Source organism: Nicotiana tomentosiformis, chromosome 8, assembly GCF_000390325.3.
Source record: "Nicotiana tomentosiformis chromosome 8, ASM39032v3, whole genome shotgun sequence".
NCBI lineage: Eukaryota > Viridiplantae > Streptophyta > Magnoliopsida > Solanales > Solanaceae > Nicotiana > Nicotiana tomentosiformis.
The window spans coordinates 43,705,674-43,777,762 of record NC_090819.1 but is presented as its reverse complement, the minus strand read 5'-3'; the positions used below and the strand labels follow the sequence as shown (position 1 = coordinate 43,777,762).

Here is a 72,089-nt window from a genome sequence, read left to right as displayed (position 1 = left end):
CTTATCATGTTTACGGATCTTTTAATGATAATTGAGTATTGATTCCGAAGTTGAGGTTGATATTGTGGAACCAAATGTTGAAGTAAGGCTTATACTTGTTATTCTATCTCCCTGTTGTTATTTGTTCATTGCATTATGGTAATGGAGAGTTTTAATGCACGAAGGGTGATGTCGTGCCATATTGTGAGTGTTAATGCACGAAGAGTGATGTCGTGTCAGATTGTGAGTGTTAATGCACGAAGGATGATGTCGTGCCATGTTATGAGAGTTAATGCACGAACGGTGATTTCGTATCCTTTCTATTGATTTTATAGTGAGGTTGAGAGTAAAAGCACGAAGGGTGATGCCGTGCATTTTTCCTTTATTGTGTTTACTTGTTCTTATTGGTTCATAATATATTGGTTGTTCAAGTTACCATTCTGCTGTAGTTCTCTATCTCGTATTCCCCTCAGCATGTTCCCCCTCCCAATAGTACATGTTTAGCTGTTATTTGTGCATATACTGTTAAATTGCACAGGTTTGTTATGTAGGTGTCTTGTCATAGCCTCGGCACTACTTCGTCGAGGTTAGGCTCGACACTTACCAGTATATGGGGCCGGTTGTACTGATACTGCACTCTGTACTTCCTGTGCAGATTTTGTATTGGTCCCAGCTGATCGAGAGGCATAGCAGCTCGGACTGGTTCATCAGAGACTCAAGGTAGATCTGTTGGTATTCACAGACCTTGAAGTCCCCGTCTATCTTTTCAGTTTTTTTTATTTACTGTTTTTTCGTTCAAACAGTTGTATTTCTTTTAAACTTTTACTTGTAGCAAATCCTAGAAGTTCGTGAATTATGACTCCAGATCCGGGTGGTAGTAATTAATGAAGTTTTTATATTATTACGCACTAACTGTATTTCATTTTAGCTTCCTTACTGTTATTTACTGAATTGATAAGGATTGGCTTAATAATTCTCTAACGTCGGTTTGCCTAGCAAGTGAAATGTTAGATGCCATCACGGTCCCGACGGTGGGAGTTACGGATCGTGACAAGTTGGTATCAGAGCATTAGGTTGGCTAGGCCTCACAATTCACGAGCAGGCTTAGTAGAGTCTGGAGGATCGGTACGGAGACGTCTGTGCTTATCTTCCAGAGGCTATGAAGTTTAGGAATCATTTCACTTCTATTATTCTCTGTCGTGCGATTTTATTCTATCATTACTGATTGAACTCTTCTATTCTTGTCCTTCCGCAGATGGCGAGAACACGCACCACATCTTCAGTTGAGCAGCAGCCAGAGCCTCCAGTGGCCGCTCCTACGAGGGGCATAGGTCAAGGCCGAGGCCATGCCAGAGGCCGACGAAGGGGCAGGGCTCAGCCCAGAGCTCGAGCAGCAGCCCCAGCAGTGGAGCCTCAGGTAGAGTTTGACGGCGAGGTTCCAGCTCAGACTATTCCTGCCGAGCCAGCTCAGGTTCCAGAGGGGTTCATCGCTACCCTAGTGCTTCAGGATGCTTTGGTCCATTTGGTGGGCCTTATGGAGAGTGTGGCCCAAGACGGTACCTTTCATATGGCACCAGCCATCTCTCGGGCTGGAGGAGGAGCACAGACTCCCGCTACTCACACTCCGGAGCAGATGGCTCCCCAGTATCAGACTCCAGTAGCCCCGCCAGTTGGGATAGTTCAGCCGGTTGTTGCGGCAAAGGCCGGCGATGGGTCGGCTATGTCTTCTGAGGCTTTATGGATATTGGACAGGTTTACCAAGCTCTTTCCAGTTCACTTCAATGGTGCTTCTTCAGAGGATCCCCAGGAGTATCTTGATAGTTGTCATGAGGTGCTACGGAACATGGGTATAGTGGAGATCAATGGGGTCGATTTTGTTGCATTTCAGATGACTGGTTCCGCCAAGAAATGGTGGAGAGATTATTTGTTGACCAGACCAGCTGGATCGCCTGCTCTAACTTGGCACCAATTCTCTCAACTCTTTCTAGAGAAGTTTCTCCCTATCACATTGAGAGAGGAGCATCGTCGTCAGTTCGAGCATCTCCAGCAGGGCAGTATGACTGTTACCCAGTATGAGACCCGTTTTGTGGATTTGGCCCGTCATGCTCTTCTTCTGCTTCCTACCGAGAGAGAGAGAGAGAGAGAATGAGGAGTTTTATTGACGGACTTGCTCAGCCTATCAGATTTCAGATGGCTAAGGAGACTGGGAGTGAGATTTCTTTTTAGGCGGCTGCCAATATCGCTAGGCGAGTCGAGATAGTTCTCGCTCAGGGAGGTCAGGGGTCTGACAAGAGAACACGTCATTCCGGGGGGTTCAGCGGTGCCTCATCTGGAGGCAGGAGTACTTTTGTAGAGGCCATCCTCCTATGCTATTTAATTCAGCACTCCAGGCATCCCACAGTGCTTCAGGTGGACGTGGCCCTCATATGTCTTATTCCGACCAGCTAGCCTACAGTGCACCACCAGCTCCTATTAGTGCACCTCTGCTCCAGAGTTTTCAGGGTGGTTACTCAGGTTGACAGGGTCAGTTTCAGGGTCAACAGGCACAACAGCCGAGGTTTTGTTGTACTTGTGGTGATTCGAGGCATATTGCTAGATTTTTCCCTCGGGCATCGGGCAACTCACAGCATCAGGGTTCTTGTGCCATGGTCCCGGCACCGGATGCTTCACCTCCCGCTCAGCCAGCTAGAGGTAGGGGTCATGCAGCTAGAGGTGGAGGTCAGGCCATTATAGGTCGAGGTCAGACCGCTAGAGGTTGAGGCCAGCTAGCTAGGGCCCGTCCTAGAGATGTAGTTCAGAGTGGTGGGGCCCAGCCCCGATGTTATGCTTTTCCAGCTAGGCCTGAGGCTGAGTCATCTGACGCTGTTATCACAGGTAGTGTTTCAGTTTGCATTAGAGATGCTTCAGTGCTATTTGATCCGGGTTCTACTTATTCCTACGTGTCATCCTATTTTGCTTCATATTTGGTTGTGCCTCGTGATTCTTTGAGTGCTCCTGTGTATGTGTCCACACCTGTGGGAGATACTATTGTTGTAGATCGTGTTTATTGTTTGCATGTGCTCACCATTGGGAGTCTTGAGACTAGTGTAGATCTTCTACTTCTCGATATAGTCGATTTTGATGTTATCTTGGGTATGGATTGGTTGTCGCCTTATCACGCTATATTGGACTGTCACGCTAAGACGGTGACCTTAGCCTTGCCGAGGTTGCCTCGATTAGAGTGTAGAGGGACTCCTGGCCATTCTACCAGCAGTGTTATCTCTTATATGAAGGCTCGGCGTATGGTCGAGAAGGGGTGTCTAGCTTATTTGACTTATGTTCGTGGTTCTAGTGCGGAGGTTCCTTCCATGGATTCAGTACCAGTTGTTCGGGAGTTTCCAGAGGTGTTTCCTGCAGACCTACCGGGGATGCCACCCAATAAGGATATTGATTTCTGCATTGATTTGGCTTCGGGCACTCGGCCCATCTCTATTCTGCCATACCGTATGGCCCCGCCAGAGTTGAAAGAATTGAAGGAACAGTTACAAGATTTGCTTGATAAGGGCTTCATTAGACCTAGTGTCTCACCCTAGGGTGTACCTGGGTTGTTTATGAAGAAGAAGGATGGATTGATGAGGATGTGCATAGATTATCGGCAGTTGAACAAAGTCACCATCAAGAACAAGTATCCATTGTCGAGGATTGATGACTTATTTGATCAACTTCAGGGTGCCAATGTATTTTCGAAGATTGATTTGAGATCTGGCTATCATCAGTTGAGGATTAGGGCATCTGATGTCCCTAAGAAAGCTTTTCGGACTCGGTACGGGCATTATGAGTTTTCGATGATGTCCTTTGGGTTGACAAATGCCCCAGCAGCATTCATGGATTTGATGAACCAAGTGTTCAAGCCTTATTTGGACTCCTTTGTCATCGTGTTTATTGACGATATCTTGATCTACTCCCGCAGTCGAGAGGAGCATGAGTAGCATCTTAGGATTGTACTTCAGACTCTGAGAGCGAACCAGTTATATGCTAAATTTTCCAAGTGCGAGTTTTGCCTGGATTCAGTCGCTTTCTTGGGGCACGTTGTGTCAGCAGAGGGCATTCAGGTAGATCCTAAGAATATTGAGGCAGTTCAGAACTGGCCTAGACCCACTTCAGCTATGGAGATCAGGAGTTTCTTGGGTTTGGCGGGCTATTACCGTCGATTTATGGAAGGGTTTTCATCTATAGTAGCCCCGTTGACCCAGAAGGGTCCACGTTCAGATGGTCAGACGAGTGTGAGGCGAGATTTCAGAAGCTCAAGACTGCTTTGACTACAGCGCCGGTGTTGGTGTTGCCCACAGGTTCAGGATCTTATACGGTATATTGTGATACGTCCCGTGTTGGTCTTAGTGCGGTATTGATGCAGGAGGGCAGGGTGATTGCATATGTGTCGCGGCAGTTGAAGATTCATGAGAAGAATTACCCTGTCCATGACTTAGAGTTGGCAACCATTGTTCATACGCTGAAGATTTGGAGGCACTATCTTTACGGCGTGTCGTGTGAGGTCTTCACGGATCATTGGAGCCTTTAGTATTTGTTCAAGCAAAAGGATCTCAATTTGAGGCAGAGGAGGTGGTTGGAGCTATTGAAAGACTATGATATCACCATCTTGTATTATCCCGGGAAGGCCAATGTGGTAGCCGACGCATTGAGTAGAAAGGCAGCGAGTATGGGCAGCCTTGCGCTCATTCCAGTCGGTGAGAGGCCGCTTGCATCAGATGTTCAGACTTTGGCCAACCAGTTTGTGAGGTTGGATATTTCAGAGCCCAGCCGTGTTCTAGCTTGTACAGTCGCTCGGTCTTCCTTGTTTGAGCGTATCAGAGATCGGCAGTATGACGACCCTCATTTGTTAGTCCTTAGGGACACAGTGTGGCACAGTGGTGCCAAGCAGGTTACTATCAGAGATGACAGAGTTTTGAGGATGCAGGGTCGTGTTTGTGTGCCTAATGTGGATGGACTTCATGAGTTGATTCTTGAGGAGGCCCACAGTTCCCGGTATTCTATTCATCTGGGCGCCGCAAAGATGTATTAGTACTTGCGGCAGCATTATTGGTGGAGGAGGATGAAGAAGGATATAGTTTCTTATATAGCTCGGTGTCTAAATTGTCATGAAGTAAAGTATGAGCATCAGAGACCCGGTGGTTTGCTTCAGCAGATAGAGATTCCTGAGTGGAAGTGGGAGCGTATCACTATGGACTTCGTTGTTGGACTCCCACGGACTCAGAGGAAGTTCGATGCCATTTGGGTCATTGTGGACAGGCCGACTAAGTCGGCGCATTTTATTCCTGTGGCAGTTACCTATTCTTCGGAGCGGCTGGCAGAGATTTACATCTGCGAGATCGTCCGTCTTCACGGTGTGCCCTTGTCTATCATTTTTGATCGAGGTACGCAGTTCACCTTGCACTTCTGGAGGGCAGTACAGCGTGAGTTGGGCACGCGGGTTGAGTTAAGCACAGAGTTTCATCCTCAGACAAACGGACAGTCCGAGTGCACTATTCAGATCTTGGAGGATATGCTCCGCGCATGTGTTATAGACTTCGGAGGATCGTGGGATCAGTTCTTTCCCCTTGCCGAGTTCGCCTACAACAACAGCTACTAGTCGAGCATTCAGATAGCTCCCTATGAGGCATTATACGGTAGGAAGTGTCGGTCGCCAGTTGGGTGGTTCGAACCGGGGGAGGCTCGGTTATTGGGTACAGACCTAGTACAGGATGACTTGGATAAGGTCAAGATTATTCAGGATCGACTTCGCACAGCCCAGTCCAGGCAGAAGAGTTATGCCGACCGCAGAGTTCGTGATGTTGCATTCATGGTCGGGGAGAGAGTATTGCTTCGGGGTTATCAGCAGTTCATCCGGTGTTCCACGTATCCATGCTTCGAAAGTATCACGGCGATCCGTCCCACGTGTTAGATTTCAGCTCTGTCCAGTTGGACAAGAATTTGACTTATGAGGAGGAGCCGATGGCTATTCTAGCCCGGCAGGTTTGACAGCTGAGGTCTAAGAGTTATCCTTCAGTTCGAGTGCAGTGGAGAGGTCAGCCCGTTGAGGCAGCTACTTGGGAGTCTGAGTCAGATATGTGGAGTAGATATCCACATCTTTTCACCAGTTCTAAGTACTTTTCTATGTCCGTTCGAGCACGAACGATTATTTTAGAGGTGGAGAATGTGATGACCCAATAGGTCATCTTATATTTTAGAACCTAATTCTGTGTTTGAGGTCTCAAAAACCTTATTTTAGCCTTCCTCAATTTGCGTGCACAGTCCGGGTGTTCTTCTGGAAGGCTTATATGTTAAAAACTGATAAAAATAAGAATTTTGCCTTAGAAATTCATTTAAGTTGACCTCGGTCAACGTTTTGAGAAGACGTACCCGAATCCATATTTTGACAGTCCTGGTGGGTCCGTATCATAATTTGAGACCTGGCCGTATGCCCGAAATCGAATTCGGAGGTCCCTAGCCCGAGTTATTGGTTTTTGTTGAATATTAAAAGTTTGAAAGATTTATGATATTTAAGAATAGACTGATATTTGGATTTATTGATACCAGGTCCGTCTTTTGGTTCCGGAGCCCGGTACAGGTCCGCTATAATATTTATGACTTGTCTGTCGAATTTGGTGAGAAACAGAGTTGATTTGACGTTATTCGGACGTTCGGTTGTGAAAATAGATGTTTTAAACCTTTCTTGAAAATTTGCTTTGATTTGGTGTCTGATTCATGGTTCTATGCATTATTTTGGTGTTTTGATCGCACGAGCGAGTTCATGTGAGGTTTTTGGACTTGTGTTCATAATTGGTTTGGAGCCCCAAGGGCTCGGGCGAGTTTCGGATAGGCTACGGGTATTTTGAACTTAGGAAAATCTGGTTTTCTTTGGCTTCAGTTGTTGTCTGGTGTTTTCTTCTTCGCGCTCGCGAAGGTACTCTCGCAAACGCGAAGGGTCAAATGGGGCAGGATGAATTTCTTCTACGCGAACGCGGTATCTAGGTCGCAAATGCGAAGCAATGGGGAGGGCTTACCCTTTGCGAACGCGGCCAGCTTCTCGTGAACGCGAAGCTTGAGGGACCTGGGGGAGGGACACTCGTTCTCCTATGTGAATGCGATCACTGGCTCGCGAACGCGAAGTCCAGGGGGATCAGCCTTCGCGAACGCGAAGGAGGACTCGAGAACGTGAAAGCCATTTAGGGTGCTACACATCGCGAACGCGGCAGGCCCTTTGCGAACGCGAAGAAGGCCTGATGCCCAGACCTTAAAACATTTCAAAAATGGGATTTTACCCATTTTTCATAAACTCTCCATTAGAGCTCGACCTAGGAGTGATTTTGAAGGGAAAACTCAACACCAATTCATAGGTTTGTACTCTTTAACTCATTTTCTTCCATTTCTAACATCACCCATTAAATTTCCTAGCCCTAATCTTTGTTGTTTCATGGTAGAAAAATAGGGATTAAAGAAGGATTGGGGGGTTTTGCAAATTGGGAATTTAGACCTCAATTTGGGTCGGATTCCAAAACTAATTACATAATCAGGCTCGGGGGTGAATAGATGAATGGATTTTGATCCGAACCTCGGGTTTTGACCAAGCGGACCCGGGGTCGATTTTTGACTTTATGTGGGAAAGTTTGGGAAATCTAAATTTATGCATTGTAATTAATTTCTTTAGCAATATTTGATATTATTGAGTCGTTTGTGGATAGATACGAGTGGTTTGGAGGTGGATTCTAGAGTAAAAGCGGTAATTGAGCATTGAGTGGCCTTTGGAGCGAGGTAAGTATCGTGGTTAGCCTTAACTTGAGAGAATAAGACTTGTTTGTCTATTTTCTACATGTTTAAATGTTGGGGAACAATGTATATGTGAGGTGACGAGTACTTATGTGTTGTAATCGGGTTAAAGCATGCAGGCGGGGCTTGGTTTCTTGCATTTATAGCTTTCTTTGTTCATGCTATCCGTGTTTAGACTAGTGCCGTTAAATTGATCGTTCTTATCATGTTTATGGATCTTCTGGTGATAATTGAGTATTAATTTCGAAGTTGAGGTTTATATTGTGGAACCAAATATTGAAGTAAGGCTTGTACTTATCATTCTATCTCCCTGTTGTTATTTGTTCATTGCATTATAGTAAGGGAGAGTGTTAATGCACGAAGGGTAATGCCGTGCCATATTGTGAGTGTTAATGCACGAAGGGTGATGTCGTGCCATATTGTGAGTGTTAATGTACGAAAAGTGATGCCGTGCCATGTTATGAGAGTTAATGCATAAAGGGTGATGTCGTGCCGTTTCTATTGATTTTATGGTGAGGTTGAGAGTAAAAGCACGAAGGATGATGCTGTGCATTTTTCCTTTACTGTGTTTTCTTGTTCTTATTGGTTCATAGTATATTGACTCTTCAAGTTACCATTCTGCTGTAGTTCTCTATCTTGCATTCCCCTCAACATGTTCCCCCTCCCAATAGTACATGTTTAGCTGTTATTTGTACATATACTGTTAAATTACACATGTTTGTTATGAGGGTGTCTTGTCATAGTCTCGTTACTACTTCGTCGAGGTTAGGCTTGACACTTACCAGTACATGGGGCCGGTTGTACTGATACTGCACTCTGCACTTCCTGTGCAGATTTGGTATTGGTCCCAGCTGATCGAGAGGTGTAGCAGCTCGGACTAGTTCATCGAAGACTCAAGGTAGATCTGTTGGCGTTCGTAGACTTTGAAGTCCCCGTCTTTCTTTTCAGTTTTTTTTATTTACTGTTTCTTTCATTCAAACAGTTGTATTTCTTTCAGACTTTTACTTGTAGTAAATTTTAGAAGTTCGTGAATTATGACTCCAGATCCGGGTGGAAGTAATTAATGAAGTTTTTATATTACTCCGCACTCGCTGTATTTTATTTTAGCTTCCTTTTTGTTATTTACTGAATTGTATAAGGATTGGCTTAATAATTCTCTAACGCCGGCTTGCCTAGCAAGTGGAATGTTAGGCGCCATCACGGTCCCGGGGGTGAGAATTCCGGGTCGTGACACCACTGGGCCGCTTCTGCGGTCACCCAGGTGTGGGAATTCCTTCGCACCTGTAGCCTCTTCCCAGCTCCCTTCAAGCCGCTTCTGCGGGCTTGACCTCGCTTTTGCGATATCGCTTCTACAACCAAGACATCGCAGAAGCGATCACACTAGCTGTTGCCCGTCTTCAGCCTTTCTTAAGTCAAAACAAAATCCGTAAACCATCCGGAATTCACCCAAGTCCCTCGAGACCTTAACCAAATATACTAACGCGTCCCAAAATACAATACTAACTTAGTCAAGCCTTCAAATCATATCAAACAACGCTAAAATCACGAATCGCACCCCAATTCAAGTTTAATGAACTTTAGAACTTCAAACTTCTACATTCGACACCGAAACCTATCAAATCAAGTTCGATTGACCTCAAATTTTGCACACAAGTCATAATTAATATAACGCAGCTATTCTAAGGCTCAAAACCCCAAACGGACATTGATAACATCAAAATCCACTTCAAACTAAACTTATGAAATTCTTAGACCTTTAAAATGCCAACCTTCCATAATAAGCATTGAAATGCTCCCGGGTGATCTGATACTCAACCCGAACATACGCCCAAGTCCGAAATCATTGTACAAATCTATTGGAACCTTCAAATCCCGATTTCGAGGTCGTTTACTCAAATTTCACACCTTAGTCAATTCTTCCTACTTAAAACTTTCGAAATTAGAATTTTCTTTCCAAATCAATCCCGAGCTTCCCAAAATTCGATTCCCACCACACATACAAGTCATAATATCTGAAATAAAGCTACTCAAGGCCTCATACTGCCGAACGATACGCTAGCGATCAAAATGAACGGTCGGGTCGTTACACTCAGACTCTCTCTACTCTTTGCTCTTTATTATAGACAACCTATTGATTTTGGTAAGCTGACCAATACTAATATTAAAAGGTGTCGTCATGAATCTACTGTTCAAAAGCGGTGGTTCCCTTCAACAATTACTTTGTTGATCAAAAAAGCTGGTATTGTTCCAAGTTTAGAGTCTACTGTTGAATCCAAAAAATTCATAAGTAAGAAATTATGAAAAAATGTGGCGAGACGCCAAGAAATATAAAAAGTTATGAGATGATTTTGCAAGCTATGAAAAACAAATATTGTTGGGAGTTGCTGAAATGGAAACAAAGGTGGCAGCAACAATGATGTTACAATTTGAGAAAATAAAAACAAATTTAGAAGAAAAATTGATGGTGGGAATTGATGAAATGAAAAAACAGTGGCTGGAAAAGTTCAATAAAAAAGAACAAATGGAATTGCCAACCAATTTTACAGGTGATATGACTACAAATTGGGGTTACACTAATCCATCAATGGATGTTTTATCACCTACTTTTGATGACCCATCTACCAGTTCTTTCCCCAATTTCTTACTTGATGATGACTTCATTGATTTCTCACAAATTGTACTACCATATTTACCAACTCTTTCATCACTACCAGTTATTTTTTCAGATGTGAATGATTTTACTACTGGTGTATCTCATAACATGGAACTAAATTTGGAGTAAAAGGGAAAGCAACCACGAGATGGGGTTGGAGAAGGAAAAGAATAAATAAATGATGGAAGAGAGAACATTTTCATCCGTAGGATGAAATGTCTAAGTTGGGGGAAGTTTTTGTTGTGTCTCAACTTTTTGCCAAGTTACTGCTTATGAACCATTTCTATGGTTTGCTTGGTCTTGTCCTTTATGCCCACTGTGTACATATGTAAGAATAAGTTAGATGAGTTTGTTGCGTTGGTTTGCTTTAGAAATTGAAGCTAGACCAAGATACTACATTATTGGAATTTTAGAGTTGGTCCATCACTTTGTACTTGGTCAAAGAGAGGACAAAACTCCAGTCTAATATTCCCATTTCCGCTTTGCAGCTTGTTTGTTGGCTTCCGATTGCTTTGATTTATCTGTGCTTTGTTTGATCGCTGCTAGTTTAATTTATCAGACTGTAATGACCCGACCGATTGTTTTGAGTTCTAGCGCGTTGTTCAACGGCTTGAGGTCTTGAGTAATTTCACTTCATGTTTTATGACTTGTACGTGTGGTCGAAATTAAATTTCGTGAAGTTCGAAGTTGATTCGGATAAAAAATTCTCAATTCAGAAGTTTTAAGTTGGAAGAGTTGACCAAGGTTTAATTTTTGAGTAAAGAACCTCGGAATCGGGGTTTGAAGGTTCCAATAGGTTCGTATGATGATTTCGTACATGGGCGTATGTTCGGGTTGAGTATCGGGTGGCCCGGGAGCGATTCGGCGCTTAGTGAGGAAAGTTAGCATTTTGAAGATCTTTAAATTTTTGAAGTTTGACTTGAAGGGGACTTTGGTGTTATGGTTGTTCGTTTGGAATTCCGAGCCTTGAAATAGGTTCGTATTGTAAAGTATGACTTGTACGTAAAGTTTGGCATTATTCTGAAATGTTTAAGTATTAAAAAAAACAAGCTTGAAGACCTAATTTTTTCTTTTGATACCTAAATATACACAAATTTAAACACCACATTCATGCTTATGATTTGAAAAGCCCTTTTTCAGAAAATAAGTTTGGAGCTCATTTTGAAAAAGAATCAGAATTAAAGAAAAAAAACGAGATTGATCTTATGCACAAGCATTATAAGTACAACCAAAAATATCAATAGCAAATATTTGGAAAGTCAGATTATAGAAATATTCTGCTCCAAAACTGAAAAAGGCAAGTCATTACAAATATAGCCTTTAACCTACCAGCCTGAAGCCAACATTACAAGCCAGAAAAAGTCCTAAAAGATTTTAGAAATCAGTGTTTAGTCTATATTGGTGGAGATAGACATAAAGGGCAAGCCTATGGACAAAAGATGAAGAATACTCAATGCAAATGATCATAAAGTTATCAATTTCAGAGAAGTCCCAAAAAGAAAGAAGATACAACTTTTGTTGAATAGAAATAAAAGTAAAAACAAGGTAAAGATTTGATGAATATAGAAAATTTATAAAGTTTGAAAGCATGATAGATTTTATTTGATTAAATTTTTATTTTACAAGAGTAGTCATAATTTTAAACAAAAAATAGTAATATACTTTTCTTTCAAAATTGTTTTCCTCGAGGACAAGCCAAAATTCAAGTGTGGGGATATTTGATGGATATAAATTATTCATAGATTTTAATATAAAAATATAATATTTTAAATATAAAACATGACCAATTTATATCCTATTCTCGCACTTTTCTAACAATTCTTGCAGGAAAAAAGAATACATGAAAAAAGAGAAAAACAAAGAACCTAAAGTTCAAGGAAGAAGGATTCATCTGTGACAACTTCATCTAAGACTACACAAAGTCAAGAGATACAAAGTTATGGCAAATTCTCACCAAAATTTCATGACAAATTGCCATGTCAAATTCTCATCAAGGCCATATGATATATTGTTATTATCTTGCAAGTTCTCACCAAGGCCTCTAGGAATTCTCCTATAAATAAGCATATGTTTGTAGAAGAAAGGCATCCCACTTTGTATCCAATTTCCTATCTAGTTTTCTAAAGTTTCTAAAGAGAAATAAAAGAGTAATCTTGGTCTTTTTCTCTAGTCTTTTTCTTTGTGGTAAAAATATTCTTAGTCTTTTGAAAGTATTTTTTTAGCTTTTCTTACTTCATAATGGAGTAATTTCTTTTTATTGGGATAGTTGATGAAGCTTGATATAATTATAATACTATCTCATTTTCAATACATTCTTGGCTTGAAACTCTATTTACATTTCATACTATGCTGGAATGATAATTTTTTAATCATTATTATCATATCTACATATTTTATATCTAAGTTATTCTTATATTAATTTTGTAATTCTCACGGTACAAAATTAATATATAATAACTGATAAATAGAATATTAGAGTGAGAGTAATTTTTAATAAGATTATTATTTCAAATCTGTAATCTTGCTTTCCTCAGTTTTAATTATCACGGAGAATTTGTTGAAGGCATGACGATTGATTTTCTAGTAAAAATATTCTCACGAAGTTTTTACTGCGCTTGAGCACAATTCAGGCAAGATATTTCAGTTTAATCGTCACTAGTTTTAAATTAATTAATTAACATAACCTCACAGAGTGTTAATTATTTATTTATTTCTTAGTGTAAAATATAATTGTATTAGAAATAAGCAATTATTCTTTAGAGAAATACGTATAAAACTGAGATTTTATTGTAATGATATATTAAGTGAATTCAACGATTCCCAACTCTTTTTAAATATAAACCCTTTGGAAGAAATTTGTCTTAATTTATAATTCCAAACACATCTTTCATCAATTTGATTCTCTCAAATAGTAGTCAAAATATTATAAGTCTGTAGCTTAAATTCTCTAATCTATGTGGGACGATATCAAAAACTACACTAGAATTTGACAGAGTACGAGCAGAAAAACCTATAAACATTAGCTTCGTCAGTAGGTCTGTTTTATGTTATGGGACTTGTTGGTATATTCGGATGGGGTCTCGAGTGGCTCGGATGAGTTTCGGACAAGGTTCAGATCATTTTTCCTTTTGTTGTATTGCTGAAGATTTCTGGTGCTGGTGTAGCTGTATCTGCGGATTATTGGTCGTAGAAGCGACTTCACAGATGCGGGAGGTTCATCGCAGAAGCGGGAGAAGACTGGGCTTGGAGTCTTCGCAGATGCGGAGTTTGAGTCGCATCTGCGACTTCGCAGAAGCGATTGTTATGGGTGCAAAAGCGAGGTCTTGCGCAGAAGCGAATAGGAGCTCACACTTGCGATGTCGTAGAAGCGAAAAATTGCTCCACAGGTGCGAGGGGTCGGCTGGTTAGTTGTGGTCGCAGAAGCGTAAATGTTGCGGCTATTTTCTTCGCAGATGCGAACAATGCTGGGTAGAACCTATAATTTTGAGGGTTGGTCGTTTTATTCACACTCTTGAGACTTGGAGCTCGATTTTGGGTGACTTTGGAGAGAAATTTCACCACACAGATTAGGGTAAGCATTCTTGGCTCGCTTATGATTATATTTCATAAATTAATCTTCGTTTTCGGCGTATGATTATTGATTTTACAGAGAAAATTGGGGGGTTTTGTCTAAAGTTTCATAAATTGAAATTTTGAATCGATTCATAGTCAGATTTGAGTGAAACTAGTATGGTTGGACACGTAATTGAATGGGTTGTCAGATTTTGTAAGCTTTATCGGGTTCCGAGGTACGGTCCCGGGTTTGAAATTTTGGTTGACTTTGGACTTTTGATTAAAGATTCGACCTTTATCATTTAGAATTGTTCCCTTAGGCATTATTTGATGTATTTGAGTTGCTTTTAGCTAGTTTCGAGCCATTCGGAGGTCAGTACTCGCGGGATGGCATTTTTGGAGTATCGTTTGGCTTGCTCGGTATTGAATTTGTCTTGTTCGAGGTAAGTAACACTTCTAAACTTGGTGCTGAGGGTATGAACCCCTGAATATACGTGATATGTGTTTGGGGTTGAGGTGACGCACATGCTAGATGACGGGCGTGTGGTCGTGCACCGTGTGAATTATGACTCGATTGATTCTGTGGTATTGTGTAGTGACCTAATCTTGTTTCTATTCATGAAATTTTTACGTGCTAGAGTAATTGAGCTGTGATCCATGTTAGAAATCATGTCTAGGCTATATGTTTATCCTGTTGAGACCCACTAAGGTCATTTCTGTTGTTGAGTTATTTGCTTATATTGCAATTACATACTCAGACATACTCATTCATTTGCATATCATATCTCAGTCTCTATTGTCATTTATTGATACATCATATCACAATTGTTTAGCTAATTTTCATGACATTGTGAGCCCGAGAGACTGGAGAGATTGATGACTGAGTTGAGGCCTGAGAGCCAGATTGTGAGTGATATTGATGGGATCGGGTTGCACGCCGTAGCATGTATTATTGATTCATGATAGGATCGGGTTGCACGCTACAACAGATATTATTGATTCATGATTGGACCGGGTTGCACCCCGCAGCAGGTATTAGTGATTCATGATGGGATTGGGTTGCACGCTGCAGCAGATATTATTGATTCATGATGGGATCCGGCTGCATGCCACAACAGGTATTATTGATTCATGATGGGATCGGGCTGCACACCGCATCAGGCTTTATTGATTCATGCCATGATTGGCTTATTATAGCGCTTGGGCTGGATCTGCCGCACATACACAGTGAGCACAGTTGCTATTGATTCATTTGGGCTGGATCTTCCATGTACATTGCTGAGTGACTGAGTGTGCTGAGTGATTGAGCGTAATGAGTAGGAGTGTGAAACTGTGATATTGAGTACTCTGAGGGTGTGATTACATGAGTTCATCAGGGTGACGCATTGCATCTGACATGCATACTTGACATGTAGGCATAGAGATGCATTTCCTCTTGTTACACGATTTTGTGACATTTACAACTTCACATGCACATTGACATCTAGGCATAGAGATGTACTTTCCTCATGCTATCTGAAATTGAATCATCTTATCTATTTGTTGAAAGTTTTTGGGAAAAATCAAAGGTTTCTAACTTACTCATATTTTGGTGATTTCGGTGAAGGAATTGGACTTTACTGTTATACCTGAAAAGCATGACTATTTTCCATAACTTTGAATGAGTTGAGCATCATATCTCTGAGTTATTTCTTTTATCACTTTTATTATATTGTTATGAACTGTTGTTGGCTATTGGTGTTGGACTCCGACCTTTGTCCCAGCTCGTCACTACTTTCAACCTAAGGTTAGGTTTGTTACTTATTGAGTACATGGTGTCGGTTGTACTCATACTACATTTATGCACCTTGCGTGCAGATGTTTTATGTTTATATTGTTGTGTATCACGGGAGCTAGCATTGAAGACGTACCTGCGTTCCGGTCATTGCTGCCTTTTGTTATTGGTAGCTTTAGAATTATTAATTTGTTCATGTATATTTGAAACACATGATGTATTTATTTTATACCAGCTTTGTAAACTCTAAATCTTAGAAGCTATTGATTTGTACTACCGGTCCTTGGGAATTCTTTGTATAAAAGCACAGTTGTATTATCATTACTTCTCTTAATAAATCTCATTGGAATTGGTTTATTATTAATTGGCTTACCTAGCGGATTGGGGTTAGGTGCCATCATGACTAGTTGGATTTTGGATCGTGACACAAATCCACCTCCAAACTACACGAATCTAGTCAAATATTACTTAATAAAGTCAAATAATGCGATAGAAGTCAACCCCAAACAATAAAGTTCCAATCTCTAATCAAATCTCCAAACAACAACAAAGTTAACCCATGCCCACATTGTCAAAACTCGAGCCAAGTGGTATATCCTGACTACCCATAATCCCACAAGTCCATATATGTAATTAGATTCCAAAACTGAGTTTAAATCGACCCCCAAATCCCAAAAAATACACTCTCTAAAATTGTAGAATAAAATCCCAAGTACTCTTATTTAAATCCATGTGTTGATGTTAGACCTAATGTTAATTCCTTGTAAACTCCATAGATTTAGTGTAGAATCACTTACACCAAGTTTGTGTGTGAAACCTAGATTCAAACTCCTCAAATAAGCTCCAAATGTTGGGAAATGAAATAAGATATCACAAAATTCGGCCTTTGATAGTCCACGCCAAAAACTGCCCAGTACCGCGAAATGCACTATGTGGACTGCATTACTATTTTGCGGTCCATGAAACCCATCATGAAGCAAAACAGTCCCAACTCTTCAGCCATCGCGAAATCAATATGTTTCCCACATATCCATTCTACGGTCCACAAAACTCACTATGAAATTGATCAGTCCAAAACTCCTCAGCAATTGTGAAATGGATGTGTGTGCTGCAGAGCCATACTGCACTCGGTGAAATAGGTCACTAAATGGACCTGACACTGCCAACTTATGCAAAACTCGCTTTGAACGTGAAAAATCACTCAAGACACTTGGGACCCCATCCAACCACACCAACAAGTCCATAAGCACTACCTAGATCTTTCAAAGGCCTCAAAACACATCGGGAAACATCACAATAAATAATCGAGGCTCAAACCGAATAGAGTTTCTCTTAAGTTCATAAACTTCAAAAATTCCAACCAAGCGTCTGATTCTAACTTAAACACTTAGGATCTTAACCAAACTTTAGCACACATGTTCCTTTCAACCATGTGGACCTATCCAAGGTCTCAGAACACCAATCGGAGTCCAATAACATCAAAGTTAACTAACGGTCAAACATACAATCTCTCAAATTTTCCAAATTGCCAACTTTTTGCAAATAGAGTTAAAACCTCCTAGGGACCTCCAAATTCGAACATACGTCCAAGTCCATAATCACTATACAAACATATTGGAACGAATCAAATTACCAATCCGAGGTCGTTTACTCAAAAGTCAAACCTTGGTCAACTCTAGCAACTTAAGCTTCCAAAAAATAAGACTAAGTGTTCCTACTCACTCTCAAACCTTCTCAAAACCAAACCAACCATCCCCCGAAAGTCACAAAACAACAATCAAACATACGAAAAGTATCAAATAGGGGAACGAGACTCTAATACATAAAATAACCGGTCGGGTCATTACAAATTGTGATAGTTATGACGGGTGGTTTAGGCGCGTGGGTTGAGTTAGGTTGAGTTTATTTAATTGTTGCATAATAGACAAATGCATTAATTTGTATAGATACTCATAAACTTGTTGAGAAAGAACATCACAGACATGGGGAGTCATTAGGTGATAAGTTGCCTTTTCACGGATTTATCATATTTGGGTTATTACTTGTATGGTGCACAAACCATGACGGTTGAGGTTCCACGTGGAATTGGATGTGACTTATTGATCGAGTAACTTGCACTACATGAGTTAATTACAAACCTACAATTAGCGCGATCGATTTTGGATAAGGTATATTTGGGAGAAGAATGCTTTTAGGTAACCTAGAACAAGCAATGGTTCTTACCGGATGAGAAGAATCTATGACTTGTATATATGATGGGTGGTTATAATTTTCTACAGGTTTCTTTCATCATTACAAGTGTTACGAAGACTTGGAAAATGGATCTATTTGAGATGGGCTATTTTTGCTGGTATTGGGTTTGGTAATGATCAATTATTGTGGTCAGAAGATATTGTTATAGGTATATAAGTTATGGTATATATCATGTGGTTACATATTGGAAATAAATTTATGACTTGAGGCAGGTTATTGGGATTGATACAGTGAATATATACAAAAAAATAGATCTTGGATGAAATTCCGGGTATTGAAGTTGGGCTTAAAGGCTTATACGCTAAGGTTGAAGGAGGAATATTCATTCAAGATATGTTAATGGATTTATATGGATGGATGTGACATGAGATCGCCCATGGGGATGTGTATGATATGTTTATACAACTATTTGACGACTTCGGAATGACCCTTGGCATGTTCAAGAATGGACGCATCTATAAGTGGGAGAGAATGTAACGACCCAACTTGTCGTTTTTAATTCTAGCATCCCATTCTATGATTTGGGACTTGAGTAAGTTCATACGATGTTTTATGACTCGCATGTATGGTTGGTTCGAGTTCCAAGAGGTTCAGAGGGACTTTGGAATACTTAGTTGGCAACTAGAGGTTTTAAGTTAAGGAGAGTTGACCAAAGTCGACATTATGGGTAAACGAACCTGGATTCATGATTTGAAGACTTCAATAGGTTTGTATGATAATTTTGGACTTGTACGTATGTTCAGTTCGAATCACGGGTGGCCCAGGGTTAATTCGGCAGATCTAGTTAAAAATTGGAATTCAAGAACTTAAGAAAGTTTCATAGTTTGGATTGATCTTTGATTCTTCTTTTTGATGTTTTTATTTTTGTTTGAGCTATTGGATAAATTCGTATAGGGTATACGGACTTTCTGAGACAGTTTGGTGAGGTCCCCAGGGGGGCTCAGGTAAGTTTTAGGGTAGTTTTGGACCATTTTTGGCCAGATAGCAGCTATAGATGTTTTACAGCAGTTTAATGAATCGTGATCATGGAGATTAGTGGCGTGCTTGCGAAGAGTAAAACGCACCAGAGGAAATTGTGAATTACGATTGTGGAAGGGGCAATGCGATCGCGAAGAAGAGCTGGAAGTTGTGTATCACGATCGCGTGTAGTGCTATGCGATCCCGAAGAAGGAAAGGGGGCTGGCATTTTGTGCATCGCGATCGTGAAGGTGATGGTCTCAATTGCAAAGGGTTATTTGCTATCATGGGTATTTTATGTCCAAAATTTTGGTTTTTGCTCATTTTCTCCATCATTGAGTTTTGGGGAATGGGAGAAGGCATGTCTAAAGAGGGATTCCACCCAAATCATGAGGGTAGGTGTTCCTAACTCGATTTTGATTATATAACATGATTACCCATGGATTATTACACCTAAATTAAGGATTTAAAAAGTAGAAAATAGGTTTTTGACTTGAAACTTAAGAGAGTGTATGTTAAGGTTTTGTACATCAATTTGGACTTGAATTTGAGAACTAATCACATATTTGGACTCGTGGGGTTATGGATTGACGGGACCCGTTTTGAATATATAGTCCTGGGTTGACTTTTGTTGACTTTTTGGAATTTCTTTAACGATCGAAGCTTTATTAATTAGGATTGCTTCCTTTAGCATTGTTTGACTTTTGTGAACGATATTTGACTAGGTTTTGGGAAATTGGAGGTCAAGAACAAAGGAAAAGGCATGATTAGGGGTTGAATACTAGCCTGGAGAAGGTAAGTGTCTTGCTTAACCTCGACTTGAGGGAATGTTTTCTAAAATGAAACTATATGCTATGTGTTTGGTGGTACAGTATATGTGAGGTAGCGAGCGTATATGTGGTCATTAAGGTTATACCATGCTTGGGGTAGATTTTAGACTTATTTATGCCTTGATTTGATACATGCTCTACTTATGATATGCTTCAAATTATTTTTGTGACTAATTGAGCTTTATTATTCATGTTAGAGATTGTGTCTAGGATTTAGATTCTTATTTGGTAATTATATGGTATTCGTGAGATTGTATATATACTTGATTTAGCCGTAATTATACTTTATATCATGAACAAATATCTGCATCTTTATTTATTATGTCCTCGTGTATCTTGCTGGTTATTTTTTAAGCATATTTATACATCCTTGGAGATGAGGATCTTGAAACAGGCTGATATGATTATGGTACATTTGGACATTATGAGAGAATTGATATTGTTATGGTACGAGGTTTATGTCGTGTAATTATTGTCATGGCACGAGGTTTCTGCCGTACAGCATGTGGATTTGGATCCATCCCCCTAGGTCACCCTCCAGTTTTCTCTCTTGGTGGCATACACATAGAGTTTGTGAGACACTAACGAGTGTCAGATTATGATGGTATTGGTTGATGAGTTGGGTGTAAAGGTGAAAGCTTTTATTACTTAAGTGAATCTTTTATGTCATATCATGCATTCTATATGCTTTCTGTGCATATCTTCTAAATATGCTACTTGATGCCTCTATTACAATCATTTGACATATGCATATTCATGCATTTTACATATATATGGGACTTGTTAGTGGATTTTTGGACACTTGGAGGGTGTTAGATTAATGTATATGTTGCGTCATCATGCATAGACATTTTAGACTCATATAGGAGCATCCGTATTTATTGAGAACTGATGTGAAATTGAGTCTTCATCATGCGTAGACACTCTACATTCATGTAAAGTGTTTCGAGTTAAAGCCGCTTGGTTTAAATCTCCTTTATATACGAATTTAGTGCATTTGTATATGCTTTGATCCAGTTATTTGGAAAAGCATGCTTATTACCTTCTTTTTTGATTGAGCACCTTATTATTGATAGCTGATATTCCTTGGTTGTCACTTGGCTATTTCTCTGTTATTGTATTTGCTTATGAGCTGCACAGGTTATATAAAGTGAGTATCTTCTGACTAAACCTCACCACTACTTTATTAAGGTTAGTCTTGATACTTATTGAGTATGTAGGGTCGATTGTACTCATATGCCAATATGTTATATTTTTATCGTCATTTGCCATGTGCTTTACTTGAAATTTATAATGATTCGTGCTATGTTTGAGATTAATTGAGTAGTTTTTATGTGTAGGATCATTGGAATGCATAGAGGAATAAAAGTTGCACAAAATAGTGTTAAAAATAGAAGAATAGAGCATGAAAGGAAGATCGGTGCAAGGCACGGAAGAGACCTGGCCATAGACCAAACCTTGCTGGGTCCAAGGAAAGTTTCCATCTCTCCCCAGACCTCGCCTCGCCTGGCTTATGGCAAGAGGCTACCTCGCTCCAGGCCTCACCTCACTTGGCTTATGGCATGCTCCAGACCAGGCCTTGCGAGCTTAAAGGCCTAGTCCCCCTACTCCGATAATAAAGTGTTTCCTTATGAAATTTGGACTTGGAGACTTCGACCTTAGCCTATAAATACTCGTTAAACATCTCTAAGAAAGGGAGACACATTATTTTGGAGGCACAATACAGCTAGACGAATTGCAAGTACCGGATCACAAGAGTTTTTCTTTCGTTCTTCTTTAGTTCGTAGATTAATGCTTTCGATTATTAACGTGATTGTTGGCATTACTATGATTAGCTAATTTTATTATCTAGATTTTGAATGAACCTTTTGAAGGATGAATTCTCGTTACATTCTACTATAATTTTGCCTTTGAATTTTCCTACTTGTTCAACTACGTGCTTATTTTAGTTAATTAAAGAGCTCTCAATTGATTGTGCCTATTTATTATGTATTTCTTGAGAAAGAGTGAATATTTAGGATGTTGTTGAACAACTTCACTTCCAAGGTATATGAGAGATCAATACAGCGAGTTTAAAAGCGGGATTAAAGATAACAAAGCTTTGACGTGATCGTAGTGAGCTGTGAGAAAGTGTGAGCTAGCGTAATTTGAGAAAATATGACTAGTAAGTTATTGTAGTTGATCCAGAGAGAATGTGTTGAGTGCTCATGATCAGTAGAGAATACTTAGGCAAAATTGTAGGAGATGTAGCGGGGAGGATTGCAACAATTGAGAAAATCATAACTCTAGGCTTTTCCAATCTTGTCTCCAATCCTTAGTATCTTTAGTTGATAATTTACTACTTTAGTTTGTTACTTAATTAGTTAGACATAAGTATACTAATATTATACTTCAGAGTTTGTTCAAACTTGTTTTCTTAGTGAAACGACTAGTTGTAGCTAAACCTTAAATCTCTGTGGGATTCGACTTCGGACTCTTAGATTGGGTTATATTTGAACCGACCGCTTAGTTCTTTTATTAGGCATAGTTGAGCATGATCAAATTTTAGCGTCGTTGCCGGGGAACTAACGAAATAGTTGTAGCTGTAAATATTACTTGGTTTCAAGTTTGAACTTTTAATTTAATTTATTTTAATTTTTTATTTGAGAAACATGACATCTTGTAATCATAGGAGTTTATGTGTTAATAATTCTACTTATGATCTTCCTTATGCATATTGTGGAGAAAATCACCTGTGAAAAAATTATCAAACTGTTCCCACGAGAGAGTTATGTGCACCAAATCAATCTTATGTGCGGAATGTGTGTGATATGTGGGGTGGTCAAGATAGTCATTTTTATGGTTGTGCTTATATTTCTTATCCTTCCCCAATCTCTTATTATGATGGTTCTACTTTTTCTTGTGAAGTTAATAGGAACATAGAACTAGAGGAAGCTTACCTGAAGGAGATCAAGGATATGTTAAAGTGCTTTCTGGAACAAAATAATGAGAAACACCCGCATATGCAAAGACAAGAGGCAACTATTCACAATTTGGAGGCTCAAGTGAGTCAACTAGTTGAAGCTTTTAATGTTCAACAAGATAATATTATGGATAGTAGTCAAGAATAGTGTGCATCAAAGGCAAAAACTGAGGTACTAATGGAGGAAGTCAGAGTAGAACACCAACAATCTAACCAACTAAAACATGAGGATGCCGATGTTAAGGAAGTAATGCTAGAGTCAGCAAAGATCAATGAAGATACAAATTTAGTTGGTTGCAATGTGAGTTTTGTTGAGGAGGTTGAAAATATTGAATTTCATATATTTGATCACATTACACCACATTCCAAGCACTTCTCTACATTGTGTTCGGACGGTGAAATGCGAATAAATCCTTACTGTAACAATCCAACCAGTCATTTTGCTTTCTAGATTCTCATTCCCCTATTTAAGACTTTTCATATGTTATTTTATTGTTTTATGACTTGTGGGGATGATTGGTTTGGTTTTGGAAGGGTTCAGGTTGAATTCAGAACACTTAGTTCCATAATAGTGGCCTAAGGTGGCCAAGTTTGATTTGAGTAAACACTTTGAGTAAACAAACATGGAACTGGGATTTTAAGGTTCCAATAGATTCGTATAATAATTTTGGACTTGGGCGTGTATTCGGATCAAGATTCAGGTGATCCGGAAGCGTTTCGGCGCTTATTGTTGAAAGTTGGCGTCTTGAAGGTTTTAGAGTTTTCTAAGTTTAGTTTGAAATATACTTTGGTGTTATCGATATCCGTTTGAGATTCCGAGCCTTGGAATAGGATCGTATAGTGATTTATAACCTGTGCATAAAATTTGGCTTCATTCCGAGTTGTCTAAGTATGATTCGTCACATTCAGAACTAGTTGGAAGAAGTTTGAAGTTCAAAGATTAATTAATTTGGTTTTGAGGTGCAATTCTTGGTTTCAATGTTGTTTTATATGTTCCAGACTTCAAGAAAGTCCATATTATATTTATGGACTTGTTGGTGCATTTGGACGGTGGCTCGGGTGTGTTTCGGACCACCCAAAGCTAAGAACAAAGTGGCAGATTTTGCTGGTACTGGTTTCCTTCTTGGCGAATGCGGAAGGTGTATCGCGTTCATGATGAAGGATTTGGGGCTGGAGGATATTTGTGCTACGCGTTCGCAATAGTAGGCTCATGATCGCAGAGCTTATGGGCCAGTGTTTGCGTTCACGACAGCATACTCGCATTCGCAAAAGGCTAACCGCGTTTGCGAAGGGTTGGTCAGGTTGACCTTCGCAATCACGGAGGCCTGGTCTTGTTCGCGAAGAGGCTTTTCTCGGCGTTGGAAGCTTTTGCCTTCGCGATCGTGAGGGGACTTCCGCGATCATGAATAAGGGTCGATGGGCAGAATCTTGTTTTAAAATCGGGACTTAGGTTATTCTTTTTCATTTCTCACTTCTCTTGGCCGAAATTAGAGCTTCTTGGAGATGGATTTTCACCTAGCATTTTAAGGTAAGTGATTTCTACCTAATGTGAGTTTAATACATAGATTATGGGTAGATTTTAACATAGAAATTATGGGGTTATGTTGAAAAACCTAAGGTTTAGTAAAAATGGAATTTGGCCACGAAATTGATTATGGAATTGAGTATAAATTATACATTTGAGTTCGTAAGGTCATGGGTAGCATTTATCTATGAAAATTTCCGAAATCTGGGCACGTGGGCCTAGGGGTGACTTATATGAACTTTCCAAATTATGTTGAGAAATTACTCTAATAGTTAAATTATAAACTTTTGGGCATATATTGATTAGTTTGTATGACCTTTGGCTAGTTTCGTATTGCTCAACATTGATTTAAGGCCATTAGTGAGACTGGAGAGCCAAGTAGTGAACTTGAAAGCAAGGTAAGTCTTTTGCCTAATCTTGTAAGAAGGAATTATCCCCGTAGTTGCTTAAATTTTTATTTGCTACAAGTTATAGGTGCTACGTACGCACGAGGTGACGAAATTCCGTACATAGCTAAAATCATGTTTATGTCCGGGTAGACTTAGGATTTTATCATACAATATTTGTATTATTTGAAATCCACTTGTTAGTTTAATTACTTAAATTTATAATTGAAATTTGATTAAGTATTATGTTAGGCCGAGTTTCATTACCTTTAGCTTTGGCGGAATACTTGATTGTTGTTAAAATTATGCTTTTTTTATGTGCCCATCCTTGTGCTAAAATTATTTGACTCGTAGTTCGAAGAGTTTCTTTATTCTAGTGGATCGGGTCGTACGCCTCGGCTGTATATTTGAGATGCATCCATGGATCGGGTCGTACGACCTCAGTAGTGTATGTACACGATTATTATGGATCAGGCCGCACGACCTCGACAAAACTCGTGCGTAATATCTCTAGGAGTCAGAATATACATGTCATTTCCTTCTTGACATGAGATTTGATATTTAGTTGATGGCTCATATTTATTTATCTAGCACATGATATTTGGGGATTTTAAACTATCATTATTGTAAAGCCCCGTTAAAATTTCCTAATGATTTAAGATTTTAAAGTACGCCAACGGTATTTGGGAATAACGTATTTGAGTAAAGGAGACCTATGGGATAGAGACACATCATTTTGAATTGATAATGTATGTTTAAGGTGTGTTGGAACATATTAAATAGTTTTGTGAATGGCAAGAACTTGTGTGGAACAAGTTAGATACATTAAGTGGAAAGGATGTTTCAATTGGCAGAAGACCAAACTTCAAATGAATATAACTCCTTCAATATAATGACTTAGGTGGTGATCTACATATAAAATTAAATTTCTTTGAGTCTAGTTTCTAACGCATCAAACATTTCATCATTTGGATATTTCTACAGAAAGTTATGGCTATTTTACTGGACCCATGTCATATGCACGCCCAGATGCACGGCCGCGCATATTTGGGAGTTTCTGCCTTGTGTGCGCGGCCACTTGCCCAGGTGCGCGGCCGTGCACATAGGAGCCCATTTAATACCCCCAAGTCTGGGTAGAGAGAGGGGTTAAGTCATTTCTTGAGCTAAAACCTGATATTTTTAGAGAGAAGTGAGAGTGTTCTAGAGAGAGGAAGAAGCTCAAGTGTTTTGTTCATCAATTCTTAATAGGTAAGATTCTACTCCCTAGCCCTAAATTTCGGGATTTGGATTAAAAGTAGGTTATGAGAAGTATAATTCTTGGGTGTAAGAGTATTATGTATAAATGCTTGTACCAATAAGGTTTGTGGGAAGATAGTTGAGCTCAAATAAGTAAAGATTGGGTTGTGAAGTGAAGGAAATCTTGTAGAAGAACCTTGTAGTTAATTTTGCACACCTAGTGTTTGATAAAATGCTCAAATGAGTTGAGACCATGAATATCTTCCTAATTATGTGTTCAATTTTGTTATGTCTCAAAATAGATTGGGATTGCTAGAATTTCTGAAATGTTGTAGTAATTTAAGGAAAGCTCAAAGCGAGGTATGTTGGCTAAACTTTCTCTCTTAGAATTGAATTACCCGATGTTCCCGTAAGTTCCAAGTATGGTTGTCCCAAGTTCCTTATTCTATGTTCCGAGTTGTCCCCAATAAACTCGATTGTCCCGAATAAGCAAAGTGTCGAGAATTATGTATTCAAAACGTGTTCTGAATGTTACTATCACATTATGTTATCCTTTGGGAATGTGTTCAAGAATGATATGTGTATTAAAATGCTATGTCTTTGAGTCATCTTTCATATGAAGGCTATGATGCCAAATTGTGTGATAAAATCTCAATATGCTTAAGACTCTTAATTGCTCATATGTGTACCTAAAGTCTTTATTGGAAAAGTCTTATTGTTGATAATCTATAAAGATGGTTGGAAGTAAATAAGTGAATTGGGGATATAAAGTATGGCCAACATGCCAAGAGTGAAAATTATACTTGTGGCCAATGGTGTCAATGAAATGAAATAATGTGAGAAAGGTTATGAAATGAGCCTTGATTCAACTATTCCAAATTGACTCCGAAAATAGAATCATCCAAAAGCTTATGTACTCGAGTCATGTCCAAATATGGTTGTTCTAACTAATGCTATGCTTGGTAGGTATTTCCAATATGTTTTGAGTTCTTACATATTCATCAGTTGAGATTGTGTATTGCCCTTTTGGGGAAAATATATTTCAAGAGTATTCTATATGATGATGTTTGTGATGATAATCCTTGAAATTAAAGAAATGAAAGTATGGAATATGATTTACGGCCACAGTGCCTTGAATGAAGAATAATATGTATGGCCAAGGGAGCCAATGAAATAATGATGTTGTAAGTAGTTGAAAGTAATTGTGAAGTGATATATGGTGTGAAAGGTTATGAGATGAACGTATTTGTACTTATGTTCCCAATGTGTTATAAGCTCCTACACCCTCATGAGGAAAGGCTGTAGTGTTCCTAAATATTTTAAATGTTCTTAATGTTCTATGATCACCCATGGCAAGTACAAGTAAGTGATAGCATGAACTTGAAATGTGGTCGTTGCCTAAATGAGAATTATGAGGTGTTATGTGAACCCTATGGATGGTCTATGAAATGCATAGGTGTATTGTATATGTAATCCTATGAATGGTCTATGAAACGCACAGGTGTATTGTGTAAGTAAACACTGTGAATGGTCTATGAAATGCACAAGTGTATTTGTATTGTATGTGTAATCCTGTGAACGGTCTATGAAACGCACAGGTGTATTGTATAGGTGATACTGTGAACGGTCTATGAAATGCACAGGTGTATTATATAGGTGATATTGTGAACGGTCTATGAAACGCACAGGTGTATTGTATAGGTGATACTATGAACGGTCTATGAAACGCACAGGTGTATTGTATAGGTGATACTGTGAACGGTCTATGAAACGCACAGGTGTATTATGTAAGTAAACACTGCGAATGGTCTATGAAATGCACAGGTGTATTGCGTAAGTGAATAATGTAAACGATCTATGAAACGCACAAGTGAAATGTATATGTGTAAGATACGAGAGAGATATGGACGGTCTAGTGAGACGCATTGTTAACGCAGGCATTAGGTGACACTTTCATTGGCCTTGTTTGTACATGTTGTTTCAATTACTTTATATTATGTATTCCACGCATAGTACATATGGCTCAGTTAATCCTAAATGAAGTTTAAAATGATGTAAGCATAACGAGACTTGAAATGTGAATCTATGGGATATTTTATAGTTCTTGATGTACTTCGTATGCCTCTTATTTGAATTACCATGATTTAACATGTTGTTCTGTTTGCCTTACATGCGAGTACTATTCCACATGTACTCATGTCCCTTTTGCCGGGGGCGCTGCATCTTTTAATGGATGCGGGTATACTTCTACAGGATGATATGGATGTTTGATAAGGATCTTCTGCGCAACAGATTATGGTGAGCCAGCTACAATTCCAGTGGGCATTTGAGTCTAGTTGGTTTTATGTACTTAGGTATCTATTGTCATAGAAGCTCCATGTACACTGTGGGTCATGTACCTAAGTTTTGAGTTTCGTCATGTATTTATATTCACATATATTTATGAAGCTATGTGCCCATCACGAGAGAAAAGAAAAGAAAAAACCAATTATGGGCCATTGAGGCAAATGTATTCAATATGAAAGTTTGGCAAGAGTATGTTGCTCTAGTGGTGAGCCCCTTCCACTTCCAACCAAGAGGTTGTGAGTTCGAGTCACCCCAAGAGCAAGGTGGGGAGTTCTTGGAGGGAGGGAGACGAGGGTCTATCGGAAACAGCCTCTCTACCCAGGATAGGGGTAAGGTCTGCGTACACACTACCCTCCCCAGTCCCCACTAGTGGGATTATACTGGGTTGTTGTTGTTGTATTCAGTATGAAAGTCATGATCTAATTATGTTTTGATAAATCAGGCATGAGTTATGATGAGAGGTTGATGTAACATAGGCTTGCTCGACTGGGTTCACTCGGTTGAGCGCCGGTCACACTCCCCAAGTTCGGGGCATGACAATTATGTTAAAGGATCATGTTATTTATCGTTTCATATTCCATTGTTACTGTTGTATTTCATGTCTATTTATAATTCTTGAACTTTATTTATTGACCACTAGCAAGTGTGGATATCGACCCCTCGTCACTACTTCTTCGAGGTTAGACTAGATACTTACTAGGTATGCGTTGATTTACGTACTCATGCTACACTAATTGTGCAGGTAGTGAGGCAGGTACATCTGGTGGCCATTCGGGCACGCATCCTCATTAATTAGTTTTTGGCTTACAAGATTTTGTACCGCCCCAAGAGAATAATCATAAGCTTGAGTCTAAATTGGGGATTCAATTCATAAGCTCTAGGTGGAGGCAAAAAGTAGTTCACGTCATGCCACGACGTTAACCAAGGTGCTTATTGGGAGGCAACCTAACTTTATTGTTCTCTTTTATTTTATTTTTATTTGTTTACCTTAACTAAGGATAAAGCCTAAGCATTGGAGGGGAGGTTGTCGACTGTGGGGGCTTGGAGGAGCAGTGGTGACTCAAGCACTATGTGGTCAGCGACAACAAACTGTATTAGGGAGGCTGCGAGAGAGGTGTTAGGGGTCTCAACGGGCGTCTTTGGTGGGCACAGAGGAGACTAGTGGTGGAATGAAGTAGTCCAAGGTAAAGTGGAAGCAAAGAAGGCGGCGTACCTGAAGTTAGTGGGGAGCATAAGTGAGGAGGAAAGGTGAGCGTGCATGGAGAGGTATAAGGCAGCTAGAAAGGAGGCTAAGCTGGCGGTCATGGAGGCTAAGACTACGGCTTATGATCGTATGTACGAGGAATTGGGAAAAAAGATGGGGAGAAGTTATTCTGGCTGGCCAAGTTGAGAGAGAGGAAGGCTCAGGATTTGGACCAAGTGAGATACATCAAGGACGAAGATGGTAGAGTATTGATGGAAGATGCCCAGATTAAGAGGAGATGGCAGACTTACTTTTATAAACTTCTGAATGAAGAAGGGGATCTGGATATTGTGTTAGGCAAATTGGAGCATTCCGAGAGTCACCGTGACTTTGGGTACTGGAGGCGTATCGAGGTTGAGGAGGTCGTAGGAGGTCGTAGGAGCTATGCGTAAGATGAGTAGGGGTAGAGTGACCGGGCCAGACGAGATTCCAGTGGAATTTTGGAAGTGTGTGGGGAGAGCAGGTTTGGAGTGGTTGACTAGGTTGTTTAATGTTATTTTTAAGGTGAAGAGGATGCCAGATGAGTAGAGGTGGAGTACGGTGGTTCCATTGTATAAGAACAAATGTGATATCCATAGTTGTAACAATTATAGGTGTATCAAATTACTGAGTCATACCATGAAAGTATGGGAGTGGGTGGTTGAAACGAGGGTGAGGATGACAATGTCTGTATCCGACAACCAGTTCGGGTTCATGCCGGGTCGTTCGACTACAGAAGCTATACACCTTGTTAGAAGGTTGGTTGAACTGTACAGAGAGAGGAAGAAGGATCTGCACATGGTGTTTATTGACCTAGAGAAAGCGTATGACAAGGTTCCTAGAAAAGTTCTCTGGAGATGCCTGGAGGTAAAAGGTATGTCGGTTCCCTACATTATGGCGATTAAGGACATGTATGATGGGGCTAAGACTCGGGTTAGGACAGTAGAAGGCGACTCTGAGCATTTTCCGGTTGTAATGGGGTTACACCAAGGTTCTGCGCTCAGTCCGTTCTTATTCGCCCTGGTGATGGATGCGTTAACACACCATATTCAAGGGGATGTGCCATGGTGCATGCTACTCGCCGATGACATAGTTCTGATTGATGAGTCGCGAGCCGGTGTTAATGAGAGGCTGGAGGTTTGGAGACAGGCTCTTGAGTCTAAGGGTTTCAAGCTGAGCAGGACGAAGACGGAATATCTGGAGTGTAAGTTCAGCGCTGAGCCATGGGAAGTGGGCGTGGATGTGAGGCTTGATTCGCAGGTCATCCCGAGTAGAGGCAGCTTCAAGTACCTTGGTTCGGTTATCCAGGGGGGAGGGGAGATCGACGAGGATGTAACACACCGTATTGGGGTAGGATGGATGAAGTGGAGGTTAGCATCTGGAGTCCTGTGTGACAAGAGAGTGCCACCGATACTCAAAGGTAAGTTCTATAAAGCGGTGGTTAGATCAGCCATGATGTATGGGGCTGAGTGTTGGCCTGTTAAGAACTCACATATCCAGAAGATGAAAGTAGCAGAAATGAGGATGTTGCGGTGGATGTGCGGGCACACTAGGATAGATAAGATTAGGAATGATGATATTCGGTAAAAGGTACACGTGGCTCCCATTGATAACAAGATGCGGGAAGCGAGGCTTAGATGGTTCGGACATGTTTAGAGGAGAAGCCCAGATGCTCCGGTACGGAGGTGTGAGCGGCTAGTTGTGGAGGGCACGAGAAGAGGTAGAGGGCGGCCTAAGAAGTATTGGGGAGAGGTGATCAGGCAGGATATGATGGGGCTCCAGATTTCCGAGGTCATGACACTTGATAGGAAGATGTGGAGGTCGAGTATTAGGGTTGTAGGTTAGGAGATAGTTGAGTCGTGCCTTACTTCGTACTATTGTGGGACTAGCCATGTAAGGTTTTTGTCTAAGATAGCTAGTGGCAATGTTGTGTCTTACTATTTCGTTTTTCAGTGCAGGTCCTATTTACTAGCTATCGCTTTTGCTTTGCATCTTTCTTCTAGATTTCATGGTGTTCTTATTTTTCTTATAATTGTTGTGGTGTTACTAATATTGTCTCCCTTTGCTTTGCATCTTTCTTCTGGATTTCATGGTGTTCCTATTTTTCCTATGATTGTTGTTGTGATACTAATATTGTCTCCTTTTTATCCTTTTGTCTTTTTGTTTTTTTGAGCCGAGGGTCTTTCGGAAACAGCCTCTCTACTCCTTCGGGGTAGGGGTAAGGTCTGCGTACACACTACCCTCCCCAGACCCCATTAATGGGATTTTACTGGGTAGTTGTTGTTGTTGTTGTTGTTTACCTTTTCTGTTGTGTTATTTTTTTTTTGTAGTGTAGTTTTTTTATTTTGTAGGATCAAGAGAAGCAAAGCCATTGAAAGAATGCAACATCAAGCTAGAGGGCTGTAACTAAGTGTGGAGAGCTCGCACAAAGGCCCATACACGGAGAAGTCTGAGTACCCCATGAGCTACTAATATTTCGGCATTTGGCCTACCAGGGAGTTTATTTTTATCCTTTTATTAGTTATAGTGTGCATTAGGGATAATACATAATTTTAAGTGTGGGGTAGGAGATTGTTTGGGTGATATTCTATGTTATTGTAGTTGCGTTACTTTAATTGAAAAAATCATTGAAAACAAAAACAAATCGGACATAAAAAAAAGGAAAATATTGGACTTTTCCTGACGATGGATATTTTAGACTGTTTATTGAGGGATTAAAGTCTAACAAAAATAAAAAATAAATACAAAATGGAAAATACAAAAATATACCTTTTATTTTTCTTAGGTAGTAATAATCTCCCGTGGTTTTTTGTGTAATTGCGTCGTGTTACCTCTTTTTATGCTTCACACATGTGTGTTTATGATTTTATAACTTGCGAGGTCGGTTGGTTTCGTTCGGGAAAGCTTTCTGATAGATTTAGACCTTTTGATTCTTGACTTAGAGGTTTAAATTAGAAATATTGACCAAACTTTGACTTTTATAAAAACGACACCGGAATGATATTTTGATGGTTCCGATAGCTTCGTATCGTGATTTCGGACTTGGGCGTATGCCCGAAATTGATTTCGGAAGTCCGTAGGTTGATTTTTAGCTATCGAGCTCGAAATTTGATTTTGGGACTTTGAATAAGTACGTTATGGTATTTAGAACTTGTCTGCAAAATTTGGTATCATTTGGAGTTAATTTGATAGGATTCGGACATTTAGTTGTAATTCTAGAGATTCTTGAACTTTACTTTGAAATTCATGTGTTTTAGGGTTCAATACGTAGTTTAGATGTTATTTTTGTGTTTTGATCGCGCGAGCGAGTTTGTATGATATTTTTAGACTTGTATGGATGTTTGGTTTGGAGCCCCGAGGGCTCGGATGAGTTTCGGACATGTATCGAAATGGTTTTGAACTGAAAATGTGTTGTTGGTGTTGCCGGTGCTCAATTATTGCAATTGCGAGCACCAGCCTCACAATTTCAAAGGTGACAGTGGGGGCACAGATGTCGCAATTGCGACTTCCCCTTCGCATTTGCGAAGTCAGTAGGATTTTTGTCCAGTTCGCATTTGCAACCATTTGTTCGCTTTTGCGAGTTCTCAGCTTCGCAATTGCGAAGCCTTTATCGCAAATGCGATGTTGACTGAGGCTGTCAGGGTTCGCAAATGCGAGCCCTGGTCCGCAATTGCGAGGGTTCACAAATGCGAACCCTGTGTCATAAATGCGACATCTGCAGCTGGTACAAAGGGCTGGGAGATGAGAGTTTTGAAAATATTCTATCATTTTTGAACCCTAGACTCGGTAGGAGGTGATTTGGAGAGGGAATTTTCAACTATAAAGTTTGAGTAAGTGATTCTAATCTATTTCTAATCATATTCCATCAATATATCTTAGATTTTAGTATCAAAATCATGTGAATCAAAGTGAAAATTTGTGAAACTTTGCTAAGTTTTTGAAAAATAAGAATTTAAGTTTTGAGAGTCGATTTGGACCCGAATTTTGAAACTAATCACATATATGAACTCGTGGGGTCATGGGTAGTTGGAATCTACCATTGGACCCGGGTTTTGACCGGGCGGGCCCCAGATTGACTTTTGTTGACTTTTTAGGAAAAGTATAAAGATTATAGCTTTACCTATTGTAATTGATTTCCCTTGCATTGTTTGATGATATTAAGTCGATTTTGATTAGATTTGAGCCGTGTGGAGGCGAATTTTAGGGGAACAACTATTTTCGAGTGTTGAATTGGCCTAGTTGAGGTAAGTATCTTGCCTAAATTTGTGTGGGGGAACTACCCCTTAGGATTGGTATTGATTGATACATTTATGCTATGTGAAAGCCATGTAGGCAAGGTGACGAGTGGGTACAGGGGTTGTACGTGGTATTTGACCAGTTTAGGTTACTTAGACTTTATCCATGATTTAATTGAGTTGTCGTACCATGTTCTAAATTCTCATAGTCAATCTATTCTTACTTGTGTTAGTCTATCCTTACATACCTTAAATGATTTCGTTAACACTTGTTCTACATCCTAATTGATAAATTGCTCCCATGCTTTAGTTGAACTTGTTGTCTCTATTATTGTTACATGTTATCTCTTCATTGTTGATTATCATTATTTGAAGTTATTGTTCGTGTTATCTCTTTCATTATTGATTATCATTACTTGAAGTTATTGTTTATGTTATCTCTTTCCTTGTTGATTCCCATTATTTGAAGCCATTGTTATACCTTATTTCGTCCATTGTGAGTTATTCTTATTTAATATCGTAGTTATACATTATCTCTCATTGTTGAGTTATTGATATTGAAGTTGTGAAAGTCGTTATCACGTTGAGGCAAAATTGTTATTGTTGAAACATCTTCTTTGTTGAGCATTTTATATTCATTATTGTTGTTGATATTCTTATACACGTTATGGAGGAACCATGGTCTACTGTTGTGGAAATATTGATATTGTTAATTTTTGGCAAGTTGTGATATATGGGCACTTGTGATGTGAGTTGTTATTGTAATGTGATATTGACGTACATGCGGCGGTATAAGGCTTGGGTTTAATGTGCATGTGGCAGTATAATGTGGGACTTATGTGCGTGTTGCTTATAGGGAAACTACGGTATCATAAGGTGGGCTAAAGTGCGTGAAGCTATTTCGAGAAAAACCGTTGTCAAAATCTATTTCAAATGTAAGGCTCACGTGGCGGTATAAGGAAAGATTGTGATTGAAATTGAGAAATGTGAATACGAGGCGGTGCCTCGGTTGTGATTCTTGATTTATACGAGGCAGTACCTCGGTTGTGATTCTTGTACACGAGGCGGTACCTCATTGTAATTCTTGTTGTTTATCTCATGTTGCAAAGAGTTTTGGTGGGAACATTTTTTGTTGTTTGTTCTTCCTGGTTCTATCAGTTGTTGTTCGTATATGATCATTGTGGTTCTATTTTATTGCTTCCTTTATGTTATTTCCATGCTTAGATTCCGGTGTTAGTTCATTCTATTATCTTGTTTCGTATAAGTTATTTCTCCGCTTTCCATTATTATTCGTTCTTATGTTTTCATACTGTTTATTTATATCCTAGTAGGTGTCTTGACCTAACCTCGTCACTACTATACCGAGGTTAGGCTTGATACTTACTAGGTACCATTGTGGTGTACTCATACTACGCTTCTGCACATCTTTTTGTGCAGATCCAGGTACGTCTGCCCATGTCGGACGCTAGAGTTGATTTGAGTAGCTGCTTGTGGAGACTGCAAGGTATACCTGCTTGTGCCCAGGCCTCGGAGTCACCTTCCTTTATCCTTATTTCATGTTATATTTTCTTTCAGACTATGATGTAGTAGATATTCTAGTTTTACTCTGTAGAGCTTATGACTCAGTTCTACCGGTTTTGGGAAAGTATTTGTTGAGATTCTATTTCAAGAGTTTATATCAACTATTTAGCCTTGTTTTAGTATATTATTAATTATTTCTGTCAGGTTATTATTAACTGTTAGGCTTACCTAGTTGTAGAGACTAGGTGCCATCACGACATCCTACGAAGAAAAATTGGGATCATAACATTTTTCTTTATGCCTCAGTTCTTTATCATGGAATGTAATTTGAACTCGGTAGTAACTTTTTCATTATTAGAATATTAGGATATAGAAAATAAAAGGAGGAGGAACGATGTGATTCCTAGGCGTTTTTGACTTGTTTGATGGTAGCGTATTTAGGACTTGGCATATGTACCACATTCCCTTTGTTTTAAATATTTGATGATGCCATGAGAAAATAGGATAGCATGTTTCATGACACCTATGTCTTGTTTTCTTGACTCGTGTTCACTTTCTGCTTTATGCTTAATATCTCTTGGCTTTATAAACACTTACTTGATTTGAGAGTCGTAATGGGACCATCCTTAGTGAGTCATGTTCCATGTGTGAAGTGAGTTCTTAGTATGGTCCATGTATTGTATTTGAGTCTAGAACTTGCCCGGAATATCAATAAACATGAAATCCTAGGTGTTGCTTGGTTTGAAAAATGACGTTAGGCCTTCTTCGATATGTTACTGTTATATCTATGTATATACCTTGTCTGTTACTATTACTCCTAAGCTTTTACTTTATTTGCTTCTGCTACATATTCTCTCTGAATTCATGTCTTTACTTGTTATTAGTCAGTACATGTTACATGTCTCCATTTGTTACGTGATTTACTTATTAGATGTCTTGACCTGTTACCTACCTTCACTTACTACCTGTCTTCACGTGATATATGCCTTTACTTGCTATATGCCTCCACTTGTTACATGATTTCACTTATTACACACCTCTACTTGATAACTGTTAAAACTTAACGTACATCCTTCCTCGTGTCACGCTCTACACTTCTTTGCCTAGCCAGATGGGGTAACTTTTAAATTGGTTGTATGTTTATGCCTTGTAGAAGCTTTATCTTTATATGTGGGAGACTTGCTCTGGGTTGTTGTGTTGCTCATCTTACTTTGTTTGAGTTTGTATTCCTAGTTGATCTTCGCGTGTTAGTTTTCTTGGTGTTACGATGTGAATTTCCCGTACTTGGTTGTTGTAGAATAGTTTCGTAGGAACTTATTAGTCTCACAACACTGTACGGTGACAGAAACCAACACCCAAGAATAATCATAATACATTTTTCCTGTTGCGGCGTGCAACCCGATCCCATATATAATATCAGTACCATTGCAACCCGATCCTATATAAAATATTAGTAGCATTGCGGAGTGCAACCCGATATATATGGGATCGGGTTGCACTCCGCAATGCTACTAATATTTTATATAGGATCGGGTTGCAATGGTACTGATATTATATATGGGATCGGGTTGCACGCCGCAACAGGAAAAATGTATTATGATTATTCTTGGGTGTTGGTTTCTGTCACCGTACAGTGTTGTGAGACTGAGTAGTGATGATATTATGGGGGCCTATCATTTATATTCTTGTTTCGTTCATTATATGGTTATTCATTTCTCTATTTTGTATTACTTTTCCCGCTTATCATCTGCACAGGTAAAAATAATAAGCGAGTACCTTTTAACTTAAAACCTCGTCACTACTTCACCGAGGTTAGTCAAGATACTTACTGAGTACATGGGGTTGATGGTACTCATACTATACTTCTGCACCTTGCGTGCAGATCTTGGAGCTGCGTAGCTATGGAAGACGGAGCCTTGCATTGAAGACGTACCTGCATTCCAGATTCAAGCTACCTCTTGTTCATGGTAGTTTAGGATTTTACCTCTGTTTATACGAACTTCAAACAGATATTGTAACTTTTCTTAATGTCGATTTTGTAAATCTAAGTCATAGTGGCTCATGACTTGTACAACCAGACCTTGAGAAGTTGTATAAAATTCAGTTATTTTCATTCTTGTTGTTATTGATCTTTCACTTGAGTTACCTTATTCTATGTCAGACTTACCTAACACTGGGATTAGGTATCATTACGACTAGGTGAATTTTGGATCGTGACGTACACTTATTTTTTGCCAATGGCTCTTTCATATTTTGTCCAATTAATATTAGGGATGCAATGAATGTGTATCTTAAGGAATAATGAGCAAAGTTCTGGACAAATGATAAATCGAGATAAATCTGCTATATATTTTAGTACAAATATCCTAAAGGAGTAAAAGACTCAAATTTGTACTTTGATAGGACTAGTACAAAGGAATAAGATGGGAATGTACCATGGACTACCTACCAATGGTTGTTGGATGCTCAAAAAGAAGATGTTAGAGTTTATCAAAGATAGAGTTAAGGTGAATATCAAAGGATGAAATGGAAGTCTCTTTAGTACTGCGAGAAAAGAATTAGTATTACTTAAGTTAGTACTCTCGGCTATTCCCACATATGCATTATCGTGCTTCCAACTTCTTGCATATCGTGCTTCCAACTTCCGAATGGTCTATGTAAGGAAACTACATCTCTTTTTCCTAATTTTTGGTGGGGTCAAATAGAGAATAAAGGAAAAATGCATTTTGAAAAATGGGATGAGTTATATGATGTTAAATCTAGAGGAGGATTAGGCTTTAGGGATACAAAAGTTTAAATATGGCTTTATTAATTAAACAAGTCTGGAGAATTTTAATGCATCCTGATTCTCTACCTTCGAGATGCTTAAAAGTAAATATTTTTCAGATATCACCTTTCTTAATGTGTCATCATCCTCTTCTGAATCTTGGATATGGCAGAGTACTTTGTGGAGTCGTAATTTACTAATCAAGGGGTTGAGGTGGAGAATTTCATAAGGGGGGAATTTAAGTATATGAAATGACCCGTGGATTCCGAATAATAATGAATTTATCCCAAAATCTATAATGTATATATTATATTATCTATTCATATTTCCACTACAGGAGCAATAGATAGGTTAATATGGACAAAGCAAATTCTAGAAATTATAAAGTTATATCAGGATACCATTTAGCAAAGCAGATATCTAGGATACCATTTCTTGCTCATGGGGAGAGAAGTTTTAGACGAAGGGGAAAAAGCAGTAAGCGATAGGGGAGGACTTGGAAGAACAAGAAGAAAATGAAGGCAGCTTTGATTTTCGTTGTAGAAGCGGGTACTGTGCAGACCCAAAGGCTGGCACATGCCGAGGGAATGAGATGTCTCACAGAACCAAACTAACAAGAATTGCGTTCTGAAACTCTGAGAGCTTCAAAATTCTTTCACGTCCAAATACGCAAGCCAATCCCAAGAAAGGAATTTAAGCATACATCATTCGGTAGGAGCATGCTGAATAAATTGAACATTTATTTTTAAACCATTGTATGTTATAACAGAAGAAAATTATGAATAAAACGAACTAACTGTTCATATATCCTACGAACCTACATGCTTTGCCCATATGGTATTCAACAAAAATAATAGAACCACATGGACAAAATCCATCCCTTAAATATTCTTTCAAAAGGAAAAAAGAAGTGCTAGGGAACATCCAAGCCAAAAAATTAATACCCATTTCTCTCCTCTTCCATCTCAACCCTCATATTTTTTGAGAAAACAACTACTAGGATAATTTACAACTTATGAGGTACTGTGATCACCATATAATCAACTCAATTAGGAGGCAGAAGAAAACAGTCAGAGTTGCAACTGTCCCAAACCTCTACCAGATGATCTTGAAGGGGGCCTATTCAAGTCTGAAGCAGCTCGCTTTGATTCTTCTGCTATTTGTACCTCCTGAATAGGGAAGAGGAGAGAATGAAAAACAGAATAGCAGCAGTCCGAGCACATAATTATATATCTTGTTTTGTGCCCCTTCCCTGACCCATACAAAATCTGTCAGTCATCTATCCTTCTGACAGCTTGAGCAAAATTAGTCATGTCAGAAAATTTAGTTCCCCCTTGAACAAGGACGCGTAAAGCTTAATATGCAAGTTAAGTATTATCCGTAAAATCAGTAGACAAAAGCATCAGCGAAGAAGTGGACAAAGGAAGCAGAGAAAAACCTTCGTCCACGAAGTAGAAACAAAACGTGATTGAGTCTGTGACTTTGAATGCAAATGATGTTGCTTCTGAATTTGCTGAAACTGCTGCAGCTTCAAAGCAAAGTTTATACCATTATGCATGTCATGCAAATTTTCATTGAGGCCCCCATCCTCAGAGATTTGTGAGCCTCCTCCATAATTAAATTGAGAATAAGGAATCCCAGATGTTCTCCTAAATCTCTCTTCCTTGAAGGAGTATGAAGGCACAGTTTTCAAACGAGTGCGAAGAACCTTAAAGGCTGCACTTTGCTGCATCAATTGATTAAAAGATGTTTTAGATTAGCAAGAGCACATATAATTGAATTATAGTGATGAGGATATGGAAATTTGGCATGCAATATTTCTTTTTTGACTCAGTATCACATGTCAGATAGGTAAGCATCAATGATGAGAAATTTTACATTAAACCTCACACAACTGACATTAGTTGTGTCATGTGTGAGCGTTCTTATAAGTTGACAAGTGTACATTGTGGGTCCCACAATCTTCATTCTCATGTCCTACCTTCTCCACCCACCATGCACTGTAACTAGAGATGAATTCATTACTCGTCTAATTTTCTTACTCGTTGACACATCACATACCCTCTCCACCATGTTCTCTCTCTCTTCAATCTCATCCAATTCCCATATCCTCCAGTTTAAAGTCCGAAATGGGAGCGCTACTAACCCACAACCTCATCTCTATTTTGATTTGGGTAATGAAGTTTGAGAAATCAAAAAAAATCATGTGAGGTTTGGAAGGAATTGAAATATGGATAGTGTGTATAGAATAAAGAGTAAAAGGGTGGTGCTGTTAAGAACTCTCAGCTGCAAATGGGGTTGTGGAGAAACTGAAAAGATGGGTTGCCAATAGGAGACCTTGAAGAGTTTGGTTCTAGTTTGGTGGAAAAAAGGAAGTAGGAATTTTTCTTTTTTGGACGTTTAAGTTGAAAAAACAGGCTTCATTGATTTGGCAAACTATACTGCTTTCAGGGAAAAAGGCCAAAAATACCCCTCTACTATTATTTATTGTTTAGATATACCCTCCGTTATACTATCGGACTGAATATACCCTTATAACGTTAGGCGAACTTTCAAATTTGCCCTCATTTTAACGGACTGAACACGTGGAAACTATTAAACAGAAGATCCACCACTTGAATAAAAAGACCCAGCCCCATACCCTAAGCCATAGCCCATTCAAACCTCCCCTCTCCCATTAAAATCATTTAATCCAACGGGCAGTAATTGGGTATTTGCTAAGGACCGGCGAAGAGGATGTTGTTGTGGTTGATGATCCATGTGCTTGTGCTTGAAGAATTTTGAATTTAACAATGTTTCTTGAAATGGGTTTGGTTCCTGTTTTGTGTATCCATAGAAAATATATAGAAAAATGATAGTGAAAATGTTTTTCTCGGTTTGGGTCCTAGGCCTGCTGATCTTTTTCATTTCCTTCTGTTGTGTATTTCTGGATCTGAATATTATTTTTTTTCATTTCTACTTTTACTAATTATTGTTTTTACAACCAGTTTATGTGAACCTATTTCCTTTTTGGTCCGTTCCAAAAAGAATGACCCCTTTCTAAATTTGGAAATAATTTTGTTAAAACTTACAATTCTACTCTTGATGAGAAACTTTTATAACCACATAAATACTCTGGGCCCCTTTTTGAATTGTTTAGGACCACAAATTCCAAAAGTCTTCATTTTTTCTTAAACTCCGTGCCCAGTCAAACAGGTTCACATAAATTGGAACGGAGGGAGTACAAAATTTAGATTTTTTAATATTTAAATTTTTTGCAAAATTGTTTTGAGCCTACTACCAAGAAAGAAAAGTTCTTTCCTCTTTGCATAAGTCGACAAACTATCTTAAAATCTTTTTTTGTTTAAAGTCTTTAAAAGAATTTGAAAATAATTATAAAAAAACATTACCTCACAAAGTAGGGGTAAGGTCTGCATACACACTACCCTCCCCAGACCCCACGGTGTGGGATAAGACTGGGTATGTTGTTGTTGTATAAAAAACTCTTCTTCAAATTTTTTAAGCAAACTCCGTCAGTAGCAGGCTTTAAGAGGAATTAAAGATCCTGTTATCATGTTGTATTGCCATAGTGGAAACCTTTTAAATTTTCTGTGTCATGATCAGTTTGGTATATCAGTTATGAAATCTAATTTTGTTTTTTACTTCATACCATAACAGTCGGATGTCTGTGCATTTACTGAGAAAGAGAATAAATGATCGAGGATTATGGGTTTACTGGTTTTAATGGGAGGGGGAGAGGTCCGAATGGGCTATGGATTAGAATATGGGGCTGGGTCTTTTTATTCAAGGGTTGGATCTTCAGTTTAATAGCTTCCGCGTGTCCAGTCCGTTAAAGTGAGGGCAAATTTGAAACTTTGCTTAACGGTAAGGGTATATTCAATCCGATAATATAACGGAGGGTATATCTAAACAACAAAAAATAGTAGAGGGATATTTTAACCCTTTTCCCTTGCTTTACTACCAACATCACCAAGTAGCCATTGGCTTCTTAAGAGATCTGATAGCTTTTGAAGGAGATTTGGTTTCCTTGGAGCCAATTCAACCAACAGGGGATTGAAGAGACCGGCCGAAGGAGGAAGCAGAGTGAAGGAAATAAGGAGAAATCTATGGCTGAAGAGCTGGGTGAGGGAGATACTGGGCCCGCATCATACACTTATCATGTACCTTAAATCTCACACAACTATACATGTGTCTCACTAATTGTAAAATTTCTCATCGCAGATAATACAGAAGCAGCAAGAGAGTGACAATAAGCAAATATTCACTTTAAAGGAAAATGAATATTCAGATTAACTCTTTGTTAGAGTTGTCAGTATGACTATACATGAAAAATTAAGCAGTTATGATCACTTTAAGCATAAAATCAAAGCCCTGTCACACCAATTCTAACGATATAAACAACAGCTCACTGAATTACTCATGCGACCATATGCTCAACTTTTGGCACTGTATTAAATTAGACTCAAGAAACTAAACTTGGAAACAAAAGTTGATACAAGGAAACTCTTAAGACACATACCAGATGAGAATTTTCTTTTTTCGTTTTTGAGAAAGCCAGATGAGACTATTTTTTATGCAATCTTTATAAATGTCTCTCAAGAATTATGGAAGCAGCAGGAACTTCTGGAACGAAAGTTCTTGCTTCTCTCTAGAACCTCAAACAATAATCAAGGTATCGACTTGTTCATTTCTGTGAATCAACCAAAGACCTTAAGAAATTCTAAGAGCTCCGTTTTGAATAAAAAGGTGACTGCCTGGACAGTAATGTTATTCAACGATGACTGTCATGTGAAACGAATTAGACCGTAGTTAATGTTCTCTGTTTCTACTTGTGAAACAAAGAACCTGAAAAAATGCCTAAAACTTGCCTACTTGGGAGATTCGATCAGAACTCTCAATAAATGGTAGTAAGCCGGTTATAGGAGCCTGTAATGCAGGAACATAGCTGAATGACAAAAGATACGCCCTGCTCCACATGGAAAAATTGGTCACAAATGGAATGATGAAGGCTTCAAATGGAGTCGAGAGACTAAATTGAATCTGTTACTCAGCAGAAGTCCGAGAAAGACAATATCCAACCCAACTGTCAGATAGACACCTGATGCTATATATTGAAAGAGTGTACGTAAGAGGCAACAACACCTAATAGCACTGAAAAGATAGAAAAAGAGCCCAAAGTCGTTGGGCCATGTCTGGGTTCTACAGTTAGGTCACGATGAAAAACTAAGGAGGGTTCATATTTAAGACTGTCGTGGAAAGATCAGACAAAGATGGAGCCAAAGAAAGAATGGCCCAATGCTTGACCATGCTCCACAATGCCCAGAAAAGCAACTCAGGTTGTGAAGGACTTACATCTGGCCTGGCCCATAAATCCTAATTAAAAGAGCCCACAGCAGAATTTAATCGAAAAACCAACAACAATGTCCACCGATATTGTGGTGCCTTCTAGCTTCCAAATCAAGTTAATGGGAAAGCGGCCATAGAAAACGGAGCAAACAAAGCAGCAGGAGGTGGCTAGAGACAGGTCGACAAACTACATCTTGCCACTGATTTTCAAGGTCAAAGAGTCCAGCAGAGTAGACAAAGAAACAAATGAAGACCACGAATCTTATTTGAGGGCGGCGAAGCAATAGGACAAAATAGGCCAGGCGCCATAGATCCAAAATCCAAGTTCAGCACCATAAGCAGGTTGGAAAACCCTATTTACTGCAAAAGAAAGAAGGTTAGGCACGAAATGACGGGAAATTGAGAAAAAGTTGGAAGAAGCAGGCCAAATACTGAAGAACCCTAATGGCGAGAGTCGGTGCATTGGCAGCGAAAAAGCAACAATCAGGTAGCGGGCTACCACGTGGCAAGAAAGTCACACCTCTGGGATGAAATTCCAGCAGAAGACAGTAATAAGAGGAGCAAGTGGTTCGAAAAGGTAGAGGGAGCAGGGGCAACTTTGAGGGGTTGGAAACAGATGATGGGGACGAGAACGAGATGGGAATGGGCAAAGTTCAGGTTTCCAAAGGGTGGGCAAAAAGTTACTAGGATTTGGAAAAACTTTTAGGTTGTCTTTTCAGGTTGAAATGGAGAACATTGCAATTGTAGTCAGAAGTTTAAAGTGGAGGCGGCGAATTGTTATGAATAGCAAATAGAGCTGGGTTCAAAGAGTGAGTGGTATGAGGATTTTAGCGATGCCATAGAAAGTGAATTTGGAGGCTTGACACAAAGTATCAGGTATTATGGGAGGTGTCATCTACCTGAAAAAAATATATTAAAAACCATCTCAAAAATTATGGGAGGTGTGTATCATAGCAGACAACTATGGGACTCAGGAAGTGGGTTATAGGACTACTTAGACCACCATGCCATGTGGTGGAAGCCTGTGGAAGAAAATATTGAAATTATAGGAGTTCTTCAAAAATATTAACTTCAAGATGGAGAATGGAGCCCAGGTTGATTTATGGAGACAAATTTTTTTTTCTCAGAGAAATAACTGTATCACAAAGCAGCACTAAGGAGAAAATCACTTCCCTGCAATTCACAAGATTTCTTGTCAGCATACAACAAATTAGCATAGTATATAGGTTTAGATGAATCTGCATGACTGAGAAGTCGAAGAGGTCCAGAACCTCCTTGAGCTGTTTGTATAAGGAGAAAATCTCAATCTTTCTCAATCATGTTTGAAGACAATCGAGATGGGAGACACATATGTAACGACGACTACACAGTAGTCATTCTATCATAGATTTCAGAGGACATGATTTTTCTCGCTCAGATTGGGTTCCCAAAGCCCAAGAAAGGTATACTTTTTAATGTGATTTAGCTTAGTGGGGAAGCCACACTTACATTGATGAAACTAAGGAAAAGCTTGTCAGCTCATGCTTCATTTATAAAAAGGCAGGGCATGATGTGAACCACTTATTACTTTATTTTTCAAGTGGCACATAGGCTATGCAGACAGCCTGGAACTTTTAGGAGCTTGATTGAGTGACGACTTCAGACACCTTCAAAAGGATGCTGCAAAGTTGGCCATTTAGGAGGAAAAAGAGTAAAGAAGGGAAGTGACCCTCACACTTTTTGACCCATCTACAACAACAACAACAAAAAACCCAGTGTAATCCCACAAGTGGGGTCTGGGGAGGGTAGTGTGTACGCAGACCTTACCCCTACCTTAAGAAGATAGAGAGGTTGTTTCCGATAGACCTTCGGCACAAGAACAGTAGAACTTTTTGACCCATCTGTAGAAAAAAAAACCGAAGAGCTACCGAAAGGTAGAAAATACCTTGTTACAGATTAAAGAAACTTTAATGTTCTTGTACGTTTTAGGAGCACCTATGAGATATTAGCAGAGATGATTTGTATCTCTTTGTCAAGAACCATTTTTTTGCTCGAGGTTCTCTACCTCTTGTATAACTCTTTTAAAGAAGTAAGATCTACTAAACGAACAAACGAGAATATATTTGGTGCAAAGATCTTCAACTCAAGCAGTCACTAGAGAACTAATTCAGAACACACCTGGGGTAGCAGCATCAGCAGACCATATAAGGCTTTTAACAACCATATGTATCTTCCAGGTTCAAGAAGCTGCAAGGAAACAGTCAATAAGTAACTCCCCAAAATGTTGTAATGCAATCATTAAGTTGAGCACAATCAGTACATCCAACCACACAAAAACTATGAGTTAATTCAACTGACACCATGGAAAAGAAAGGCATCGCTCAAATTAGGTCCACAACCACTTCATCTGCACACACAGAACGATCAATCTGGAATCTGGAGCAAAAATTAAAGCCTGCAGAAGATGTGTTATTGGTGAAACATTGGGAATTTTTTTGGTAATCTATCAGCCTTTTTGCTGTATGATATGTTGGTATAAGATTGTTCAGTGAAGTAGATATGTCGATAGTAATTTAGAGGGTGTTTGGATTGGCTTAAAAGCTGGTCAAACCAGCTTAAAAGCACTTTTTAGCTGGTTGGAGTGTTTGGTAACTTTAAAAACAACGTTTAAGCCAAGTGCTTTTAAGCCCAAACAAGCTAAAAGCAACTAGTTAGGAATCCTAACTTATTTTTTATAGCTTAAAAGCTGATTGAGTTTGACCATATAATTTACTCTTTTATCCCTAATAATCTTTTATTTTCCCAAATATCCCTTCAAAGCCAAAAGCCCAACGTTCTTTTCCTTCTTCTCCCTCCACTGTTCCCATTTTTGTCAACCATTTCTAATGCCATTTTCATGGCATATCCCATTTTATATCTATTGCTTTTCCCTATTTTTTAAAATTTTGTGCCCTTCTACTTAAAAAATAAAATAAAAAAATTTGTGCCCTGATTTTATTTTCATGATTCCTTCTAATCATAACCACATTTTTATTTTACTCCTCCTTGTTTGATAGTATATTTACTAATAATTATTTTCTTGAATTCTTTGTGTTTTGAATGGTTGCGTTTCTTTTATATTGTCAAACAAACAATGTCATAATTGTTTGTCTAGTACAAAAACTAAAATACAAAAATATTCGAAAAAGTTAAAACAAATATATAGCACTAATATAGTAACTTCAAATGAAAATTTATCTAAACATAAATAATTTTTTCTAATTTTTTTTAAAGGCAATTCCCCAAAAATAGCAGACTTTAGTGTTAACAGCTGTAAGGATATTTCAGTCATTTTAACAGAAAAAGTGCTTACCAACACTTATTTACCAAACACTTCAACAACTTTTTTTCAGCTTAAGCACTTTTATCCAAACACGCAACTACTTATTTATAAAACAAGCTCCAGCACTTAAAAGTGCTTTTAAGCACAGTGCTTAAAAGCCACTTTTTTTAAGTCAATCCAAACGGACTCTTAATCTGCTTTACTCCAAGTTGTTTTCCGCTGCCCATTTACTTGCGATGCATCTGAAATATAGACTACAGAAGCATCTTGGTCCTTTGGCATGCTCCACCGAACATACTAGAAAGTAGAACCATGTGCTTGTAGGAGCGAAGAAAGCATTCTTGATGTAATAATACTAAGCATCCAGAAGCATCTAGGAGTGAAAAATAACAGAATGCAACTTAATTCTAAAAGGCAAAGGAAAGAAATGTTACGTTTTTGCTTCATTAAGCAGTTTTCGTCATTGGCATCTCTATTTTTTCCGGCTGAAATAGTTGGTCTCTACATCCTAAATTGGGATAAAAGAAGCACATATCACTAAGAGAGATGAAAACACTCAGTTGCTTTTGATTTTGGACTACCTCTTCAACAATAACCCTCAAAGTGAAAAGTTATTTACAAGATCCCAAAAAAAAAAAAGACGCGCTTGCTTCTGCCAAAATCATAAACAAACATAAGGAAACAAAATTTCAAGTATTAACAACTTGATAAAAGGACAAACTGAAAATACCTGCAGCCTAAGGTAAGCAAAGGTTGGAGTCTCCAGAAGGTGGATCAACTTGTCCAGTTGGACTAAGAACTTAACATTGATGTCTTCCTCAACCAACGAATGAATAACAGAACTTGCATGTTGATATGCCTGTAATGTAATCCCAAACAGATAGAAGACCAAGGTCTATTCTGTTCAGAAATAGGAAAAGGGGTAAAGACTTGGAGAGACACAAGTGAAAGTCCTGTCCTACCTGAGCTAATAGGCAGAGGCTAATTATCGCCATTGGCGAATGGCACCATGATGCATACAAGGAAAGAAATAAGTTCTTCCCATCAGCATTGACCAGCGATTGTTTAAGAAGATCTCGAAGGTCGGACAACTCCGACGAAGTAAGCAAAATCAAGTTTAAGGCCTGAAATAGGAATCAGCATACTCAGCCTTTTTTTCAAACATTACAGACCCGAAGAGAGCTGCATAATTCTAAGTTTCTCTAATATGTTCTTTGATAAGTTTCTCCAAACAGTGATACTTAAGTATAATGACTGTAACTAATTATTTCGTGCCATTTGTTAGAATCAAGATAGTCTCCTGATAAACATCTGTCAGAAGTAAAACCTGAACCATGATAGATGCAAAATCAAAATCTGATTCCCCTTCAAGTATGGTAGACAGTTCACGGTAAACTCTTTCAGCATCTAGAAGGAAACACAGTTGACGAATTATCAAAGCTCCACGCCTGAGAGGAAATTAGAAGGTGTGAAGCTACCAGAAAAGGATCTCAAAACAGTTAAGAAACAATGAAAAGACACCAACATCGCACCCCAAAAACGAACAGAAAAAAACAATTACTTTTCTAGAAGTGAGTGATCAAGCTGAAAGTTGTGAATCAGGAACACAACAAGCTGGCGGAAGTGTTGAGGATCTTCAGCTATACATGCATGCACCTCGAGCACCAAAAGCACTACCTGAAAGAGAATTAACACTCTCAGCACAATAGCAGGAAACTCCCTATACAATCGCAACCTCAAATTAGTGGATGTGAAGAATCAGTTGAGCATATTATTATTATAATTAAGGACTTTTCTTTCGGATAACTGAAAAAAAAAATCAGTAATATCAATCTAAACCGAAAAACAAAACAAAAACATCTGCCCAACCCTGACCTCCCCACCCCCTTTCAAATAAAAACCCTTCCAACCAAAGGAGGTTGACCATAGATTAGAACTAGCAGCTACAATACAATTGTCTTTTACCTTTTATTTTCTTTACAAGTTAGGGTTAATCTGGGTCAAGACGAAATATGAGAGACAGGCATTTATGGAAATATGCAGTTCACTAAGCTTAACTATGAAGATTAACCAGCTCAAGAATGAATTCAACTTGTTCAGATAGAAGATATTCATGGCAATAAACTAGAAAATAACAGCCAAACTTTACATAGTAGCAAAGCCAAAGTGTAGGAAGACAATCAAGAGGCTTTTTGGTTATTGTGCAAAACAGCAAGTATTTACAAGCTTTTGTACCAATACCAAATGATGCTGGTGTAAATTTCATAAAACATGGGGTCGGGGACAATCTAGAAACACTAATTAGCTGTCATGCATAAACACTAATAATATCAAGAAGGGTCAAGAATAAATATCAAAAGAGAGAAGGACAGGAACTACTTATAATACCAAATTTTGACAATAAACTATATCAGAGCAGCAAACCAAGGGCAAGCCCAAAGATACGAATAAAATTCAAGTTTGAAAAGCCAACAACGGGACAAGAACATCAGCAAAGAAAAACAAGGTTGCCATGGCCAGGTCCAGCAGAAAGGTAATGTGAAATATAACTTGCGTTGATCATAACTGTGAACCTAGCAAAATGACATCATCCAGGCAAACTAATCTTAAGCAGAGTAAAGCAGGATGAAGTACCTCATCAGAGGGATCTGATAGCGCCTTTAGAAGAGAATCAAGGATGTCATTAAGAAAAACTAAGACCTGTTTCAAAAATAAGAAGAAAAATGAACACATATGCTGATAAAAATTCAGGAACCATAGAAATGTAAGCAAAAAGAAGCAATTATTGATCGACCGACAAAGAAATCTTTGTAAAATAAGGTTATTATCAAAGCGTTCACACACAATATACATCATATTACTTCTGAAAGTTGAAACAAACATGAAAAATATTTTTAACTTGTAAGGCAAAAATATGATTAGAGAAGCAATAATTTTTCTAACAATTAAATTATAAATGACAAATACATAATCTTACCTTTAAAAATCTAAATAATTCTTAGTTATCGATGAGGAGCATTATTTGAATGAGACTACCATATGCAACTTTAATACACCTGAACCGTACAGCAATGCAGGATCTAGTGTTCCACTCTCCTGCACTCTTATCCTCCTAGAAGAGAGAGAAGAGAGAACAAGCACGGGCAAAATGCGGAACCTTTCTTCCACTGGATGTAAAAGAATGGCCTATGCTAAACAAATTGAATTTGTTCTGTAATTTAAGTTAAAGTTATGAAGAAGAAAAAAAGAAATGTAAGTTCCAAGAATCAATAATGCAGCTCTTTCTAGTAGGAAGTCCTTGATAATTCCTATGACTACTCCACTCCCACCTAACAATGAACTAGTAGTGCTTATACAATTCCAGGCTCCATTACCCAGCTTCTAAGGAAACCCATTACTCCATCCACGCTGATAATGCAGTGTAAATTAAAGATATTGAGCCATGTTTCAACTTAAATAACCATCTTCATGACCATGACAAAGCATACTCATCATGCAATAACAAAAAAGAATGGTTCACATGATGTTAAGTTTTCAGTTACCTCTGAGCGATGTCTATTTAACAGGGTTGACATCCAGTACAATGCTTCAATACGTGTTGCCTCCCATTCACTGGACAACTGCCTGATAAGCAGATAAGACAAAGTTTATAAGAAACCTAAATAATATTACAAAAGCCACTGTCATACAACTACTTTGACTGCTGACAGTGAATGCAACATCAAGAGAAAACTATTTCAAAATATCAAACACTATATTTTCCTATTTAATGTCATACCTCTGAGCAATGGAGAGGATTGCTCCTACATCAAATCCCTCGGCTGGATCAGCCTCGATACCTCGAAGTTCTTCATTCGTTTCGCGAGCAACCTGATTGGAACAAGCAGAGAATAGGATAAAAGTGAAAAGGAAGACACAAAAGGAATAACAAGAAGCACAAACATCAAAAAAGAAAAGGTGGCATGAGAAGGAAAAAATGTAAAGTACTACAACCATAAGACAGTGTGCTTACAACTCTTATTTTCTCTTCTTTATCAGATATACAGGGCAAAATTGCTCCCAGAATGTCAGCGTAATAAGGCACAAGCTGCTCTCCACCAAGTTTCACAAACTCATTTATCTGTAGAGCAAAGCAGTCTATTGAAATTGATATAACAGATCGAAGCAAGTAGTGAACTAAAAAAGAGCATCCCAGTGCACAAGGCATCCCGCATTCTCGTAGGATCCGGGGAAGGACTGCACTCCAAGGGGTGTGATGTAGATAGCCTATCCTAATGCAAGCATTGCTTCCACGGCTCGAACCCGTGATCTATAGGTCACACGGAAACAACTTTACCGTTGCTCCAAGGCTCCCCTTCGAAGCTAAGTAGTGAACTATTAACTATTTTTATACCAACGAAACCCAAGTAAGGGGAATAAAATATAAAATGAAGCTAACCATAACATGATGTTTGATGAATCATACATGTCAAGGTCCTTACCCAAGTTACAGCAGTCAACCGAGTAAATTCATCCTGCGAGCCCGCCCTCTGTACCAGTATCTCTGCCATGCGACCATAATCTACAGACTTGAAAAGAAGCTCTATTTCAAGTTAAAAAGTAATCCAAGAAAAAGACATACTAAGATTTGCTTTTTAACAAAATATCTATGATTTACCCAAAAAAGATATTTTTCTTACTTGTAGAGGTTGGAGACATAGAAAAGATACATCTGCCATGTATAAATCAAAAGCAAAACAACTACTAAAACAATACTGATAAACACAAGCTACACTTGAGAGTAGCCATTTTTTGCATCACCCTAAATTACTGAGCCACTATAATAATACTCCCTCTGTTTCAACTTATGTGTGTTAGTTTAACTGGGCACGCAGTTTAAGAAAGTGCGGAAGACTTGTAAATCTTGTGTCTTAAACTAAAGATATGTATAATGTACCAAAATGCCCTTGAATCTTATGGTCTTAAATATGCCATGTAGAAAGTTAAAGTTAAAGAGTTACTAAATATAGAAAGAGGCATTCTTTTAAAAACATACTAAAAAGGAGAGTAAAACACATAAATTGAACAGAGGGGGTAATAAAGAACTGCAAGTTGTATTATTCCTTTTTTTTGGCCATCTAACCATTATATATCATTTAACAGTTTAACAATCTACATGTGGCAGTAATCTTACTGGAGAATTCTTGATCTCTTGCAAAAACTCTGAGAGCGCAGAATCAGCCTGTTGTCTTATTTCATGGCTATTATCACTCAGCATATTAAATAATCCTGCAGTAGATCAACTCAAGTAAGATCACATTGATGTGAGGAAACAGAGCATTAAATCGCACAGGACTCTAAACTTGATATACAAGCACTAACCATCAAGAAAATCAGGAAGAAAACCGAGCATATCTATATCTGGAACACTGTCTAAAACTGTGATCCATCCAACAAGAAACTGGCGAACATAAGGATTGAGGACATTCATCCGTTCTCTCAACAATGGAATAAATTCTTCAATGCTGCATAAGAAATTAAATAATCAATTCAATGCTATTTCCATACAAGACGCATCAACCAGACAATAGTAAATTCATTCCAGTTTGAAGATATTGGTAGTATTAACAGCTCACCTGAATTGATCACTCTCTGTGACAATGTCCTGCATCCCACAAAAGTTGCAGAACAATGTAATAATACACGATCAGTCAAAATATCAAACTTGTGAACATCTTTTGATAAAAATAACTGATCAGTTCAGAGAGAAAATACTGGCACTCCCATGTCACCAAGTGTCCAGTCCGTCAAATAATGCATGGGAATGAGAAATAACTAAGAATAAGTAAAAAGAGAGAAAAGAAGGAACCCAAGCTTATCTACCCGTAACAAATAGAACTATATTCTCTTAACTATTCTCAAGAACCAAAAACATGCAGGCCTCATCTTTGATCCACAAAGACCCTCAATTCCATAAAGTTGTAATTTATGTTATTTTCCTAATATTTAGGAATATAAAAATAATTTTTAAAAATCCTTACTAAATCATTCCTTATTTGAACTAGGTAAAAAGACCTAATAATTAAGACTTTAAAAGCAATTAAAGTTTTACCTTATATGAATCGTTAAAAAAACTACCAATAACCAAAAATCAGCAAACTAAATCATAAACCATCGGGAAAGAGTAGTACATTATGACGACTCAATAACTATAAAAAAGGATTAGTGGTACATTACGTATGTTTTTAAAAATATTATTTAATGCTAGTAATTTAATTAAATGATTTTATTATGTTCTTTATATAGACCAAACCAAAGTTGCTTATGCCATTTGGAAGGATGAACAAATATATTAAGTCAAATGCAACAAAGTCAAATGATGGAAATCATAGACATGAAAAAGAAATTTCAAGTGACTAATGATCAATATTAGTTTGTATACTTTATCTTATACTATAATATTTAAAAAGTATACTCAATAATTAGAACAAATAACCGTAAAATAATTTAAGAATATATATATTATACTATAATATTTCAAAAGTATACTCAATAATTAGAACAAATAACCGTAAAATAATTTAAGAATATAAGAGATACAAAATGATTCGCAATAATCAAAAGCACAAATGATTCTACAAACACAAAATATCAAAAATTTAAATGTCAAATTGACATTTTTATCATTTGAAAATAGATTTCTTATTAGATAAAATTATAATTACAGTAAAATAATTTTATTATTAAAAATTTGAATCAACAAAAAGATATGTTATTTTCTTTTAATGTTGAGAACAAAAATTAAGTTTTTGAATTAACAAATTAACAAAAGAATGGAATTAGATTCCTTTTAAAATTCATCATATAAAAAAAATTAGCTTTCGAGTTGACTAAACTCTTAGGGTATACGAATTTATTTTCATAATAAGAGTATTGGCAATGAAAGAAAATCTAAAAATAAAGTAAAATCGATTATAGTGTAGTAGTAAGAGTTAAATTGGTAAAAGTAACCACAATTATCATAAGACATTCTCGCATAAGTACTCAAAAATTGCAATACGACACTGAGAACTTATCTGGGCTAGAATGTTTTCTCTATTATCCCAATATCCATAATATTATACTCTTTAATTCAATATCAAAATCTAAAAATACTTTTGAAGTGACACCTATTAATTGCATGTCAGATATACATTGTTTAATAATATTTATATAAATTTTTAAACTATTATAGTTATTGAGATGGGATACATGCGCAAAGCGCGTATCCTAAGACACGTATATACATATATTATTTCTTGTCCTTCACCTAATCCTTTGTCCTGTCGAAATGCAATAGCAAGTAGTACAACATCCAATGACATAAAGATCTTTAATTTTACCTTTACAAGCCTATCCAAAAGATGAGCAGCACTTTGCACATTAGCATCTGAATCTGCTGAAAGCTTACATAATGCATCAAAGATCTGGTTGAAGAACACAATGAAATCTCCTCTTACAACCTGCAAAAGTAGCACAGTTGAAGTCAAAAAAAAAAAGTAAAGTAAAAAATTGCAAAGTACAACTTCCATTATCTATCTCACCTTTGCTATATTATACAGAGCTTCACAGGCGTAATAACGAACTCTGCTATCTTGATCCGAGAAGGAATTTAAGACTGGTGGCACAATTTGCTGGCACATCACATCCAGACAAGGTGTAAATTGCACATAGAGAAGCAAACTGTTGAATACTAGGCATAATCCAAAAATGTTTAACAGCACCAAGGAAGCACAATTATCAACCTCTCCAGAACAAGCAAATCATAACAACAAATCTAATAATCATGTCGAAGAATAAACTTCAGAGACAAAAGTAACTTTGAATTATAACACCCAAAGAGAATAACCAATATGAATCTTTTCAATCCACTTTTTTCTCATGATGCATGTAGTTTACCAACAAAGAAAGCCCAAAATCAGAGTTTTTGCCCATTCTTGGCAGAAAAATTGCTTACTATACAATAGAATGTACAAAATCACAGCTCTCTGATTACAGAATGGACATAATAGAAGTTAAAATAGATTAAAAGCTCAGGAATAAATGAAATGAAAAGAAAATACGCTACTAATCTATGAGTTTTTAACCAAAATCATCCTTCTTGTTTCACCTCAACTTCCACTACATCCTTATAATATTCTACTTAACCAAAAAAACATCCTTTAAGTTTACCACAACTAACCTAAAACATCCCTCCGTTAATATCTCCATCCACAGTTGAAGGGTCCTTTATTCTTATGTTCACTTTCCTTGCCCTTTTCTTTTCCAGAGAAGGGAAAGCCTTCACCTCCGGCAAGCTCTTCTTTGTTACATCTTTTTTCGTCTTTGGTTTTTTCCCGTTTCACGAAATCCATTGTAAAATGTTCTTTCATAATCCGCTATTTTTCTATCTTCTTACCGTTTCAGATTTCCTATTACTTTTTGAGATGGAGATTTTTTTTCCTTTTGAGATGGAAAAGATTTCCTATTACTAATAAGTAAAAACTTTTAATTTTTTTTTTTGCAGGAAATGAATTTTTAAATTGATTTTGATGCCTTTTTCTATATTGGGAAGAAAATGGTCTGCGAATTAGACGTGTATCACCAATCCAACAGCAATATTAAAATTTACAGTGAAAGGTAAAACTTTCACCCAAGATGAGGTAGTTCAACGATTAGAAACCCCATTTCGAGCTTTCCAAAAGTCATTTTTTGCTCTGTCAAAGGAGGAAGAGGATGGAAGATTTTGTGAGAAAAGGGGGAAAAATAGAGAGGCCACGAAAGATCCGTCGAATGTAGACGGAAATATTAACGGAGGGACGTTTTTGGTTAACTTTGGTAAACTTAAAGGATGTTTTTGATTAAGTGAATTATTATAAGGATGTAGAAGAGTTGAGGTGAAACAAGAGGGATGATTTTGATTAAAAACTCACTAATCTACCATAGCACTAAAGGTACCGCAAGCCCAAATCTTTACAAAAATTTTTTGAGGAGCAAATTTCTTTGGAGATATGGAATGATGTACTAGACAAATGTGATAAGAAATTGGCTAGATGGAAGACACAATATCTATCACTTGGTGGCATAACCACTTTGATAAATAATGTGTTGGACGCCTTACCTACATATGTTATGACGTTATTTCCACTTCCTACCAAGGTGGAGAAGAGGTTGGATGTTATCAGGAGAAATTTCTTATGGCATGGAAACACAGGAAAGAAAGGGTATAATTTGGTGAGATGGAAAACAGTACCCTCAAGTAAGTGGCATGGGAATAAGGAACTTATAAATTCATAACAAGAGCTTAATGTGTAAATGGCTATGGAGGTATGGCAGGGAAGAAAATAACTTGTGGAAAGAGGTGGTAACTCAAAAATATGGGAAAATAGGTCATTGGTGCACCAAACCTATCAACACAGCCTATGGGGTGAGCAATTGGAAGTCCATCAGCCTCTCAGCTAATACTGAATTCTGCCATCGGAATGGCAGAAAAATAGCATTTTGGTCTGATAAATGGATAGGGCATGAACCTTTAAGAAATAGGTTCCCTGAATTTATTTAGGTTAGCACTTCTGCCTAAGTCAACAATCAGTGAAGTATGGAGCCAAAATGGATGGAATCTCACTTTCAGGAGAGCATTAAATGATTGGGAAATGGAGATAGTGACTGCATTCTATCTAACTATGGAGGGACTGAGAAGACCCAATGACAATGAGGATACCATTGTATGGAATGGTATGGGCAGCAAGGTATTCACAGTAAGAGATGCATATGCTTATTTCTCCAATAATGGACAGCAGAACATCAACTGGCCTTGGAAGCAAATTTGGAAGATCAAGATACCTTATAAGGTTAACTGCTTTACATGGCTAGTTGCAAGGAGGGCTTGTCTAACTCAGGATATTCTTCAGAGAAGGGGTATGCCATTAACCTCCAGATGCTTCCTCTGCAAAGCTGAATCTGAAAACAATAGCCATCTCTTTCTCCATTGTGCTTTCACTTCCCAACTATGGAATCTATTTTTGGCCCTGGTAAATTTGAAATGGATAATGCTGGGAAACACGTGTGATCTACTGAAAGCTTGGAACTATGCTGGTAAAATGGTCCGTCAGAAAAAATGGTGGAGGATTATCCCACTTGCATTTGGTGGACCATATGGAAGGAAGGAAATAACAGATGTTTTGAAGATAGGAGTAGCTCCATACAAGTAGTTAAAATGAATTGTATTTTAAATTTTCACTTTTGGTGTAAAGAGTTTTCTGCAGGAGATGCAGAATCTATTCTATAATTTTTGGAAGCCTTGTAAAGTTCACTTATCCTGTAAATACTGTTGCCAGCATAATATTTGTGATGATGAATAAAATTTGTTACCATTCTCAAAAAAATCAATAACAAAGCAAATCATAATGGAATATGCTCCTCTGTCCCAATAGACAGATAGTTACCACACACCACTTCACTTCTAATCACTACCCCAAATGCTTACTTTGTTCCCCTTCAATGACTTACAGTCAAGGGACCTGGATCCAGGAAAAGCTAAGTTGCTCGTACTCTTCACTTTTGGTGCCGCACCCGTATCGACACGACATGGGTGGGGGTGTGGGATCCGTACCGGATCCGGTCAACCGATTTTTGGTACTTTGACCAAAACCGACTGAGAAATTCGGGGCAGATATAACCATTTCTGAAATAAAAATGAAAGCTAGGATGAAATTGGAGAAAATGGAATACCTAGCATATAAAAATTTATATGTCAGTTCTTTTCCTTTTATTTCCTTCTCGGATTCTCCTCTTTATCAATATTTTCTCCTTCTCGGAATACCTTGTAAGTTCTTCACATATAATTTCTCATAATTTAGACATATTTTAATAACTCTATTTTTACTGGGTCGTTATTGTTGTTGTTTAATAACTCTATTTTCAGATATTTGAATTATTTTTAGCCGAATCTCAATACCCATATCCACACTTAGATTCGTATCCTCGAATCTTAAAATTCAGATCATGAAGGATCCGACCTCTAGATCTGCACCCGTGTCGGACACCTGCACCCAAGTCCGAGCAACTTAGAGGAACAACAACAACAACATACCCAGTATTATCCCACCGTGGGGTCTGTGGAGGGTAGTATGTACGCACACCTTACCCCTACCTTGTGAGGATAGAGAGGCTGTTTCCAATAGACCCTCGGCTCGGCTCAGGAAAGCATAAGCACCACATTAATGAAAATATAGACAAGAAGGGACAGTACCAAAAAGTTATATAAAAGCAGAATAAAAACAACAAGACAGTAAGGTGATCAACAATGAAAGAAAACAACGGTTAGACATAAAAACCTACTACCAACAGAAAGCGAGATTGCGTGCCAATACTACTGTTATGAACACTCTAGACTACCTACTCTACTACCCTAATCCTCGACCTCCAGCGTTAACTGTTGAAGCTGCAGCATAACTACAATGCTGACCACTAGTAGTATCTGTCTTGTGCTTTAGCAAAGCCGCATAGGGACCCCAAAATGAGCCCTTCTCAATATTTCTCACTAAAGCTTAAACAAACTTCTTATCAAAGCAAACTCGTGCAAATAATCTTTAATAGTCAGCTTTCAACCTCGCATGCAGTCCAACTTGTTGAGTCCCACATCGACAATGAAAAGGATGGGTGGTCCCCTTATATGGACTTAGGCAATCCTCACCTCTTGAGCTAGCTTTTGGGGTTGAGTTAGGTCCAAGATCCATTTATCATGGTATCAGAGCAGAACCCATCCCGATTTTCCGATGCTGGGCCCCCATAATTGTCCACGCTCCAGATGTCCAGTACTGGGCGTGAGGGGGTGTTGAGTCCCATAATGACAATGAAGGGGATGGGTGGTTTCCTTATATGGACTTGGGCAATCCTCACCTCTTGAGCTAGTTTTTGGGGTTGAGTTAGACCCAAAGTCCATTTATCACAACTGAAAGTTTTCTTTTTCATTTTTCCTTTATGATTTAGTCTGCTGAATGGTAGACTGAACAATCATGTTTTTAAGTCATAGTCAAGATTTCATAATTTTCCTCATCTCCTTTTCTTATAACATTTATGTGACCTCTTACTCATTTTTGATTATGCTTGGTCGGGGCGACATAATCTTGATTATGTTGTCTCAAAATGCAGATACATATTCATATAAATGCCAAATCCACATTCAAATTCTACATACTGATTAAGAAGCTAAATAGTATTTACATCCAATGAATATAGCAATCACTAATAAACACAATAAAAGCTCTTTTGCACCCAAAGATGCAGCCTAGCGGATGGACCAACGAGACCACGATTCAAATCCCAACTGATGCAAAATACATTAGGTAATTTCCTTCCTTTTGTCTTTGCCGGTGTTTTCAAAAGCATAAATAGACACAAAAAAGGCACTTGAAGTGACATGCGATGTTAAGTAGTTAGTCATGTATAGTGTCCCACATCGGGAAGTAGATACCTATTATTATGTAATCACTGTATATAAATAGGGTTGTACAACACTTTAATTAATTAATAAGATTTTTCTCCCGTGCATTCTCACATGGTATCAGAGCTTCGGTAAGAAAAGATCGTTGTGCGTCATTCCAGCGACATCCGGGAAGAAAGAACTCAGTCACCGTGCAATTTTCCGGTGACCTAAGTGACTGTTTGCGTCAAAGTCACTATTTATCAGTGTTGTGAACAAACCAACACCACCACAAGGTTCGCCGTAGTCCCGCGACCAAACCCTAGAAAATCCCATCGGAAAACTCATAGCCACGCGCCCTCACGCGCCGGGCAGAGTCCAAATTTTCCGACGAGATCTGTGCACGGTCGGGCGCGTGAGACCCCTTACAACCATTCCGACGAACTTCCTTCAGGAAAGCTTACTCGCACAGCAATTCTGAGTCAACCAGTGCTATCCCCGACAAATCCCGACAACTTTGGACTTTTCCGGCAAGCTACAGTGTTTCCCGGCGTGAACAGTGTTTCCGGCGTAAAATAGTGTCCTGTTTTTCTGCTGTGAACAGTGTTTTTCCCAGCTATTTTTTCAGTTTTCCCGCCGGAGTTACTGATTTCCACTATTTCAATTTAACCCTACTACTTTTAGTCAAGATTTTGAGAAATAACAACAACAACAACAACAACCCAGTATAATCCCACTAGTGGGGTCTGGGGAGGGTAGTGTGTACGCAGACCTTACCCCTACCCTGGGGTAGAGAGGCTGTTTCCGATAGACCCTCAGCTCCCTCCCTCCAAGAACTCCCCACCTTGCTCTTGGGGTGACTCGAACTCACAACCTCTTGGTTGGAAGTGGAGGGTGCTCACCACTAGAGCAACCCACTATTGTCAAATTTTGAGAAATAAATTGTAGCGAAATGGGATCCAATAGTATGAATGATTGGATGGTTTCTCTACCGGATTATATTGAGTTCCTTCAATACAAAGCATGTAAGCAGACATCTTCAGGGACAGATTCCGTTGTTCAAACGTGTAATAGTGTGACTTGTGTCTCCCAATCTTCATCCTCCGATTCTTGGGTCATTGATTCAGGTGCATCTGATCATATTTCTGGTAACAAATCTCTTTTTACTAGTATTTCGTATTCTCAATATCTTCCAACAATTACAATGGCCAATGGGTCTCAAACCATGGCAACTGCAATAGGTCAAGCAAACCCACTTCCTTCTTTACCTTTAGATTCAGTTCTTTATGTTCTCAATAGTCCTTTTAATCTCATAGCCGTTAGTCGCTTAGCCAAATCACTAAAATGCGTTGTTCTATTTCTTGATGACCTTATTTTTATACAACACAGTACGGGGCGGATCATTGGTACCGGGTGTGAATTAGATGGACTTTATTACCTTATCCTTACAAAATCACATGGACTCACATCTTGTCTTCCTTCAATAACCTGTCTTGTTACCGATTCACCAGATTTATTACATAAACGGTTGGGACATCCCAGTTTGTCAAAACTTCAGAAAATGGTACCTGGTTTATCTCACTGTCCAATCTAGAGTGTGAGTCATGTCAGCTCGGTACGCATACCCGCTCCCATTTCCCTCGGCATCTTGATAATCGAGCAGAGTCACCTTTTACGTTAGTCCATTCAGATGTTTGGGGTCCTAGTCGGGTCAGTTCTACCTTGGGATTCCGCTACTTTGTCAGTTTCATTGATGATTATTCCAGGTGCACTTGGATATTTTTGATGAAAAATCGATCTGAGTTGTTTTCTATTTTCCAGACCTTCCACGCTGAAATTCAAAATCAATTTGGGGTTTCTATCCGCATATTTCGTAGTGATAATGCCCTAGAGTATTTGTCTTCCCCATTTCAGCAGTTTATGAACTCTCATGGGATTATTCATCAAACATCTTGTCCGTACACATCTCAACAAAATAGGGTAGCTAAAAGAAAGAATAGACATCTTATTGAAACTGCTCGTACCCTACTCATACAATCTCATGCCCCGTTGCGTTTTTGGTGGGATGCAATTCTTACATCTTGCTATCTTATTAATCGTATGCCATCTTCAGCTATCCAGAATCAAGTTTCGTTCTCTGTCCTGTTTCCCCACTTACCTTTGTTCTCTCTTCCACCCCGTGTCTTTGGAAGCACGTGTTTTGTTCATAACCTTACTCCAGGAAAAGATAAGTTAGCTCCTCGTGCTCTTAAGTGCGTAGTTCTGGGTTACTCGAGAACGCAAAAGGGGTATCGATGCTATTCTCCTGACCTCCAGCGGTACCTTATGTCCGCTGATGTTACCTTCTTTGAAACTCAATCATACTTCACAGGTCCAGGTAATCACTTAGATATTTCTGAGGTACTACCAGTTTCATCTTTTGGAGATTCAGTCACTATCTCTCATTCATCTTCCTCTACAACTCCAGCTCCACCACCTACAGCTCCAGTTGCAACTCCACAACCTATAGCTCCAGTTCCACCACCTATAGCTCCAGTTCCATCACCTAGTCCAGTTCAACCTTCTGCAGCTCCACCACTCTTGACTTATCATCGTCGTCCACGTCCAGCATCAGGCCCAGGTGATTCACGTCCTGCATCAGATTCTGCACCTACTGCGGACTTGTCTCCTCTTAGTCAACCAATTGCACTCCGCAAAGGTGTACGATCCACACTTAATCCTAATCCCCATTATGTCGGTTTAAGTTATCATCGTCTGTCATCACCTCATTATGCTTTCATATCATCTTTGTCCATTGTTTCTATCCCTAAGTCTACAGGTGAGGCACTATCTCATCCAGGATGGCGACAGGCTATGATTGAGGAGATGTCTGCTTTACATGCGAGTGGCACTTGGGAGCTTGTTCCTCTTCCTTCAGGTAAGTATATTGTTGATTGTCGTTGGGTTTATGCGGTCAAAGTCAGCCTGGATGGCCAGGTTGATCGGTTTAAGGCTCGTCTTGTTGCAAAAGGATACACTCAGATTTTTTGGCTTGATTATAATGACACTTTCTCTCCCGTGGCTAAAGTAGCATATGTTCGTCTCTTTTTGTCCATGGCTGTTGTACGCCATTGGCCTCTTTATCAGTTAGACATTAAGAATGCTTTTCTCCACGATGATCTTGAGGAAGAAGTTTATATGGAGCAAGCACCTGATTTTGTTGCTCAGGGGGAGTCTAGTAGTCTTGTATGCCGATTGCGCAGGTCACTATATGGTTTGAAACAGTCCCCTCGAGCTTAGTTTGGTAAGTTCAGCACAGTTATTCAGGAGTTCGGCATGACTCGTAGTGAAACTGATCACTCTGTGTTTTATCGGCAGTCTGCTCCTAATCTGTGTATTTATCTGGTAGTTTATGTTGATGATATTGTTATTACTGGCAATGATCAGGATGGTATTACTAATCTGAAGCAACATCTATTTCAGCACTTCCAGACTAAGGATCTGGGCAGATTGAAGTATTTTCTAGGTATTGAGGTCGCTCAGTCTAGCTCAGGTATTGTTATTTCACAGCGGAAGTATGCCTTAGACATTCTTGAGAAGACTGGAATGATGGGCTGCAGACCTGTTGACACTCCTATAGATCCGAATGCTAAGCTTCTGCCTGGACAGGGGGAGCCTCTTAGAGACCCTACGAGATATAGGAGGTTGGTTGGCAAATTGAATTACCTCACAGTGACTAGACCTGACATTTCTTTTCCGGTGAGTGTTGTAAGTCAGTTTATGGATTCTCCCTGTGATAGTCACTGGGATGCAGTTGTTCCCATTCTTCGGTATATAAAGTCAGCTCCAGGAAAAGGGTTACTATTCGAGGATAGAGGCCACGAGCAGATTGTTGGGTACACAGATGTTGATTGGGCAGGATCACCTTCTGATAGACATTCTACGTCTGGATATTGTGTTCTAGTAGGAGGTAATTTGGTTTCTTGGAAAAGCAAGAAATAGAATGTAGTTGCTCGATCTAGCGCCAAAGCCGAATATCGGGCCATGGCTATAGCAACGTGTGAGCTAGTTTGGGTCAAACAGTTGCTCAAGGAGTTGAAGTTCGGAGAAATCAGCAAGATGGAACTGGTGAGTGATAATCAAGCTGCTCTTCATATTACGTCAAATCCGGTGTTCCATGAGAGGACTAAACACATTGAGATCGACTGTCACTTTGTCAGAGAAAAGATACTCTCAGGAGATATTGTTACAAAGTTTGTAAAGTCGAATGATCAGCTAGCAGATATTTTCACTAAGTCTCTTACTGGTTCTCGTATTAGTTACATCTGTAACAAGCTCGGTACATATGATTTATATGAACCGGCTTGAGGGGAGTGTTAAGTAGTTAGTCATGTATAGTGTCCCACATCGGAAAATAGATACCTTTTATTATGTAATCACTGTATATAAATAAGTTTGTACAACACTTTAATTAATTAATAAGATTTTTCTCCCGTGCATTCTCACAAGCGATAAGTACAGCACACACTTTTTAAAAATGAAGTGTACAATTTACATAAATAGTTTTAAAAAAAAAAAATTCAGCATCCAATATAAAATATAAAATAATACCGATATTAATCTAACTCCTCAAAGTTGAGATTCTAAAAATCTATCAAGATGTTTCTCATTTTAGAGCGCACTTATCTAATGTTATCTCAAGAAGATGAAGGAACCACTAACAACACAACTTCCTATTACTAAACCTAACTGCTCAAAGGCTTCCTTACATTAGCACAAAACTCAAAATTGAACATGCCATGCCACTTACCTCGAGATGCTGCGCTGCTTCTGAAGTCAAACCAACAGTTACAGCAGCCAATCCTATCAACCCTCCCTAAACCAGTATTACACACCAAAGACGGAATTTTTTATTAAAAAAAAAAAAAAGTCAAATTATACTCTTGACCTAAAATGTAAAAAAGAAAAACTCACTTTGCGGTGATTAGCTTGAGGGGAATATGTATACTCCTGAGTCAACAAATGGATGACTGAAGTGACCTTGTCGTGATCACCCGCCACAGCCAATTGCTTCACTATCCCTTCCAACTGCACAAACAGAAGGGGAATTCAAACTCAAGATCCAATCAAAAGCCCTCTGAAAATAACACCACAAAGTACCTCAAGGGCGGCATTTTTGCGCTTCTCGTACAACTTATCAGAGAGATTACGCAAAACAGAAGCAGGAATCACAGATAACGCTTCTATAGTAGCCATATCAAATGAATCAAAAACCCTAAAAAGATCCTTCAGAGGAATAATAAAACCAGGAATTTCCCAATTCTTTTTTATCCAACACAAACATCTAAAGGCAGTTTATTTACTATATACGGGCAGTAAGTCTACAAAGGAAAAGCCGGAAGAAATAGATCTAAAAAGGAAACAAAATCAGAGAAAATTCGAAGCATTGAATTGAGGATTTTTTTTACTTCTGGGGTTTTTGGTTTCGTTTAGGGGGTTCAGCTCAGAGGTGCAGTAAAAAAGGGGAGAGGGAGAGGAGTCTTTGCTGCTTCTAACGGTTGGGATAGTATCGGCCCCCAAGCCTCTGCAATGTGTTGCCCATTACTATTTTGAACACTTACAAAATGTTTTCCTTCCCTTTTTCTCTTTTTTTTTTTTTTTAAGATTTTGTCTTCTACTCCTCATGGTTTGGCACAAAAATCATATACCTATTTATATTTTTATTTATCTATCTATATATATTTATATTTTATATTAGTCTCTATATTCATGCAATGCACTAGATATCTTGTCCAAATATTAAGTTTGTACTGTATAGGGTAAAATTGGATTGTAATAAATGATCGAATGATAGCATGACACGTGGAACCGATGACAAATAAAAGGCGAATCAAGTAATAATCAGTACCGGAAATAACAGGTACAATTGACATCGGGTAGACCCCGAATGGAGCATGGTCAATGGGAGTAGATCGAATATTTGTCATTGGATAGCATTCAATGAAGAATATTCTCTAACATTAAATGGGCAGTCGTTGCAGAAAATATTTGCATTCATGGCTTGCTGTTACATATTCATCAATGACTCCTTTATTATCATTTAAGTAGGGCTTGATCCTAGGATCTTGTTTCTCTAGGTATAACTATAAATAGTAGGCTCAACAGCAATTGTAAGGCACGAAATTCTTGACAAAACATATGTTGTATTTCATTTTCGCTCTCAATTAAATAACTTTATTTGCTCTTTTACATTGCTCTCATTTCTGTCCTCGGAGATACTACTCTCGAAGCCAAGCTTGTCATTTTCTTCAATTTTAATTGCTAAGTCTTACTTTTAATCTTATTTCATTATTTTTTTTTGGATCAAATCAGTTCGTTTGTCTATAAACCACGTAACAAATTCTACTATACCGTTTTATGAGTAAATAGTTTGGCGCCCACCGTGGGGCTTAGACAGTTGCGTAATTGCTTTGATCCTTACGTTTGTTATTAACTTGCTTGATTTTTCCTTAGCAAGAAATTAGAAATGGCAGCTAATGATGTCAACATCACACACAACATTGAGGGACACAAAAATTTGCCTCAACATGAAGATTCAATCAGCGACACCCGCAACGAAGGGGACGAAGCAACCCCGGTTCGTGAAGGGAAGTACCCTCGACATGTGCGGGAGCCAACTCCCGACGACGCGAAGGAGGAACATGTCGTGGAAATAGTGAAAATCTTGAGGGAACAGCAAAAAGCCATCATGAGCCACCTCTTAAGGCAGGATAGGGTAATGACGGAGTTGAAACAAGCATTGTCAAGCGCTTCCAAAAATACAATGGGAAGGGCCCGGTTCCTCCCCACGTTCCTGCGAATCAAACGGCTCAAAGAGTTGATAATAACACCCGAAGGGGTGAGGTCGGTTTCGACGGTGCTGGAGGGACCGGTAGCGGTTCTAGAAATGACAATGGGAATGATCCCTTCAAAACTGAGCTTATGAGGTTCATGAGGGAAATAAATGAACAAATGGATCAAAATGCGACGGAGTTTCACGCCCGAATGGATCAGATTTCGGACGCACAACCAGTTTTGAAAGGGCAGATTCGAAAAAATACACTCAATTGCCGTTTAAATCGAGCGCAACACCGGAGTTGATTCCGAAGAGGTTCAAAATGTCGGACATACCAAAATATAATGGGACTTCGGATCTGCATGAGCACATCACAACTTATACCACGGCTGTGAAAGGAAACGATTTGGCTCAACATGAGATCGAATCGGTCCTACTGAAGAAGTCGTGCGAAACCCTATCAAAGGGGGCTCTGACATAGTATTCACTCTTACCCTAGCATTCAATTGACTATTTTGAAATGCTTGCAGATTCATTCATTAAGGCCCATGCCGGGGCCAGGAAGGCGGACATATTTAGGATCACGTAAGGTGAGTCCGAATTACTGCAGGAATCCGTGATTAGATTCCAGAAATAGAGGATGTTGCTACCGGTTGTACCAGACGAATGGGCAGCGGAGGCGCTCACAAAGGGTTTGAATCCAAGAAGCTCTAACGCCTCCCGAAAGCTGAAGGAAAGCCTGCTCAAGTTCCAAGCGACCAAATGGGCTGATGTCCATAACCATTATGAGTCAAAAATAAGGATAGAAGACGATCATCTCGGGTTCCCAACATCAACCAAGGGACGAGACCGAGACAGGGACCAGGATAAGTTCAAATGTGATTTTGATGCGAATCGGTGATCTTCTAAAGGTCGTTTCCTACTATACGAGAGAACCGAGGGACACGACATCAAAGGGTTCCGGTCCTCGGATAGGTTCGCTCCCGATAGAAGAAACAACTGTGGCTGGAACAACAGGTCGTTGCAAGAAAGAGAGGTATCGGGGGCCCGGGATTCCACATATTCCAGGTTATTGGATTACAACTTCAACATTAGCATAGTGGAATTGGTACCGGCAATGAGGAATATCAAAGAGGCGCGATTCTCAAAGCTAATCAGATCTGATTCTAGCCAGAGGGATCCTAAATTATGGTGCGAATATCATGGGGCTCACAGTTATAGAATTGGGACTGCTGGCATCTGCTTGAAGTGGTGGCGAAGTTGTTGAAGAATGGCCATATCAAGGAGTTATTAAGTGACCGAGCCAAGAATAATTATGGCCGTAGCCGGGACAATGCGGAGCCTTTGAAGACAGCAGAAGACTGACCTCGGTTGACTGTCAACATGATTTTTGGAGGGAATGAAATTAATGGCTTAACCTTCTCGGGGGCCAAGAAAACAAAGATATCAGTGACCCATAACAAGAGACTCCGGGAAGCGCAGAAGATGACATCACCTTAACGGAGGAAGACGCCGACGAACTTCTTCTGCCACATAATGATGCTTTGGTAATTTCTCTCAATGTCTTAGATTTCATAATTAATCGTGTTTTGGTTGACCCAGGAAGCTCAACCAACATCATTCAATAGAGAGTGCTGGAACAAGCAAAGTTGACCGGAAGCATCATTCCGGCGACAAAGCTCCTAGCTGGGTTCAACTTGACAAGTGTGACAACACGAGGAGAGATCATGTTGCCCACAAACGCCGAAGGGGTAACCAAGACCACCTTATTCGAAGTGGTAGACGGTGACATTAGCTACAATGTAATCCTCGGAAGGCCGTGGATACATGAGATAAAGGTTATGACCTCAACATATCACCAGTTGTTGAAGTTTCCAACCCCAGAAGGAATTAAGCAGATAAGAGGAGATCAACCGGTAGCAAGAGAGATGAACGCAGTGTCGATTTCTAACAGCAAAAGGGAAGGAGCCCAGTGGATAGCAACTACATGAACCAATACCTTCTCCCTTGCCAAATGAAGATGATAAAGGTGAGGAGTCATCGGAATCCCACTAGGTGCCGAGATACTTTTCGGTACTGGAGGAGGCAAATGCAACCAAGTCCACTGCAGAGGAACTCGAACAAGTGGCCTTATTCGAAGAATTCTTGGAAAGGAAGTTTCATTTGGGAACAAGGTTAAACCCCGAGCTCAGGTCAGGATTTATTAATTTCCTTAAAGCTAACATCAATTTTTTTGCATGGCCCCACTCGGATATGACAGGTGTTACGCCTCGCATTTTTACGTCGATGTTACGTTCCGCAGTAATTTATTACGACGATGTTACGCTCCGTAGTAATTTATTACGGAGATGTTACGCTCCGCAGTAATTTATTACGACGATATTACGTTCCGCAGTAATTTGTTATGACGATGTTACACCCTGTAGTATTGTACGTTGAATTTGTCGTAAGATAATTGACATCAGTTCAAGGACAAGATTATTTGGAGATTATAAGTATTATGCAATTTCAAACAATTGATGAGTAAATTCGTGAAGCTGAAAGGGTAAACGAATCAAATAAAATGAATTTCATCGAATTTTGACATTTTGGGATAAAATACGGCCTGAGCTAAAATACCCGGTATTTATGGACTAGTACCATACAAGGTACCACATGGCCATGATAGTAAGGTGTATAAGGTATATTAAAAGTGAGTAGTATTATAAGTAATTTGAGATAATTCTTAATTATGTGGGTAATTGATTAATTATTGAATAGTGAGAGATTATCAATTAATCATGAGATTAGTGGTTAATTAATAGTATTTTGGATAAAGCTTTAACTACAAAAATGTGGCAGCCAAGGCTTTATCAAAGTATGACTCTTAAAACCAAAGAATAAGATGGCATTAAGAGAGTCTTTTGGTGGCTTAGTCATTAAAGTCAAGTGGGGCCTACCAAGCAAGTCATTGAAATAATTCTGCTGAAACTCAAAGAATTCATTTTGAAACTTCAGAGAATTCATTTTGAACTCCAAGGCTTTCAACGTGAGGCATCTCAACTTTAAGCATATGTCAAATGCCAAAATATTAATTTTCAAGAATTCAATATGAGATTTCATATGCATCTGCATATATCAAAGCAACGCCAGGCTTTAACAATTCAAAATGAAAGTGAGATTTTGCAATTATAACGGAGTACGGTGTAATCTTTCTCAAGAATATCATACGGATTTTTCCCTACTTCGATCCACCGTTACGTGTTTTCGCAAAAGAGAATCGATTCAGGTATGTTAAGGTTATCTCTTCTTTCTTTTTGGCATGATCAATACGATACAAACGAAATGAGCAAATGCACAATCTTCATAAATGACTCTATTCATAGAAATATTAGGGGTGTCTATATTCTTGATTCCCTATGTGAATTATTATTATATCTTCTCTTCATGGGTCTTAGAAAAATACGTATTTGATAAAATTTATCCGACAGGCAAATTATTTTTATGACATTCCGAGAAAATCTTATTAACGTATTTCTTATGCATTTCATGCATTTATACATGTACATTGACCCATGACCAGATGGCATTATATACGCGTATATTATATGTATATGGGATATGGGAAAAGGTTATAGCGTTATATACGCACCACCACCTGATCAGCTGGTATACGTTGATGATTTGCCCACAGTGGCCGAAATGATATGATGGGATGCCCTCAGAGGCTTGATGATGTTATGAACGCATATACCTAAGCATGGTATGACATTATACGCATATGCATGACATTATAAATATGAAATGATATACAGAGCTATTCAGACATACATGTTGAGTCTTTTACTCCATGTTTCTCTCATGTCTATTATTTACTGATTTTCATTCCTTACATACTCGGTATATTATTTATACCGACGTCCCTTTTGCCTGGGGATGCTGTGTTTCATGCCCGCATGTCTCGATAGATAGGTCGAGAGTCCTCCAAGTAGGCGATCAGCTCAGCAGAAGATATTGGTACACTCAATTTGCTCCGGAGTTGCTTGTTTGGTCAGTATGATTTAGATGTGTATGTTTTAGTATGGCGGGGCTCTGTCCCGACCTTTATGACAATTATGTACTCTTAGAGGCTTGTAGACAAATGTCGTGTACGTGAAAGATTGTACGGCCTTGTCGGCCTATGTTTTGAGTTTATAAATGATCATGTTGGCCTATTAGGCCCGTATGTCACGTGTATATGATGAAGTAATAAGAAAGATATGTTACATTGGTACACGGTTGAGTAAGGTGCCGGGTGCCCGTCGCGGCCCATCGGTTTGGGTCGTGACAGAAGTGGTATCAGAGCAGTTCTGTCCTAGGGAGTCTACAAGCCGTGTCTAGTAGAGTCTTGTTTATGGGTGTGTTGTGCACCGCACTTATAAGCAGGAGGCTACAGGGCATTTAGGACTGTCACTCTTTCTTCTTACTCTAGATCGTGTGGTAGAGCTCAGTTGTAAGAACTCAATTTCCTAAACTCTATGTTATTCATAATACGACAATGCCTACATCCAGAAAGACGATTGGTAATAGATATAGGGTGATTTTCACTAATATCATGTGTAGTTCGAGTTGCTGAAGTCACTAATCTTATATAAATATTTGATTATGTATTTAAGGTGTATATACCCTTGTAAAATCTAAGGGGAAGTGTTTGATGAAGTGGACGGATTTGGTTGGTTTATGGCATATACGATTCCAACGTCCACAAGTTGTGGTTGAACTATTTTGTGGTAAAACACTAAGGTTTGTCTATAAACACTGTACTCTTTTTACTTGCTGGAATGTTTTGAAATAACTTGAGATTTTGTTTCTCTCATCTTCAATTTATATCGTTGTATTCGTGTTATATCAAGTATTGTAAGATATTCGCTAAATCGCCCACTCGTACGGATTGCTTGATCATTTTGCATTCTTGTTGGGACTTTGTCCTTCTTGTGGCAGTGATTTTGTCACTCATCTCGCCATGCCTCTTGATTCAAATCTTTTGCCATCTTTATTTTGGGTTTGTGGTTCGTCCTAAATTATAGAACTTGTTCATGTTAAGTACGAACTAGAAAGAAAATTTTAATATGGTTCTTGTTTCTCTTAACTATTAGGTTTCAACCCTACTTGATTTGGGGCTTCGGTCCATCTTGATATCTGATTATGCTTAGTGTGATGGCATGACGTACATATTTGGCGAAAATGAATATTTGGCAAACTCTCTTAGATTGATAGTATATGCTTTCTTGACACTTGAATCTTGAACATTGCTATTGATATGTGGAAATACTTCAAGGTTTGATATTCGATACTTTTGATATATTTGTTTAATTATTTTAAACTTATGTTTCATTTGAGCTACCTATGACTAAAAAGGGGAATTGGAGAAGTTAATGGCTCCAAGCCCAAAGTTTATACGCCACTAAGCTTTATGCTTAGCAATAGGTGTTTTCTGTCGTAGGTAATGTACGTGATGAGATTTAAAGTGGCCATATGAAGTTGTCTTTTTGGGACCTTTTATGGAGATCACATTTTCATATACTTCTAGGTTTTGTATAGTTTTGGGACTTGTACATGATCTATATGTCACACTTATGTATGTAATTTTTGAGGATTGTTGGATCTCAGGATCATAAGCTTGTAACTTTAACTTGATGACTTATTTCGTTCTTTTAGGGTGTAATAATAACCCAGGTGTTGTAATATGCTAAATTTATACTTTGTCTTGTAAATATGTATAAAGGAGAAGACTAGTTTTTCTTTTATGCTTGCTAGTTTGAGATTCATGTACAATACAAACCTGCAGTGAGGTCAAATTAAAAGTTTAATTTTGGTAGGAAGTTGCTTTAACGCATTGATTATTCAAGAGGGTTGTATGACATTATCTTGATACTTTGACATTGTATTTCATTAAGAAATTTTACAAAGTTTATTTTAAAAAGCAAATATTGCACTTTGAACCTTATCGCATGGGCCTATTTCTGCTACCAAGTTATTATGAAAGTCTTTATAGATTAATATCTTTTGAATATTGTAAGTAGTAAATTAACTTTGTTTCGTAAGTAGCACCATCCCAAAGTGGTTTCTACACCTGGAGTCTTAAATAGGTATGGATAGCTGCTACGCATCTCCCCCTCGGCCTCTCAAGTATCCTCCTCGACTAGATGACCTCTCCACTGAACTTTCACTGAAACTATATTCTTTGA

The 72,089-nt window shown here is 38.6% G+C and overlaps 1 protein-coding gene and 1 long non-coding RNA gene across 4 annotated transcripts; both read right to left on the bottom strand.

Moving 5' to 3' along the window:
* Positions 1 to 38,724: 38,724 nt before the first annotated feature.
* Positions 38,725 to 64,644, bottom strand: LOC104107615 (protein VAC14 homolog). 2 transcript variants are annotated; one of them, XM_009616496.4, is made up of 20 exons: positions 64,209 to 64,643; positions 64,023 to 64,136; positions 63,859 to 63,924; positions 54,211 to 54,300; positions 54,010 to 54,129; positions 52,264 to 52,292; positions 52,010 to 52,152; positions 51,822 to 51,916; positions 51,130 to 51,216; positions 50,661 to 50,768; positions 50,427 to 50,518; positions 50,191 to 50,272; positions 49,283 to 49,348; positions 48,210 to 48,325; positions 47,976 to 48,096; positions 47,611 to 47,772; positions 47,379 to 47,507; positions 45,505 to 45,573; positions 39,440 to 39,727; positions 38,725 to 39,170 (listed from the first exon to the last, which is right to left on the bottom strand). In XM_009616496.4, exons 1-20 carry the CDS (start codon positions 64,302 to 64,304, stop codon positions 39,072 to 39,074), a joined length of 2,172 nt encoding a protein of 723 aa, XP_009614791.1. In that variant the 5' UTR covers positions 64,305 to 64,643; the 3' UTR covers positions 38,725 to 39,071. The 2 variants fall into 2 exon arrangements, with proteins under 2 accessions (XP_009614791.1, XP_033515151.1); XM_033659260.2 differs by lacking the exons at positions 38,725 to 39,170; positions 39,440 to 39,727; positions 45,505 to 45,573 and adding an exon at positions 47,103 to 47,156 and having other exon boundaries at positions 64,209 to 64,644.
* On the bottom strand, positions 56,825 to 63,852 carry LOC138896854 (uncharacterized). 2 transcript variants are annotated; one of them, XR_011410297.1, is made up of 3 exons: positions 63,555 to 63,852; positions 57,559 to 59,055; positions 56,825 to 57,518 (listed from the first exon to the last, which is right to left on the bottom strand). It is a non-coding gene; the product is annotated as an uncharacterized lncRNA (long non-coding RNA). The 2 variants fall into 2 exon arrangements; XR_011410296.1 differs by having other exon boundaries at positions 56,825 to 59,055.
* Positions 64,645 to 72,089: the final 7,445 nt, after the last annotated feature.

What these genes read in the sequence shown, in the direction of transcription:
- LOC104107615 (XM_009616496.4), bottom strand. Translation starts at nt 64,304, where the DNA reads ATGGCTACTATAGAAGCGTTATCTGTGATTCCTGCTTCTGTTTTGCGT. An exon ending in TTGCATCTATCATGGTTCAG is followed by an intron (nt 47,773 to 47,975) that starts GTTTTACTTCTG and finishes TTCCTATTTCAG; the next exon opens with GCCTTAAACTTGATTTTGCT. An exon ending in TTTCTACTTCGTGGACGAAG is followed by an intron (nt 39,171 to 39,439) that starts GTTTTTCTCTGC and finishes TTCCCTATTCAG; the next exon opens with GAGGTACAAATAGCAGAAGA.